Source organism: Dipodomys ordii, unplaced genomic scaffold, assembly GCF_000151885.1.
Source record: "Dipodomys ordii isolate 6190 unplaced genomic scaffold, Dord_2.0 Scaffold47, whole genome shotgun sequence".
Classification (NCBI taxonomy): Eukaryota; Metazoa; Chordata; class Mammalia; order Rodentia; family Heteromyidae; genus Dipodomys; species Dipodomys ordii.
Genome location: NW_012267263.1, coordinates 1 through 51,363, shown reverse-complemented (window position 1 = coordinate 51,363; position 51,363 = coordinate 1). Strand labels below are relative to the sequence as shown.

General features: G+C 39.0%; 2 protein-coding genes across 2 annotated transcripts; one reads left to right on the top strand and one right to left on the bottom strand.

Moving 5' to 3' along the window:
* The first annotated feature begins 8,739 nt into the window (after positions 1-8,739).
* LOC105988161 (interleukin-37-like) lies at positions 8,740-13,946 on the top strand. The gene is made up of 4 exons (XM_013019707.1): positions 8,740-8,818; positions 12,473-12,592; positions 12,965-13,107; positions 13,713-13,946. The coding sequence occupies exons 1-4, from the start codon at positions 8,740-8,742 to the stop codon at positions 13,944-13,946; spliced, it is 576 nt and encodes a 191-aa protein (XP_012875161.1).
* An 8,451-nt stretch (positions 13,947-22,397) lies between these two features.
* On the bottom strand, positions 22,398-35,623 carry LOC105988160 (interleukin-37-like). The gene is made up of 4 exons (XM_013019705.1): positions 35,542-35,623; positions 25,012-25,128; positions 23,173-23,300; positions 22,398-22,637 (listed from the first exon to the last, which is right to left on the bottom strand). The coding sequence occupies exons 1-4, from the start codon at positions 35,621-35,623 to the stop codon at positions 22,398-22,400; spliced, it is 567 nt and encodes a 188-aa protein (XP_012875159.1).
* Between the last annotated feature and the right edge of the window lie 15,740 nt (positions 35,624-51,363).

Genomic DNA, 51,363 nt, shown 5'->3' with positions numbered 1-51,363 from the left:
GAGAAGGATTGGGACTGGGGGGGGAGGGGAGAGGCTGGGAAGGGATGTGAAGGATAAACAAAGGAGGAGGCTGCAATGCTTGGTAAGAAATGTATGCACTATCCTGCCCATGTAATTGTAACCCCTCTGTACAGTATGTTCACAAATAAAATAAAATAAATTAAATAAAAAAAACCTCTTGTGTCCCTATCTTGGGGTTCATTTCGCTTAGTACCATCTTATATGGTCATATGTACATAGCTTTTGACCTTTTCTGCTTGTCCTAGACATATACTAGTTGTTGCAGATAAGGGAAACCATGGGACCTATGTTTCTTTGGGCCTGGCTTACTACTAAGTGAGTCCTCTTAACTGACATTTTTTTTGGGGGGGGGTCCAGTCGTGGGGCCTGAACTCTGGGCCTGGGTGCTATCCCTCAGCTCTTCAGCTCAAGGCTAGCACTCTACCACTTGAGCCACAGCGCCACTTCTGGCTTTTTTTCTTTTGGCTTATGTGGTGCTGAGGAATCGAACCCAGGGCCTCATGCATGCAAAGCAAGTGCTCTACCACTGAGCCACCTTCCCAGCCCTTAACTGACAATCTTATTCAACCTCCTTGACCTCCAAATCCTCAAGGCCTCTGGATTTTAGGTGCTGGAATTCCTTTTCTAGAGGGAGAAGTATTGCTCAAATAGCAGCAACAGTAACAGCAACAGCAGCTATAATATCAAACACCCTCAAGAGATCAGTAGTATCAGGGACAGAGAAAAAAGCAGCAGCAGTGACTCAAGCAACGACACCTGTGCAATCATTGACATGGCTTCCTCCTACATAATGGGAGAGCAGCTAGGAAACTATACATCTGATCTCCATTGAGGCTCATCTTCTATATGACCTGTGAGGAAATTGAGGCATGGTGTTGTACTGAAGCAGGGCTGAGACTCAGAATGCCGATGGCTATCAGTTCTGTCCTGGGTTTAAGGAGGTGATGGAGCTTCAATCCTAAGTTGGGTAGACAGATGTTAGAGTGCCTTCAACTGTCAGAATGCCTGTGTCAATTGGGGCAAATAACCTATTATGCTGCCTTAATTTCCACACATGTACAGTGATGATGCCAATACTTTCTTGTTGGCCTTGTTGTAAGGTGCCCATGGTAGTACAGGAGGAAAGTTTGGGCTCTGATGGCAGAGCACTTAGTGGTGTGGATGTCTTTAGGGTTGCTCTTTCTAGACGTACTCTTATTATTGAAAGGTCAATATTTTCAGGATTGCAGGCTCCTTATCAGCCATTAGAAGAAACATCTGAAATATGGCTATTCACTCCCTGGGTGTCAATTTCCAAATGTATGTCACTTGCTTCAGTCTGGAAAGACTCACCCGAGACTCACCAGGGACTCATTTGTACACCTATCTCTTCTCTCTTCTAGGAGATCACTGTGTGGGTGTGGTCATTGAAGTCAGCCCTGAGACTTGCTCCTGAGATCCCCTGGCCAATGCTGAATTCAGTGACAATGCGATTGACATATATAAGACACTTAGTGAATTCTTAGAGATTTATTGGTAACTGAAAATTTTGTTCATTTTTTTGGTCTTGTTAACATAAGGGCATTTTAAACACCTTAAAAGTGTTTCATGATCAAATACATTTGGAATGCTGTATTAAAGAAATATGATGTATAGTAAAGCATGTATTCTTAACACAGGTCTATTTTACCTACTGAAGTGCTTTGAAATTGTAATCAATTTTGAGATATAATTTACATTCAACAAATGGATCCATTTGAGATGTGTGTGCTTTGATGAGCTCATTGTGACCCACATTTCCATCCTGAACTAGAACATTTCTTCCTCCATAGAAATCCCTCCTGCTCTTTGCAATCATTCTCCTTGTACTCAAGCTCCAGAAAACCACTGCTCTGTCATCAATAAAGATTCATTTGACTTTTTCTGAACTATCATATAAATGGACTTGTAGAATATACAATCTGATTCTTTTTCTCATCATGTTCTCCCAGTCTAGTTATACTATTGAATATGACAGTATTTTGTTCTTGCTTATTTTTTACTTAGCATTTCTATTATATACTACATTTTGTTTATCTTTTAAACATTTTGTTGGCATAAAATAATTGCACAGGGAGGTTTCATTTTATTATTTATGACATGCACTCAATGTACTTTTTGATAATATTCAAACTGTGTATGTTGTTTTTTCTAATCCCCTCCCTTGTAATGCTTTTTTTGGGGGAGGGGTTGGATTTCATCATGCTATTTTTGTGATATATACAATGTACTTCTATAACATTCAACCCCTGTCACTCTCTCTTTTCCCCCTCTCTGTGTATTCAATTTTCTGACATTGTGAACACAATGTTATTAACAAAGTGGGTAGATTTAGGCTACCATTTTGCCATTGCTTTCAATTTTCCCTTTCATTTTTTTGTTCTTTTTCTTTTCTCTAGTTTTTTTGGGCAAATCCAATATTTTCTAGTGCTTGACAGTATTTTCTTCTTTGTTATCCTTTTTTAAAGCAATTGCTCTCTATCCATACCCTTTTAAATGAAATGCCAATACTCCTTCTACTCTCTATAAAAACTCAAATGTTATTTGAATTCCTGCTGCTCGTAGGAAGTGTAGAATCTCAGTCCATAAGTTATAGTGTCCTGTTCCTCATCCCCACTTTGCTTCTAGCTTCTGTAGGGAAAAAGGGTAGTAGGTAGAAAAGATTGGAAAATCCAACAAAAATGCATACATCCTCTAGTGGCTGTTTTCCTGAAGTCCTGAAGAATACATCATTTAAAGTAAACATTTGTAGCTTTATAGTTAAATAAAAATTCACTGGTGCTCTGAAAGGTTAAATATAAGAATTGGATATATGGGGGAAGGGGGTGGGAGGGAGGGGGGAAGGAGAAGGATTGGGATGGGGGGAGGGGGGAGGCTGGGAAGGGATGGGAAGGGTAAACAAAGGAGGAGGCTGCAATGCTTGGTAAGAAATGTACGTATTATCCTGCCCATGCAATTGTAACCCCTCTGTACAGTATGTTCACAAATAAAATAAAATTAAATTAAAAAAAAAGAATTGGATATATGTATTGTAATTTTGCTTTAAATTTCCATCTTTTCCTAACAATAAAATCTAGGAATTTCCTCAATTGAAGATCTTTCTTTTTTTGGGGGGGGTCCGGTCATGGGGCCTGAACTCTGGGCTTGGGCACTGTCCCTCAGCTCTTCCGCTCAAGACTAGCACTAGCACTCTACCACTTGAGCCACAGTGCCACTTCTGGCTTTTTTCTTTTTGCTTATGTGGTGCTGAGGAATCGAATCCAGGGCCTCGAGCATGCAAGGCAAGCGCTCTACTACTGAGCCACCTTCCCAGCCCTGAAGATCTTTCTTTACCCCACCTTCAACTGGGATTACTGGGTTACTGGGTTACTATCTCCACCCCTGTTCTCATATGTGTCAATGGCTTTTCTTAAGGTTCTTACAAGGAGAAACTGCAGCCAAACTTGTGAATGCTGAGCCTTTCATGTTCACAGGATCCTGTCCAGTGGGGGCTAGTGCTCTTCATGGCCAACAGAACTCCAGCTGTGTATCTTGGGTAAGTTGTATCTATGATTTGAAATGTACATTCTTTCTATTTAGAAGACTATTAAGGACATTAGTATCTCAGTGAAGGCTTAAACATCATGTGAAAATAGTGTGGTGAAAGACTGATACATACTTATCTTAAATATGGAGATTCAGAGATCCTGACAAGTAGGACTTTCCAGACATGGACACCTGGCACTGTCCAGCTTTATTGGACAGAAACTACTATAGAGAAACTTAGGCATAGGTCATTTGGGCTGTTGAGATCAAGATAAAGTGCTAGGTACAGACAAGCTCTTCCATCTCTGTTTCTGGCTTCTAAGCCAAGATATCATACCAATAACCAATTCTCTCATTCTTACTCCAAGCCTGTCCTGTCTAGGATCTATCAAAAGATCCAGGACCTAAATCACTTCTTCCTATTATTCCTTCTGCACTCCCTATTCTGAGATATCTACTGGGGATGGCAACAGCATGTATTGCTGGCTTTTCCCAAAAATCAACTCAGAAACAAACAGAGAAGTAAGCAGGGAGTATAAATTCATGTCTTGTCCATGAGGACTCACAAAGATGCCCATGAGCAAGGATAATGACTGCTCGAACAGATGGTAGACTCCCAGAACCACTAAAAAGAAAAAATTCATGTTTATTTACAAAACTTTTAAATGTACATAAAATAAAATCCGAGCTTTGGATCAGTAATTCAACATGCAGAAATTTAAATATGATAAATAAAGATATTTGAAAAGATTTAAGCCCAGCTTATCAATGTTCTTATACCTATAAATGTATTATATATATAAAATACTATACTTAATATATGCACATATATTATATGCATGACAGTGTAAACTTGAGAATAAATGTAAATTTGTGATGTTATGACCAATCCTATTTGATACATAAATTTATTGTCCCTTATCTTTTTGAACCTCTGAGCAATCAGTCAACAAACCAACAAACCAACAATATAATACACACACACAAATACACACACACATACACACAGAACATCCTCTATGTAACAGTATTGGTGTAGATAATCGAACTCATTAAGTTTTTATATGGTCTAATAAAGATTTTACACTGGCTAACCCATACCCCACTGGTACCCTCATTGTTGACATAGCTTCTTCATTTTCTCTCCTTCTAAGAACCACTTGAGCTTGATTTCTCAAAGCCTATTTTTTCATCTCCCAAATGTAGCACCTCCCACAGATCTTCAGCTTCCCTGTTCTGAGGAAAATGCTAGCCCTCTAACCATATCCTCATTCATTTGAGAAGTCAGAACAGCACAAATACTTGTACTAATACACCTGTTTTCTTAGAAGCAATTTAAAAAGCTATATTGACTCAATTTAGTTTTATTTCCCCTTTTCTGTTATAATCCCATCCCATCCTAAGAGGTTTATCAAGATTATCTCCATTGAAATGTCTTTCCTTAGATAAATTAGGGATTCTTATTATAGCAATTAAGAGAATAAAATTTTCTGTCTTTAGAAAAATAATGAAGTATGTTAACTAATGTAGAGTAGCACTGATAAAAAGAATAATATTTGAGGCATCATACCGAATAGAAAATGAAAGTATTTTAAAGTAGAGAATGCATAATCCAAAATAATTTGTCAAACATTGTATGTTATATACACTTGTGCATAAAAAAAATTGCTAGATGATGAAACCCGTCTCAAATCAACATTTAAGAGATGGGGCTGCAGCATAGCCAAAAGGCCTGAGTTAAAGTCCAGTTCTTCTAGTGATGAGGGATGTGGTTTTAAGTAAATTGCTTAGCCTTTGTAAATTGTACTGCATCTTGCCTATAAAATATGAGCAATCTACCTATGGGATCATGAAAATATTACATCCTTGATAAAGAAACGGGCTGATCCCAGGCCTGGTCTAGTGAGGGTACTGTGGTTGGTTCATGTGGTTGCTGTTGTACTCTGTTGGACATTGGTTATGTCTATTTCCCTCTGAGTTGGCCATGGGAAACATATCTATGTAACTGATAAGAGCACATGCAAAGCAAAATGCAAGACAATGCAAGTAAAATACCAGTGAGCTATAGAGAGAAGCTGGTCCTTGGCTCAATCAAGGAAAGGAGGCAGAAGAATGTCAGTGGCATCTGGGAGGAAACCTGGGAGGAGGACTTGATTTTCTCTGGAATATGAACACTCCACTTATCTGAATACTAGGAATGGGTTAAAGAACCCGCTAGAGAACAAGGACTTCTCTAGGACTCTCAGGCCCATTGGCTGATTTGGATCCCATTGTTCCTTCTTTCTTTCACTCATCTGGATTTCACTCTGATTAGATGGGCAGCTGCAATGTCTGTCTCCATGAAATGTGTTGAACGCATGTGAGTAGCCTTTGATAGAATGATGCTACTCTGAAGGAATGTGTCTATACCTATGGGATGAAAAACAACAGGAAATTAATGATGTATAATAAGCTATCAATTATTGGCTAGAGTAATCCTGCTGTATCATTTACATTTCCATTCCCAAGGCACTGAATCTAAATCAAGACCAGCCCTCTTCCTTGAGCTCAGTGTTTATATATGGGTAGAAGACAAACAGAGCTCCATGAATTCACAACAGAGACATAGACTGAAGGGATCCGTGGCTAGGTAAGTGCTCCTCACCTCCACTTTGGAGATTGGAACAGAGTCTGGTCACTTCCCTTGATTTTCTCCTTATCAGAAGCATATCCTCTGGGGCTTTGCTGAATTTCTGAGCATTATCTCCAAGTCTTGCTCAGACCACTGGAGTTTCAGCTCTAACACCAGCCTGATATCTACTAGGAATGCTCCTATAAAAAGGAAGGCATTGCTGGGGTTCCAAGCTGACATTAGTTTTGGAAAGCTCTATAATCTGTTAATGCTGACACATCTCTGAAAGTTGAGGAGACTGATTTCAGAGTATCTAAAGTACTGGCCATTGTAAAGATATTTTGGAACTCAAGAACTTGAGTACTCTTAGGTGGATAGAGATAGACCTCAGGTGAGCCAGTGGACTGCTTTTTTAGGGAACTCACTAGAAGCCACACAAACTTACCCTAATAATGTACTCCCAGGTTCATCTGAATTTTTGTGTATACAAACTCATATTTCCACCAGATTTGGTTTGCTCTGATGTCCTGTAAATTCTGTCTTCTCAAAGTCATCAATTTTTTGTGTTCCTTGTTCTCCTAAATTATAAAGGCAATTGTTCTCATTGAATATAGGAATGCATCCAAACAGTAGCTTTAAAAGTAATGGTAAATATTCTTGTTCTTAAATATGCATTAGCTCAGCTGGAATTGATGAATCATACCTGTAATCCTATCTACTCAGGCTGAAATCTGAAGATCAAGATTTGAAGCCAACCTGGACAGGAAAGTCCATGAGACTCGTATCTCCAATTAACTACCAAAAAGCTGGAGGTGGAACTGTGGCTCAAGCAGTAGAGCACTAGCCTTGAGTAAAAAACTTAAGGACAGTGCCCAGGCTCTGAGTTCAAGTACCAAGATTAGTACAAAAACAAAGCATCAGCTCTACCTACTCACCAAAAGTGGTCACCCTTTGCTTCTTCTCACTGTGTTAGTTGCTGAGCACAGAAATCGTTTCTTACAATTTTATTATCTTTTGCAAAATGATTGATTTCCTTTGTCTTGCTCCTAATCCATTTTCTAAAGAGATTGGCTTTCCACATAAAATGTCTAGCTCTTTAGTCAGATTTTCATCTGTTAAAGATTTTCTTCTTGCTGGGCACTGGTGGCTCACACCTGTAATCCTAGCTACTCAGGAGGCTGAGATCTGAGGATCGTGGCTCAAAGCCAGCCCAGGCAGGAGAAGGTCTTGAGTCTTTTATCTCGAATAAACCACCAAAAACCCCACAAGTGGTGCTGTGGCTCAAGTGGTAGCATGTTCTCCTTGAGCTGAAGAGCTGAGGAACAGCACCCAGGCCCAGAATTCAAGCCCCAGGACTGACCAAAAAAAAAAAAAAAAGATTTTCTTCTTGCTCCATTTTCTTCATTGTATTGAGCTAGATTGTTAGGAAAAATTTTGTTTGTTGAGATAAGATCACAGAATTTATATTAAAATATCTCTTCTCTAATCCTTTCCAATACAAGTCATGTGGATCAAACTTTTCCCCAAACCTAGAAGTTTGAACCCTCCAAGATCTCTGAAAATTTAGCTTTTCATGACAAGAGATTGTAAAAAAATTTGTTTTTTCTGCCAGTTTGGGGCTTGAAGTCAGGGTGTGGGCTTTGTCTATTAGCTTTTTCTCTTAATGTTAGCACTCTACCATTTCAGCAGTAACTCCACTCTCAGATTTTTTGGTAGTTAACTGGAGATAAGAGTCTCATGGACTTTCCTGCCTTGGAAGACTTTGAACTGAAATCTTCAAATCTCAGCCTTCTACTTAGTACACTAGTTACTCAACTAGGATTACTCAACTAGTTGAGTAACTAGGATTACAAACATGAGCCATTGTCACTTGGCTAGAATTGTTTTTTTATTAGGCAAAGATTAGGCTACTTTGGAGATCAGCAGACTCTACAGAAATGCTTCAGTAATATTTTAGGCTTTTCTGGTGATGCTAGGCATCACAAAGCAGCCAGAGCCAATATTTAATAAGTATACAACTGTGTTCCAATAAAATTTTATTTGAAAACAAAGCGTGCAGCAATTTTACCCTCAAATTAAGAAGCCAGCTAACATGGAAAAGAAAATAGAATAGAACCTGGATACCTGCCTTGCTTTTCTCCTTCCTAGAAGCCATGTCCTCTAGGGTTTTTCTGAAAATCTGAACATTACACCTAGAATTGGCCAGTGAGCTATAGCTTGCCAGTCCCATGACAACTAGAGCAAATATATTTTGAAATTTTTATTCTATTTTATTTTATAACAAAAAGTCAACATCTACAAAATTTGTATCATGATTTTTTGCTGGCATTGTGACTTGTAATTTGGAAACACTGCTTTGGAGGAGTGATGAATGAGCATGTTCTAGCCCTGTGAGGTCTTCCTAGAAATATTGAGCATTTCCAAGCAGAGAGCCAGATTGGTTGTTTCTTCAGCACTAGGGATGTCCTGCAAATGTTTCTGGGGTACAAGGCTCTATAAATGATCCTCTTGTTTTCTCAAGTCCTACATGTCAAGCTTATCTCTTATGTTGTTAGTGCTTAGAAATGTCAGCTTTGGAGGAGTCAGAAGTGAAGATGGATTCCCAAGACTGGAAAGAAGATGATTCTCAGTGCCGCTCAGAAGGTAAACTTTCTAAACATCCACATCAGGGCCCAAAGCACAATTCCAAAAGCAGGAGCTATCGAGAGCTGTGCCTGGACTCTCTCCCACCCTGTTGAATAGCACAATTAGTGAGCTTTAGAACTTCTATGGAAGAGAAATTAGACAAAACTCTTAGAAAGGAACAGAATTTTTACTGCTGGTGCCCATCTGCATCAAGTTCTCCTCCTAAAGATTCAGGGAAGAGTAATACATCTACCTAATGTGTCTTTCCTCTCTCTTCTTGTCTACCCAGGCCAACCACAAGGCTTTGTGGTAGAAAGGCTTTCTGAGGCTGGGTGAGAAAAAAGATTTGACTCAGAGCTTCTTCAAAGGAGGGGACTGGCTTAAGGATGACCTGAGAAGAAGTTTTGGAGTCACATAACAATCTAAAGCATTTTGGATGACAGGAGAGGCCTACCATGAGCTAAACCTGGCTATTTTTTATTATTATTTGCCTCCCCTCGCCCCCCCCACCCAGTCCGTCCCCCCCCACCAAAGTTGTAAAGTTTGTTTTCGACATGACAACTTGTATTTCTCATTGTTGCAATGGGTCCACCTGTATTCTTATTTAAACGACTTGTTTTTCCCCTTCCCTTCCACAAATTATACTGACATCAAATATAGTGAAAGCAGGTAAACCTGGATATTTTTATCTCAAGTAGCATCTGTGTATTTCTCAACACATATACAAAAGAAGAAAAGAATTAATGGCCTCTATTCCCCCTGAATTTCTGGAAAATGCCAAGAAAGTATTCATACTCACTTCACTATCTCTGACCACAGGGGCAGTTGGAACGTCTTTGAAGCCAGGCCTAACCCAGTTCTCTGTGAGTTCTTCCCGTTCAGGTAAGGTCCCTGGATGATATGAGTGGTGAGGGGATGGTGTTACTGGGCCTTCTAAGAGGGCTGGGGAGACTCATAGACTGAGATGCCTCAAGATGCTATGGTGGGCTGAGGCTTTACCTTTGGGGAAGTGAATCCAACCAGAAGGATCTATAAGAAACACAAAGTAATGCCTATAGAAAATAATTGCCTGTGCTATAAACTCTGCAATACACAGTGTCTTTGAGAAGGAAGTCTAAATAATGGATCAAGGGTCAGAGATGATGAATGAGAACATCCTGAAGAGTTATTGCATTGGCCTGTGACAATGCAAGCCCATATCAGGGCCTAGTCACAGGGATACAAAGCAAACAAAGAAGCATGTTTGTGTTTTTAATTTTTTTTACTGTTGTAAAGGTGATGTACAGAGGCCTTACACTTACCTAAGTCAGGTGATTTCTTTTTGAACAATGTCACTTCTTCCTTTGTTTACTCCATTTTTCTCTCCCAACTTCTCTCCCCTACAAGTTGTATAGTTCATTTTTAACATAGTGTTTAGTGAGTATCACTGTTCCATGTGTTTACCCTTTGTCCACTGTTTCAGTGATACTTCTTACCCCCCCCAAAATAAATTTACATACAAGACAAAAGATCAAAAACAAAGATGTCCATCAGTGGATGAATGGATCAATAAAATATGGTATACATAAACAATGGAGTTCTATGCTTTCCTCAGAAACAAGTGACATTGCTCCACTCATAAGGGAATAGAAAGACTTGGAAAAATTATGTTAAGTGAAGTAATCCAGAGACCCAAAGAAACATGGGTTGCATGTTTTCCATCATTTGTAGTAGTTAGAATGTGCCTATAAATCTAAAAGTAAACATACTGGATGGTAAACAACAAAACATTACATTTGGGCATAATAAATTATATGGGTCTCTAAATTCTAACTCACAAAGTGAGACCAAAAGAAATTGTTCTTAGGAGAGGATCACAAAAGCTTAATAGCTATGTGCATATGATAATATAAAATGTTTATTGAAATGGAGTCGAAGAAATGGAAATAAGACATATTTTGTATATAAGAAGCAGAAAAACAATTCTAGCACAACTTCTTGTCTGGGTCTTACCCTGAATCTTTGAACAGAATTTCAGGGGTTGGAGCTAAAGAGTCCATGATCTTTAAATGTGACCTAGTTTCAAGGCTCAGTGGTCAGCCAGGGCTGAGAACCACTGCCTTACGCTGTACCACTCAATGGGCTGGCCTCAGAGCAGCAGCAACAATGACTTCTGGGGCTGATCAGGGTGACAGAGCCTTAGCACTTAGCTGACTTACTGAGCCACATCTTCAGGCAAGTCAGTACACAGCACAGTGTGAGAATCCTGAAAGGCTTAGAGTTAATCTAGCTCAACAGCTCTCAGGCAACCTGTAACAGTGAGCTCAAGCTAGTCAGGATCAGAGCCAGAAAAGCTCAGGAGATTCTGTGATAAGCCAGAGCTGAGAGCCACAGATTTCCTATGATTCCATATTATTGTAGAGTATAGTAGGAATTAGGATCTTGCCTGAGGCTGTCATCTGCTTCAAAGGCATTGAGTGTTGTAGTGGATAAGGCATCTTGGGGTCAGTGGAAGATGACAGGTGAGTCAGACAAGGGAGTGTACAGTGCTACAGAGCGATAAGACAGGGGCACTGGTATCTGTGAGCAGGTCCAAGTAATCTATGCACAGTGCTGTAAAAGAGGAGAAGGGGGCTGCAGACCTGCAGGAGGAGGCTGCAAGAGTGCTAGTATGGGTGGAGATTCCTCCCCAATCTCTGGGCAGGATAAAAACGGGAGGACAGTTCACTGAGAAGCCAAGTAGAGGCCTTGTGTTCCTGCGTGGGAGGAGAATGTGGCCTTAGATGGACTTTACAATACACTAGTTAAGTGTCTCAGCTTCTTTGGTTATAGTATCACACAGAGTGACAAGTACTTAAAATTTTGGAGCCAAATAGTTTTAATAGTCTTGGCCCATCACTGAGTGTTTCTATTTAAGAATTCACACCATGTAAACCCCAGACCATAGCTGGATTTAAGCCCTACAGCTTTTTAAAAGAGTTTCTACAATGCCAGCTCTATCTTGTACCATGCTGGGCTCCAGGATGCTTCCTGCCTCTGTTTCTCATCCCTACCTTTATTATGACTATCTTGGATGGATCATACTGTTGGTATGATGTCCATAGTCAGAGGATGCATGAGGCAGTTATGGTCATGCTTCAAAACCAGCCTGTGAAGAAAAGTCCCTAAGATTCTTATTTCTAGTTAACTAGCAAAAAGCTGTAAATGAAGGTGTGGCTCAAATAGAAGAGCACTAGCCTTGAATAAAAAAGTATTGAATGTAAAAGTACATGGCCCTGACTTCAAGTTCCAATACCAGTGAAAGAAGTAAAAAAGAAGAATGAATATGTTCACAACTTAGACTGTGGTATTTATTCAAGTAATGGATTTAAATCACCATGCCTCCCACCTCAGGTAGAGGCTATTAATTTACGCATTTCACAGGTCTGGATATTGAGGATTATCCTAGGTCCTAAAGCAGCAATTGATAAAACTTGGTTTGAGCTCATCAAACAAAATTCTGTCAAAGTGTATTTATACCCAATGGTAATTTGGTTGTCTCAAGCAAGGCAAAATGCCTGGGAGTTAAATGGCTAAAAAATGTTTGAGCATATAAGCGGATAAAGATCTGGGGTTGGGAACCTTGGTTTGGGGGTAAGAAAAGCTGGATCTTTCATTCATTGTAATATGTTGGTAATGGTTATATCCATCTAGGTTCAAAGTTGAAAGCCAAAGAGCCAGAAAAATACAGCATTCATGATGGTGATCACAAAGTGTTTGTCCTTGATGAGGGGACCCTAAAAGCCATCCCAATGAAAAGCTACATACTTCCAGGTGATTCTCAGCCATTGTTCTTTTCTGTCCCCACCCAGCTAGAGCGTGAGGCTTCCATCCTTTAGGGGAGCTTAGTCTGCTGCGTCACATCTCCAGCACTAGCAGGTGGTAGCTGCTAAGGATCCTTGAGCATCTGATGAGAGTCAGTTGGGATGGGTGGGGAATTTGTCTCCAGCTTTTTTCTGAAAGGTCTTGAAAGAAAGGGCCAGAGGCCTATGAAAGAGGAGGCTTAGGCCATTGTGACAGACAGTGGGGATGGAATTTTGACCCAGAGCCAAAGGGACACAGGGGCAATGTGTCAGGCCTGAAGCTCTAGAGTACAGAAGGAATCTCTTCCTGCTCTGCATGCTGACTCTTGCAGTTTATTTCCAGAGATCTTCTTTGTACTAGCCTCCCGCTTGGAATCAGCCACTGTGGAGAAAGGAAACCCGATTTTCTTGGCTGTCTCTAAAGGGGAGTTCTGTCTCTACTGTAACAAGGACAAAGGCAAACGTAAGCCATCCCTTCAGCTAAAGGTGAGCATTTCAGTACAGGTTCTTCAGCACACTCAGCCATCTTAAAGTAAAAGATCAAGGCCCTCAATTAATGCTTCGTGTTCTCTCTGCACCTTCTTATTTCTATCTTTCTAGAAGCCCAGGCAGAAGAATTTCTGGGTTGTGGCTATTTCTACAGGAGGAGGGAGGCGGGGATCTACAGAGTGGAGAGCTAGGAAGAGGAGCCCAGCAGCTCTTCTGCCTCCCTCAACTTATCACAGGCCTTGATCAGGCTGGATTTTTCCTGGTTTGGTCCTCACTTGAGGGAAAAAACTCCTATCAGGCCCACTTCGCCTATAGATTGAAGCTGGATTCTCTAATTAATCTTTTTTAAAAAACCACACATAGATGATACTTTGATGTCTGATTCCTTATTCTCCTCGGTTTATTCTTAATTATGGGGAGAGAGGGGAGTCAAAGAGAAGGCATAACTCATCTTTTCAAATAATGTTCAAGTCTGATACCATGCTTCCTCAAGAGCTATCCATCCTCGATCTTTTCCTTCTTTCTGAAGTAAACGTTTGGAGCATGAGGGTATGTGTTGGTTTATATCCATGTCAAAGCCTCCACTATCTTTTATCCCACAGAAGAAGCAACTTAAGAGCCTAGCTGGCCAGAAGGAGCTAGCACAGAAACCCTTCATCTTTTACCAGGCTAAGGCGGGATCCTTGTATACTTTGGAATCGGCTGCCAATCCGGGATGGTTTGTCTGTACTTCCTGCAATTCTGGTGAACCTGTTGGAGTGACAAACAAAGTTGGAAAAAAAGAACACACTGAGTTTTTGTTTAAGAAGGTTTGCAAACCTGAGATGAGTGAATGAGAGCAATGATTAGAAAACTGCCTTATCAAAGACGCCCTCTGCATCTTCTCTAACTTGTATCATTTGCAAACAATAAAATTTGCTCATTACTTTCTGTGTCTGGGTTTTATTCCTTATTCATACATTCAAGATTTCTGTTTTTAAGGTGATAAGAAGGATTATGAAGTTCTTACTTATGGAGTTTTTAAAATAAATTAAGTTCTAGGTTTGAATGAGCTGGCTTCTGCTTATTTTCTGCTTCTCTGAACCATCTCTTTCAGGTTTGAAAATAATATTTCATGATTTGACCAGGCCTAGCTTCATACTTGTATCAAGGAGGAAGAGAAGCTGGGCACTTGCAGTACTCCAGAACTAGCCATTCCCATAGGGGAATAGCAGGCACTGTGGGAGTTGGCTCTGAGACAGCAATGTACAAAAGAGGCAGGGTATGTATTTAAGACAGTGTGGCCCAGAAAAAAGGCAACTGTAAGTTACTAGGTAATCATATGATAACTGGAAAGGGGGAATAAGAGGTGAGGAGGGTAGAAGAGAGGGGGAAATAGTGAGTACCAGAGAGGGATTAGAGTGTCCTGACTGGGGGAGAGCCACAGAGACAAGGTAACTAGATGACAGTGAAGAGCCCTGGTGAACAGCCATTCTGACTCTGGGAGGGCTGTGAACAACAGCAAGGTTCTATCACTAAGCAGGGCTCTGATTTTTGTTTTGTTTTGTTTAGTTTTTGGTTGGTCGTGGGGCTTGAACTCTAGGTCTGGGTGCTATGCCTGAGCTCCTCAGCTCAAGGCAAGCTCTTTCCACTCGAGCCACTCCCAGGGCTCTGTTTTTAAGGATGATGGGCTCCTGGAAGAATAGAGCTCAGGACCTGGAAACAGAACCAGGTATGGGCAAAGGGGGTTGAAAATTACATAGTGGATGTTGGTCTTGAGTTACAAGCAATAGTAAGTTCTTTTGGCTTGTTTAAACAAAAAGGAGCTTAGCAGAAGCCTATTGGGCATATTTATTTCTTGCTGAAGTTGTAACAAATTGACTATTTGATTTAAAACAATTTAATATATTACCTATCATTCTGGAGATCAGTCCAGAATGGATCTCATTGGGTTAAACAAAGATGTCAGCAGGGTTTCATTTCTTCTGAAGGCTCTAGGAAGGATTTATTTTCTTGTCTTTTCTAGCTTCTGAAGGACACTTGCGTTTCTTTGCTCCTCCCTTCACCTTCAAAACAAACAATGGCTGGTTGAGTATTTTTCACTTCACATCACTTTGACCCTCCTGACAGCCTTTCTCCTTCATGTATAATGTCTTCTGTCACTTACCTCGGGCTTGCCTGCATAATCCAGGATAGTCTACTATCTCAAGATGTATAACTTTAATCATAGATGCAAAGTCTCTTATTACATAGAGTGTGAATTAGCAGGTTCTGGGGATTAGAATGTGGGACGTTTAGAGGGGAAACCATCATTCTTCCTACAAGATGAACTAGCTTTAACTATGGAGGAAAGCTGATGAACCAAGCTCAGACATTTCTATCAGGTCAGAAATGACAGGAGCTAAGAGCTTTTGACTCTACCACTCAGATGGATAAGAACCAATCACATTTTTTAAGGAAGGCATGTGAATTCCTAGTTTAGGTTACATGGGATTAATACTCCCTCTAAGACTATATCCTATAAAGTAATGAGTATCAAAGCTAAAGTAGAATCCTAGCTAACCCCAGGAAGAAGGCATATGGATGCTTGTCAGGTATTTTCAAACCTAAGAGTAAATAAGGAATAATGATATGACTTTGGTCATTGAGAGCCAGGTGAGACCTTACTATGGAAAGAGCTCTGAAAAAGTCAGGAACTTCTATTATTTTGATGATGTTGTTGATCAACATATTTCATATTTTTGGCATTTTAAGATGTGTTCAGAGGGAGAAGTTGGGGAGGTGGGAGGGAAGGGATGGTAGAAAAACAAAGGAGGAGGTAACAATGCTAGATAGGAAATGTACTCATTGCCTTACTCATGTAACTGTAACCCCTCTGTACATATTTTTTACAATAAAAATATATACAGTGCTGCAATAAACATAGTTGTGCTGGTGGCTTTAGTGTCGTCTTGTTTGTGATCATTTGGGTAAATGCCCAAAAGGGGGATTGCTAGGTATTGGGGAGCTCTATGTGGAGTCTTTTGAGGAACCTCCATACTACTTTCCAAAGTGGTTGAACAAGTTTACACTCCCACCAACAATGCAGTAAAGTTCCCTTCTATCCACATCCCCTCCAGTATCTGTTGTTATTAGAGTTCTTGATAATAGCCATTCTAACTGAGGTGAGGTGGTATCTCAATGTTGTTTTGATTTGCATTTCTTTAATGGCTAGAGAGGTTGAGCATTTCTTCGTGTGTCTATTGCCCATCCTTCTTTCCTCTTCAGAGAACTTTCTCTTTATGAAACCAACCCAGATGCCCTTCAGTTGATGAATGGATCAAGAAAATGTGGTATATATACACAATGGAATTCTATGCCTCCATCAGAAAGAATGACATTGCCCCATTTGTTAGGAAATGGAAAGATTTGGAAAAAATGATATTAAGTGAAGTAAGCCAGGCCCAAAGAAACATAGGTCCCATGGTTTCCATTATTTGCAATAACTAGTATATGTCTGAGTCAAGCAGAAAAGGCCAGATAACTTGATATTAGGGAAATGAACCCCAAAATAAGTATTCAAATGATTTTTCTTTTTTTGATTGTTTCTAACATATTTATAAGATGATTTCTTTGTTGCTTTGTATCTCCCTCCCCCATGGTATAACCCCTGCTTTCACTGTATTTGATGTTGGTATCATTTGTGGAGGGGAAGGGGAAAAACAAACCGTTTAAATAGGGATACAGGTGGACCCATTGCAACAATGAGATATACAAGTCGTTACATCGAAAACAAACTTTACAACTTTGGTCAGGGGGTGGGGGTAGAGGGTGAGGATCAGATAGGGGGCAGTATGGGAAGGGATGGAAAGGGGAAACAAAGGAGGAGGCAACAATGCTTGATAAGAAATGTACTCATTACCTTGCCCATGTAATTGTAACCCCTCTGTACGGTATTTTTAATACACACACACACACACACACACACACACACACACACACACACACACACAAAAGATGTATTCAGGTGATAGTGCTATTTTGGAGAGGAAGCCATGTCTTCTTTACAATGCCATGGACCTCTTTCTCAGCCAAAGAATGGCTATTCAAATTTTCCAAGTTCTAACTATTTGATGTTTCCAAAACAAGGCTGTCTAAGACCATGAGGACCCTGGCTCATATATAGACCAGCACAAAAGAGGTAGAGCATGCTGACTTTTGAGGAGATTGACCATTGAGATCAAATGGAGATAGGCGCAAACTGGGATCCATCCTGTTTCATTTCCTTTTGATCTACTAACATATAAAACCCACTGTTGTGAAAAATACAGAGTTCCCAATGTTCTACACTCCAAGATTCCTGTTTTAGGGGATATAGTTCAATATCAACATGATTTTTTTTAAAACCATCTCAAGCAATTGTGATACAAGTTGTTCTTTTTGTTGCATACTTTGAGAAACAATGCATCCTCCTTATACCTTTCATTGAAGAATGATAGACTGATTTTCTGGCTGAGAGTTTTTTCTGGGTAATGGGATACTAGCAGACACCTGTTCTAGTATTTAGGCTTGAATTTAAATATACACTATTAGGAATATTATAGCTAAGTTGACATAGTCCAAACCATTGAGAAATTTTATCATATGGTCCATCAAATGACCAAGTACTGTTCCATGCAGGGAGGCATCTGGCAGAAGACAGTGCTGGGAAATGTTTTTTCACACAGTGGGCAGGCTGGCCAGGTGACCTCAACCAGTTGAGTCCATGTTAAATATGAACGTGACAGGCTGAGTAGACCTAGAAGCAGCCCTTGTCCAGTATAGGATTGGAGGTGAAAGAGTATATCCAGTCAGGAAACCAGAAGTGAAGAAACACAGAAACAACATCTCAAGGTAGTTGGCATTAACTGTATTCAAAGTAAGACAGATTTTTGCCTTCTTTGAGGGGTCCCAATGAGTCTTCTTTATGAAGAAGAGATGTGGAACATGTGGAAACAGCCACATTTGCTTCTCTGGCAAGGGTGAATTGGCTTGTCCCAGGATTTGGTACCTTAATTCATTCATATGCCTTTTGGCATATTCACGAGTGGGGTGACATATGACTTGCTTTAGAATTAGGGACTCACATTCCCTTCAGTACTTTAACATATCAGAAAAGATCTCATATTCAATTGCCTTTCTGATATCCCCAGAGGTAACTGTGTCATAGATTCTGATGTTTTTATCCCATTTGTAGGTTGGTGAATAGTACATAATTTGATTTTGTGTGGTTTAACAAGTTTACAAGCATGCTTTAAATAGGCTATAGACACATGGCACATGTATTAATTTGTTCTATTAACTATCGTGTTTTTCACATGTATATTGACATGGAATAATTTAACAAACCACTTCTCTATAAGAAAGGGAAATCTGGAAGCTAAAAGCAAAGTTCCCTTCAAAAACAAAATTGGCTACAATTAAAATGAAACTATGAAGAATATAACCTCAGCATCAAAAGAACTGTTTGGCCCTCATATATCATCTTTAAACTGATGAAGGATGTGGAAGAGATAACAGCTTAAAGATCAGAGCTTAATTATATATTTGCTAATATATGAAGTGGAGGTGAAGCTTTGTGAAGGTGAGCCCAGGGACCAGCATATAAGAAGAGCTAGAACCTTCCTGGTGGATGTAGGAAGGACTAGGGGAAGAATACGTGAGATGGAGTTGTCTGAAGTGAGTTACTGAGTAGGAGAATATACATTATGTCCTGGCTGCATCTGACTCTTGGAAAATGGTGCCCGGAGAATCGTCCACCTGTAAAATCCCCTGATTTCCTTCCCTTGCTTTGCACTCATAATTAAACCAGCTACTATAGACTTAGAAAGCCAGACACTTAATTTCTCTGCCTCCCATGGGGGTAGTCATGAGACATTGATGTGCTCAGGAGGATGTAGGCATCTTTTGGGGTGGGCTTACCTTCCAAAGTAAAGTCTCCCCATTAGAAAGCCTTTGACTCTTCCCTGTTTGTCCTGACTTGGATGAAGATAAAAATCTGGATGCAAGGTAAGAATCTCTTTCTCCCCCTCCCACCCCCCCTGAAAATTTATTGTCCACATCTATTCAACACTACTATTTTCCAAAACTTTTACTTAGAAAGGTTCAAAATAACTTTGCTAACTTTTTGTTAACTTTTTAAAGAACTGGGTGAAGGATGTATAAAGCATCACACAGTTGATACTTTGAATCTCTTACAGCAAAATCCGCACCTTTGTTTATTAAACTATTATATTATGATATTAACTAATCCTAAACAAGACCCCCCCACCTTACATTGAAAGATCTGCTTTAAATCTGACTTCAGTTTTGATTTAACAGTCATGAAGATGTCCTGGAAGCAGAACAATACACAGTAGAATTCTGGATTATTGATGACAACAGAACTTGCTGTACCAGCTCTGGATCATCTTATCACATGAATTCTAGAAAGGCTCCTTATCATATAAACCAAGCACACTTACTACACAGTAATCCACTGTGATAGTGTTTTTTGTTGCTTGAGCCTACATATTCCTCACTGGCACTAGGCTAATACTTGAAAGTAGAGGTTATGAATTACAGGATTCATATTTTGGCCTGGGCTCAGTGGAGGGAGCAGCTATTGACTACCACAAGCTGAAAATATATGAAAGCATTCTTGTGAGATAGTAACTGATAAGCTCAAAGATAGATGTAGTTAGGGATACAGAATACCCACTATCTGAGACTACAGAGGACGAAAAATAACAATTTCAGAGCTAGCTTCTGTCAGGAAGGTGCTGCAGAGAAGGACAGATTCAGATCAGAGTTTGCCAGGCAGTGTTAGCAATCAAAGGAATGTTAACTTGCAGTGAGAGTTCTAGCTGTAGCTTGCTGTTTTGAACTCAGGCTACTGGAAGGCAGCATTATGCCCCACTGACAAAGCCTCCTACTTGTATCTGGGACAATGGAGCTACAAAATGAATGGGATAGGTTCCCATCTTTATTAGGATTATATATTCAAAAATAGTAATTTCTCTTCTCTGTGGGGATATGTTCCTAGACCTCCAATGCATGCCTACTACCATGTATAGTGCTAAACCCTACATAGAACTACTACTAGACTTCTTCCCTGAGCTACAAACATGTGATGAAGTTTATTACCCAGGCACAATAACAAATTAACAACTTTAACATGATACATACCTCAGAAATCTCAGTAAATTCTTTTTATTTTAGGAAGTGGATGATGTTCACTTTTCACTTACAGAAACACTGTATAGCTTCTCTTTGGCAAATCCAAGTTGCCTGCACCACCTCTCTGGTGCTTTGAGGCCATTATGAAGTACAAGTGTTACTTGAACTCAGCATGGTGATAACCAGGACAATCAAGACAGGTGCTAAGTAACATGGAGATAGGTAGTATATATACTATGGATAGACTGGATACATTTATCTAGTCTACCAAAATAGCATGAGATTTCATTATATTACTAAAAAAGGTGTATAATTTAAAAATCATGGATTGTTTACTGCTGAGTTTTTCCATTTAGTTTTTCACATTGTAATTGGCTGTTGGTAACTGAAATGTGGAAAACAGAATCAGGGATGAGGAGGGACTCTTGTCTATCAAACATAGTTCTGAATTCATTATGTCAAGACACACTGTCTGCCAATATCAGCCTGGTAATATTTATGATCATATCTGAGCTCATTCTGAGTCATCTCAAGGCAGAATCATTAAGTTAAGAAGTATTTCACAATGTGGATCAATAGTTAAATGACACTGCCTAGAAAGGACTACTAGTTGCTAGAACTCCTGAAATAAAAATAAACTTAAGCAGGACAGATTAAGTCAGATACATTTGTAATCACATAGAATCACAGGGAATGGAAAAATCTTAAAAGCATTATAAAGTAATTTTGATTACTCATACTCACAGAAAAATAAGCAAGTGAAATGTTAAGTTTTGTTATTTGTTGAGCCATTTTATTTTAGTTTTGATATATCCTGTTATTTTACACTCGGCATCAGTAGATAAAGTAATGTTGTAAGCAAATTTCTGGTTACAAAGCAGTTTTATAAAAGAAGACTATAATACTTTGGGTAAATGGTTGATTTTTAGTCTAAGGGCCACAGAAGTGAAAGATAAGTGACAGAACAAAAGGAAGTGCCAACTTCTAAACATCTAAGTCTCGATCAGACTTTCCCTGCTATAGATGAGGAACACTCTGACCTCAAGCATTAGACATATTATATGCCACCCTCAAACCCAAACCCATACAATTCCCTCCAACTTTGTGTCTGGATCCACAGTTCCTGTACTAATGTCAAGATGTCTAATGTACAAATGTCTGTCTGCCAGACATTTGACTCTGTTTATGAGCTAGACTTTGACTCCTTTGACTTTCACATAAACAAATGACAAAGCCTTTGAAGGCTCGCTTTAAGGGTTCCCAGAAGCTAGCTCTGCCTGCCACGTGCTCTAGATTTGTTGTTACTGGCTTTTCTCACCCATTCATACCTGCTGCCTCCCTCCCAAGAGTGTTCACACCACAGTGCCTCGCCATTCTGCATGAACACTGGACCCTATTGAGTTTTCTGTGTTTTCATCTGGTGCTGGTTCAGCCTCCCTAGAATCCATCCAGCCTTCATATGCAGGCAACATTGATTTTAGTGTCTAGAATTTCTCTAGCTTCCCTTTGGGAGGAGATAATTATCTGATTGTATCTTGGGATATAGAAACACCTGAGGGGAAGTCAGACATGTTTGATAAAATAGCAAACTCACAGACACTGAAATCATTGCTTCTTAGAAATTTATTTTGGCTTAGAATGAATTAACTACACTATACACACACATGTATGTATATCTTATAGGGACAAATGACACCCCAAACAAACACCACAAATTTACTGGTTGAATGCCCATTTTACAGGAAGAAAGTGTTTTCTTATTTGTAGTTCTGTATGAAAATAAAGACCATTCAAATGAAAACAAGCAATAACTATACAGAACTGGGTATATAGCAAGGGGCTGACCAATGCCGGTGCTGGAAGAGACTTAAAAGTAGGCAGGTGAGTAGGAAAGCTTTCTGATTTTTTAAAGGAAGGCTTTAGTTGGTGTTGTATTTGATTAGAATATAGCATAAGGAAGCAACATGAGGAAGCTATGTGATTGATGTGCAGAGCAGAGTTGGTTTTCTCTAGTTGTTTGTAAATTGTAAATAGTAGCAAAAAGGTAGAGCAGTTCATGTGTCACTGCTGGTTGCTGTCAGGTTGTATCTCAACTTCTGTTGCCATAGATGGTCTGGCTTTTGTTATTTTGCCTATTTAGCTTCTTGATCATTGAGATTCATGTTGACAGGTTCAAAATCGAAATAAATGTTATTTTTATCTTTCTCTTTTGTCACTCCTACAGGTTGTCCAGGCATCATGGTGGTGTAGATAAAGTATCCAGGATTTTTCATGGATTCCAAAGTGAAAACTGAGCCGTTTTTTTCCTTGAGAAAAGTGAAGGGCAGACGATCATAGTACCTCAGTGAATTCAGTGTTTGAATGTTTATGTTCTGAAATTTGAAGAAGAATTTATTAATAGCTGCTATTTTATCTATATGATATGATATAAATATCTCATAGTTTGCATTTTGCATGCTTGCCAAAGGTCCATGTATTAAAGTCTTGCTCCTAATCTTAGTGTTATTAAGAGATGATGAAACTTCAATAGGTGGAGCTTAGAGGGAGGTTTTAGGACATTGAGAATGTTCTCTCAAAGAAGATTTGGGTATCCTATCCTTTCTTTTCATCCTGACCACTAAATAAGAAGATTTCTCCCACAATAATATGCTACCACAGACCCAAAACATCTAGGCCAATGAATCATGGGCTGAAGCTTTCAAAGGATGAGCCAAAATAATCTTTTTCTCTTTATAAGTTGATAATCTCATGTATTTGTTGCTGTGACTAAAAATGACTAACAAACTTTGTGAAGGAAAGAAAGAAATAGCTTTAGCTTTGCTAAAGCTTAGGTTTCAGTACTAGTATTAAAGCTTTCTATTTTTCTGGACTGGGAAGTCTGGAGACAATTCTCCCGAGTTTTCTTACCTTTAATTGTAATGTGGGCTCCTCATTGACTACATCACAACACAGACAGAGCTCTCCATTAAGAACAGCCAAAAAAATAGGATTGATATCCACATCTTCTATATATGCAGGCAATACATCAAAGGTTTCTGTAAAAGGTAATTAGAACAGTTTCTGAGAAGAAAAAATTACCTTTGAGGAACCTCCTCAAAAGACTAAACATAGAGCTCCCCTATGACCCAGCAATCCCACTTCTGGGCATTTACCCAAATGGTCACAAACAAGGCCATACTAAAGCTACCAGCACAGCTATTGCAGCATTACTCACTACAGTTAAGATATGGAACCAACCCAGATGCCTCTCGGTAGATAAAATGGATCAAGAAAATTTAGCATATATGCACAATGGAATTCTATGCTTCCATCAGAAAGAATGACATCACCCCATTTGTAAGGAAATAGAAAGACTTGGAAAAAAATCATATTAAGTGAAGTAAGCCAGAAACATAGGCTCCACAGTTTCCCTCACTTATAATAATTAATATATGTCTAGGATAGTCATAGCAGATAAACAGAATGGCTCAATAGCTATGTCTACATGACCATAAAAGATGATGCCAAGTGAAATGAACTCCAAGACATGGAAACAAGAAGTTTTTCTTTTTTCTTTATTCCTTTTTTTTTTTTTTTCAGTTATGGGGCTTGAACTCTCTGGGCCTGGGCGCTGTCCCTCAGTTCTTCAGCTCAAGGCAAATGCTCTACCCCTTGAGCCACAGTGCCACTTCTGGTTTTCTGGTGGTTTGTTGGAGATGTTTCCTGCCCAGGGGGGCTCTGAACTGTAATCTCAGATCTCAGCCTCCTGGGTAGCTAGGATTACAGGTGTGAGCCACCAGCACCCAGCTTGTTGTTGTTGTTGTTTGGGTCGGGTTGTGGGGCCTGAACTCTGGGCCTGGGCGCTGTCCCTCAGCTCTTCAGCTCAAAGCTAGCGCTCTACCACTTGAGCCACAGCGCCACTTCCGGCTTGTTTCTTTTTGCTTATGTTGTGCTGAGGAATTGAACCCAGGGCCTCAGGTATGCAAGGCAAGCGCTCTACCACTGAGCCACCTTCCCAGCCCCCTTGCTGTTGTTTTTAATGTATTATGAGATTTCTTTTTTATATTGTGTTTTTTTTCCTCCTGTGGTTTGTCCCCTGTTATCACTGTGTTTGATTTTGGTACCCTGGGTATTATATATGTGTTTATCTGAATTAGGGAAGGGAAGGGGAACAACAAAATGTGAGGAAAAGGACAAACAGCAACCAGTGCAACAGTGATACAAGACAATGTGTTGGAAAGGAACTATACAACTTGGCGGGGAGGGAAAGTGGGAAAAAATGAGGGAGGGGTAACAAGTTTGACAAGAAATGTATTCATTACCTTATGTACGTAACTGTAACCTCTCTGTACAACCCCTTGACAATAAAAATTTTAAAAATACCTTTGTTTTCTGTTGAAGTTTGTGGTGTAACATCCCTCTTCTCTTACCCACATACTGGCCCTGTAGCCAAGAATAACCTTAGTCTCAGAATTTTCCTCTCATTGTATCTGTGGTGCTGATTTCCTTCCAGTCTCCTCTCACCAACCCCACACCTCACTTCCTACCAGACTTCTTTTGATTAGAGACATCTTTGAGTGCTCCTCCACTCCTTACTCTTGGTCATCCCCTGTAGCCCACTGAGACTGCTCCTTGGGCAGCAGTGCTTCTTCCTTTCAAGAGGAGGGAGAAGCAAAGCAGTCCTGATGGACAGGGACTCCTCCTAGGCCAGAGGACAGTGGGAAAGATGAAACCATCTCCACCGAGTAAAGAAAGCTTGAGACTCACCTGCAGGTTCGTCATGTTTTCGTGGTACTGCTTTAAGGATGAATTGGTCCTGGTCTAAGACCAGACTTTGGTGGTTTGTATCAAAAATATGATATTGAACTGAATAAATATTTTTATCTAGAAAAGAGTAACAGAGATATGAGTAATTAGTAAGACTCAATTCAGCCTCAGAGTGTCTTTCTCTGGTTAGTTTTTCCCACCAACCTACTGATAGAGGAACTTTGGGCCCTCTAGTAGTTAATTACTTGGGTTCTGGGGAAATGCTGACTTGAGATCAAATTTCTCTTCAGCCATTTACAAGATGAGCAAGTTGCTAAAGTTCTCCAAATCTTATTTTTCCCACTGGTAAAATGAAGATAAGAGAAGCTGTCTTTTGTTGGGTTGATATGATGAATGAGGTACTCAGTGAAAGTTCACTATTAGTAGCATTAGTACTGGTATGGAAGCTCAATATTGTTAATGGTGGTATAGATAACCTTTCTGTGTGCCTTCTCTCATTGGTGGGCAATCATCATAGGTTCATAGATCCCTGTCCTATCAGGCATGATATGTGCTGATGGTGAGGACAGCAAAGAATGGGGAATGATGGGACAGGAAAAGAGGCAGCCAGGAACAGCAGCATTGTGTTCCTGCTGGGAAGAACTTAGGGGAAAATCCAGACTGGATATGCCTACCCTCATGGAATATATATGACTGGGCTTATATTTGGCCAGATATTTGGCCAAGAATGTAGTCATTCAGTTTAGTCAGCTATGCTTTTACCAAGCATTTCACTTCCTTTTTAATTTTTTAAAATTATTCTTAAATAAAGGTTATGTATAAAGGGGTTATAGTTACACAAGTTAGGTAAAGAGTCTTGGACAATGTCACCTCTTCGCTCACTCCAAATTTTTCCCTCCCATCCTCACTGACAAGTTGTATAGTTCATTTTTGCCATAGTGTCTAGTGTGTACCACTGTGGCATTTGTTTACTCTTGTCCTTCCACATTTCACCTTCTAATGGACGTAAAATCCTAAACCAAGAACTTGTTTCTACAGTCATCTCTGATAGAGCATATGACTCACTTATCAGTGACTGAACTTAGTTTTTGTATGGGGAATTAGTAATTATCAAATTTAGGGTTGATAACTGAGTCTTTTTTTAGTGCTACTTCTGAGGCTGAGTGCCATCCCTGAGTTTTTCTGCTTAAGGCTAGTCATCTAGCACTTGAACCAGAGCTCTACTTTTGTTTTTTGTTTTTTTGTTTTGTTTTGCTGTTTAACTGGAGATAAAAGTCTCACAGAGTCAAAGAGTCAGATCTCAGCACCTGAGTAGTTAGGATTACAGCTGTGATCAGTGGGTACCTGGCTTGACTGAGTCTATTTAGAAAAACAAATTTAATAAGTGATAGGGTCATAGAATATAGATTAGCAATTACACTATAAAATTATACATGTACAACTACATACAGTCTTACACTTTATTCACTCCATAAAGGTGATGCCTTTACTAAGAATCCCTAATATACAGTCCCCTCCCTGTCATCTGTTGCTCTTATGCTCTATATCCTGTAATCCAAGTTCCTATGCTTTTTCCTTGCTGAAACTTTTGTCATTCCCTTGATGGGAACATTTTTTTCTCCTTCAGCCTGTGTTGGGCCGTAGTGTTTTTATTGCAGAGCTTTTCTGACTTGTTCTATATTTTGCATAGGACCTTTTCTGGCTTATTCAATATTTGTCACTGGGACTTTACAGAAGCCAGCTCTAGGTAATCTTTCACTGAATGTGCCTCTTCGGTTCAGGAAGAAGTTATTAGCATGTTCTCCTGAGAGCTCTTCTGGTGACAGTCAACTGGGCCTTTGGTTGGGAAATGAAATGGTGAAGGTGAGCACCATTGTCCTAAGCAGGAGCTTGCACTGTCAATATCAACCTAATCAGGCTACCAACAGCATTATTTACCTCTCATGTTTGTCATTTCATGGTATTTTTGCATACAAGGAAGGTTTAGGCAGAAGTAAACATTCTGGGATTCAAAGTGAGGTCTTCCAACCTCAGTGTGATGCCAAGGAACCTGGGTGTGGAGCCAGACAGACCACCCTGGGAAGCCCCACTCTGCTGCTTTTCTGGCCAAGGATATTGGGCAACTGATAGACCATTCTGATTCTCACCCTCATCAGAAAAATATTTTCTCAGCACCATTATTGTGAAGTTTAAATTACATTCTTTTTGGAAAATGCTCAGACCTTGTACTTGATTAGTGTGAGCTTTCTATTGTTTCATCAGGACACCAACATTTGGATTTAACTTCCTGAGGTGCCACCTCTCCCTACAGTTTTCAGAAGCCTCCAGAAAAAGTTCCTTCTTTGTTAGCCAGGCTATGGCACAATTTTCCTTCCCTGTTATCTTAAGATCCCTTGGAAGATTACCTGAGGGAGTGGAAGCCATAGAATCAGAGCCTGACAATAGAGTGTTCTCCTCCTGATGAGGAGAGTCAAAGACAAAAAGTTCGCAAACACAGTTCCATTAGCTAGGGCTTTACAGTTCATTAGGCCAAGTAAGGATTTAATTCTTTACTTTTTCAGTTTCTAAAGCATGATTAATGAGAACAGTCATGCAGAAATATAGTAATGTTTTTAAAAGGTTCTATGTTTAGTAATTTTGGAAGACTCTGGATTAAACAATATTAAGGAAGGCTCTTTGTATCAGAGTTCCTTATAAACAGTTTTCCCAAATACTTTGGGAAGATTAACAAGATATTAACCTATTAACAGGTGATAGACTCCTCCTGTCTGAGGAGGGATCCTCCCTAGGGACTGGAAATTTATGTAAGCCTTATGATATGAGAAGATTTCTGTTATTTTTAAATGTTATTTTGTGGGATTTTGTGGGGGAGGGGTACGGTGAGGACAGAAGTTTTGGAGTGGCAAATTAGTTACTTGGAAAACAATACTTAAAAAATGTTTTCATCTGAAAGCTGACCCAGAGGCACTGACTATGGCAGTCATTTTCTGAGTGGAACAGAGAAACAGTAAACAAAAGAACTTCATTTGGCCCCAGCCAGCTGCCCCACTAAGAAACAGCTGCTCTACCAGAGGAAACCAGGAAAGAAACTCCATTGACATCTATGGTGGAGGGATTATACTCACTCAAACCAAGTCACAGAGCAGGGCCTGGGACTAGAAGTGCAGATCATCTTGAGAAAATTTAGTGTGCCATAAATGATACCCTCAATTGACTGCTTTGAGATTTTTTTTCTTGTGTGTGTGTGTGTGAATGTTTTGTTTTGGGTTGTTTTCAGTTTGTTTTGAGGTTACTTCTCTACTTTCTGCTTTTTTAAAAAGGAACATTAGAGTCTCATAGATTTTTCTGCCCAGGCTAGCTTTGAACCTTGACCCTCAGATCTTAGCCTTCTGAGTAGCTAGGATTACAGATGTGAGCCACCAGTGGCTGGTAACTTATTCCATCTCACCCTTCCTTTACCTTAGACCCTTCTTCTTTTTTCACCTGTATCTAGCTCTTGATATTAACACTTCTCCTCACAACTGGTCTATATACCTATACTGAGCATATACAATTCCCTGTGTTACCATCTTCCTAACTTCATATCTCTTTCCTCATTCTTCCTACCCTGAAAGCTTATACAAAAACTCAGCTCCCATTGCAACAATGAGATGTACAAGACATTATGTTGAAAAACAAACTTTACAACTTTGAAGGGGGGAGGATCAGGTAGGGGGAGGTGGGGGAGTATGGGAAGGGATGGGAAGGGGAAACAAAGAGGAGGTAACAATGCTTGATAACAAATGTACTTGTTACCTTGCCCATGTAATTGTAACTCCTCTGTACAGTATTCTCACAATTAAAAAAAAACAGCTCCCAATGCATTTAGTTTAACTGGATTTTAAAATAAAACTATCAATGATATCCTACTGTATGTAAAAATTTCACTGCATTTTGACTTGGAGATGGTAGTAGAGCTGAAATATACCCCCATACTAGCAAGGGGAAATGGATCATCAAGCCATCATTTATCTAGTCCACTGAGAATACAGAGAATAACCCTTCAGGAAGACTTCAGGCATCCTAAAGCCCATACTAAAAAGGGTCTTCAATGAGTAAATTTCAACTCAAAAGTACAAGAAATACAAGAAAGCAGGTAAATACAATACATCCAGAAAACAATAATCATACAACAACAGAACAGAATGATAGTGAAATAGAAGAAATCTCATTGAACTCAAAGGACTGTTGGTAAAAATGTTTTATGATCACAAATAGGACACTAAGAGATAAATGAAGGAATTTAATGAGAAGACTGATTAAAAAGTTAAATTCAAGTGGATGCTACTAAAGGGCTAAATGACTTTTTTTTTTAATTGTAAAGATACTATACAGAGGGTTACAGTTACATGAGTAAGGCAATGAGTACACTCCCTATTGAGCATTGTTACCCCCCTCCATTGTGCTATATGACTTTTAAAGAAAATATAGCTACAGGGCTAAAAGAGATGAAAAAAGGCACAGGTAAAGTAATGAAGTAATGAAAGTCAAGGCATGAAAAAAGACCTCAATAAAGAGATATAAAGTCTCTATTGTCTCTATTGTTCCCTCCTGCCCACCATCACACTAGTCACAGACAAATGAGAAGAAATAAAAAAAAAGACAACTGTGATCAACAGCTTGAAAATGAGGTTATAATTAGGAAGAAATAAATCAAAGATATTTGGGATTGAGGAAACTTACCATGAAACATGATATGAGAGGGGTTTTCATTCTTTAATGTTATGCCTGTAAGAAAATAATGATTATTTCACTTAACATCATCTTATCTGACCTTTTCTGCTTGTCTCAGACATATACTCATTATTGCAAATAAGGGAAACCATGGAACCTATGTTTCTTTGGGCCTGGCTTACTTCACGTAATATAATTTTTCCCAAGTCTTTCCATTTCCTAACAAATTAATCCCAAGATAGGGACACAATTGTTTTTTTCTTTCTTGCTTTTGATTCTAATGTATTTGTAAGGTACCATGTGATTTTTTTTTTGTTGCTTTGTATATCCTTTCCCGATGGTATAACCCCTGATTTCACTGCATTTTATGTTGATATAATTTGGGAAGGGGAAGGGAAAAACCAAATTGTTTAAATAGGGATACAGGTTGACCCATTACAACAATGAGATGTACAATACGCTATGTGGAAAAACAAACTTTAAAATTTAGGCGGGGGTTGGGAGGGTGGGGGGGTAGGGGGGTGGGGGGGAGTGTAGTTGTGGAGGTGGGAGGGAAGGGATGGTAGGGGAAAAACAAAGGAGGAGGCAACAATGCTTGATAAGAAATGTACTCATTACCTTGCTCATGTAACTGTAACCTCTCTGTACAGTATTTTCACAATAAAAAACTTATTTAAAAAAAGAAAAAAAAAGATGTCTTAAAAATTATCAAGCTAAAGGTAGACAGATAATAAAATAGAAGGTTAAAACAGCAGAATAGATAATATAGAAGACAGAGTTTCTGGGCTTGACCACAGAGTAGATATAACACAGAGGGGGTGTGGAAAAACTATACATGCAAATGATTTCAAGAATTATGAAAAAAGTAGTTTGCAAGAACTTCAGGACTTAATTAGAAGAAACAATTTACATCTGATGATTATTGAAACTGGACAGGAGTGGATAGCTAAAAACATAAGAATTATTAAACGAGAAGAATTAAAGAATTAAAAGAATTAAAGAATTAAAACAAGAAGCCCATTCAGGAACAAGAGTATTTTATAATACCCAACAGATCACATCAGGAAAAAACTCCTTTGTGACATATTATATATCAAACATTAAGCACAGAAAATAAACAGCATACTTAAGGTATGCATGAGAAAAGACAGATCACTTAGCTGGGAAAACCTATCATGGTAACAGAAGATTTCTCAATAGAAACTAGAAACCCAAGGAAGGCTTGAAATGATTCATTTCAAGCATTGAAAATAAACAACTACCAATCCCTAATACTTATCCAATGTTGCTTTCGCTTATAAGCAAAGGACAAATGAAGTAATCCATGATTAAAAGCTAAATAAATTTATTACCACGAAACCAATACGGCAGAAGAGACTCAAAGACATCCTGCACACAGATGATCAATGTGAACATTTTTAAAAAGCAGAGAAAGGGATCCTGCCAGATGAGTAAACAAAGGAGAAACAGGAAAAGATACAAACCCAAAATTGGGGTAAGGGTCAAGGTGACAGGAACTATTGCATAATTCCCAATGTCAACGCCCAATATTAATAGACTAAATTCTCTAATCAAAAGACACAAAATTGGAAGTTAGATCAAAGGGCAAGACTCAACCACCTGTTGTCTACAAAAGATACATCTAGGTAGCAAAAAGCACTTTCTTAAGGTAAAAGGTTAGAAAAAAATTCCTCCAAGCAAATAAACCATGTAAACATGCTGAAGTAGTAATACTTCTATCTGATAGACTTCAAAATTAATCAGAAGACCAAAGGAAGGTCACTTTACACTAATAAAGAGAATTCTTGATCAAGGTATCATTTTGTGTGTGTGTCTGTATATGTCTGTCTGTCTGTCTATCTTGGGGCTTGAACTCAGGGCCTAAGTGCAGTCCTTGAGCTTTTTTTCCCTAAAAATTAATGCTCTACTACTTGAGCTACAGCTCCACTTTCAGATTTTTGGTGATTAATTGGAAATAAGAGTTTCTTGGACTTTCCTGCCTGGACTAGCTTTGACCCATGATTCTCAGATCTCAGCTCCTAAGCAGCTAGGATTACAGGTGTAAACCACTGGTGCCTGGCCAACATAACAAATTTTAACAATATGCACTAAATATGGAAGGGCCCCAATTTGCTAAACAAATATTATTTGACTTAAAACACACATAAAACCCAACAAATGATAGTTTGAGACTTGAACACCCAACTTGCAATAGTGGATAGATCATCCAGGCCCAAACTCAATACAGAAACCTCAGATTTAAATGACACCATAGACTAATTTAGACTAATTGGACATAGCAGTCATTTACAGATTTATTTTTTCATCCAGCTCCTTTACAATGCATATTCTTAGAAGATCATCGAATATTCTCACATAGATCATATTGTAGGTCATGAAGAAGTCTCAGCAATTTTAAGAAAATTGAAACTTTCTGTATCTTGTCAGTCCACGAAATAAAATTAGACCTTAACAGCAAAAGACAACACAATGTATTCAAACTCATGGAGGCTGAACAACAGATTGCTGATAAGAAAGTTGTTGAAGTGATGAGGGAAAATAAAAAGTTCCTAGAATCTAATGAAAATAAAAACACATTATACCAGAACCTTCGAGACACAGCAAAAGTACTTTAGAGAGAAAAGTTTATAGCTGTGAGTGCCTACATTGACACCAAACAGAGAGATCTCAAATTAATACTCCAATGATATATCTCAAAATCTTTGAAAAACAAAAATAGGCCAAACTGAAAAGCAGGAGATGAGAAACATAATAAAAAATTAGTTCAGAAATAAACTCTGGACTAAGAATATCAATACAATCAACAAAAAACTCAGTTATTCAAAAAGATAAAATTGATATGCCCTTGGTCAATCTCACCAAAAGATGAAATCACCCAAATAAACAAGAAAAGGATGAAAGATGGGATATCACAACAAAAGAGTAAAATCAGAACATTATTTCCAGCTAACTGGAAAATCTAGTAGAGATAGATGTTTTTCTAGATAAATCTCAAGATAAAAAAATTGAGAAAAGAGGATAAATTATTTAACAGATCCATAGTAAGTAATGAAATTGAAAAGGCAATAAAGAATTCCCAACAAAAAAGTCCAGGTCGCAACAGATTCACAAGACCTTTAAAGAAGACATAACAGCAATATTCCTCAAATTTTTCAAGAATCACTGGCAAACTCATTCCATAAAGCCAGCATTACATTTGTCCCCAAACTGGAAATGGATTCAACAAATAAAAAGAACTATGGGCCAATCTTTGGAAAACTAATAAAATACCTGTTAACAAAATCAACACATACCAAAAGAAATCATGCACTACAATCAAATTGTTTTCATCTCAGGGATATAAGGCTGATTTAATATAAGAAATTCAATAAACAAGAGTGCATTAACAGAACCAAGGACATGAATAACATGATCATTTCCATAGATGCAGAAAAGGCCTTTGAAAAAATCCAACATCCTATTATAACATAAGCCCTGGAAGCTCAAGAAGAAAAACCAGCTCAAGAAGAAAAGTGTCTGAGATTCTTATCTTCAATTAACCACAAAAAAAATCTAGAAATATTACTGTAGCTCCAGCGGTAGAGTATAAGCCTAGAGCTGGGGACAGTGCTCAGGCCCAGAATTCAGTCTGTCTAATAGCAAAAACAAGAAAATAGAAAAAGGAAGAGTTATCACAATTTCAGATTTCAAATTTTACTGCAGAGGTATGGTAACAAAAACAGGTTGGTAGTGACACAAAAGTAGGACTGACCTGAAGACCAATGTTACAGACTAAAAGACCCAGAAATAAACCCACATACCCCTCGCCATCTGATATTTGATAAGGGAGACAAAAATATATGTTAAAAATACAGCCTTTAATAAATGGTGATGGAAAAACTGGATATCCATATATGGAAGCAGGATCTCTGTCAACTGGTATTAGTATCAGATCAAAGCAAATCCTCAACGTAAGACCTGGAGTCTTGAAATTTCTACAGGAAGTAGTATAAGAAACATTAGATTTTATTGGCATTGAGAGGAATTTCCTGAGCATACTTCTAGGGGTTCAGCAAATAGAAGAGAGAATTGACAATTGGATTACATTAAGCTAAAAAGTTTCTGCACAGAGGAAGACATATTACTAAGTTAAAAAGACAAGACTACAAAATGGAAGAGCTTTGCTAACTATACCATTAAATAAGGCCTAATATCCAGGATATATATAAGAGCTCAGTCAAGAGAATAAACCCCTAAAGAATCAATAGCTCAATTAATGGGAACAGGGACTTAAGTAGACACTTCTCAGAAGAAGTAAAAAATACCCAATAAACACATGAAGAAATGCTTAATATCTTTGGCCATAAAGGAAATGGAAATAAAAAAAAAACACTGAGATTCCATCTCTCCTCAGTATGACTGGTCATCACCAAGAATACCAACAACAAATACCGGCAAGGGATGTGGGGAAAAAAGGAACCCTATTATTCTGTTGATAGGAATGTACATAAACGCAACCACTATGGAAGGCAGCTTTGAGATTCTTCAAATATCTAAACATTGAACAACCCTAAGATCTAGCAATGCCACTCTTGGGCATTTATCCAAAACATTACAAATCAAGACATAGTAAATACATCCATCTTAATTCATTGCTATACTATCCATCATAGCCAAATTATGGAAATAGCCTAGATTCCCTAGAGTGGATGAAGTGATCAAGAATACATCATTCATATATATATACCAAGTAACTTAAAGGAATGGGTGGATTTGGGACAGATGGGGAAGAAGATGTAAGAGGTGATGACAATGAGCAAGATGCACTGTACTTATCAATTGGTTTGTTGAAGTAAACCCTCTTTGTCCCTTTGTCTTGTACATAAGTTTATCTGATTTGGGGAGTGGAAGGAGAACAGAAATGGTGGGGCAAAGGGTGAACTAAATATTCAGTGATACTCACTGGACACTATGTTGGAAATGAACTATATAACTTGTAGGGGAGAGAGTCAGAAAGGGAAAAACTGGGAGAAAATGAGGGAAGAGGTGACTTTGTTCAAAAAGAAATGCATTACCTGACTTATGTAACTGTAATCCCTCTGTGCATCATCTACACAATAACAAAAAACTTTGTACAACTACTTATAGATAATAAAAAGTAAACATTTTAAACACTCATTTTATCACTTTGTTCTTCATTTTCACAACCCCATCTGTCAACTTGTAAGAGCTATTTTTGTATGCAAGTTGTATACAATAATAAAATGTATTATTATTTAAAGAAAAATAAAAGTAATTTTAGGAAAAAATAAAATTTTTAATCTAAGCACATGCATCAAAACTGTCTACTCATGATAAATCTGTTGTTCTCAAGTATAATATGTCCATTTTCACTATGTTCCATTACTTTCCTCTCTACTTAATGTCATGTAAAAATTCTTGAAGCTCAGATTTTTTACTAGTTGGCTAGAGAAAGTATTTAACATACCTCCCACTCTGGGAATCACTTTTTGATGTCACAATACATTTTTACAACTTAAAAAAATTTAAATTTATTATTTTCTTCCAATATAGTTGTACCAAGGAATTAGTTTTACCTGTCCATTTATGTGTGTAACCCTTCCATCAATTCCTTATTCCAACCAAATTCTTCTGACAACAGCCTGTTTTCTAGTTCCATTTTCACATTTGCATGTTTTGAGTCTTATGACTGCGTTTGATCACTGTTCCTTTCTCTATTCATCTGCCTCCTCCTTAGCCTTCATCCAAGACATCTTTCAGCTTCTTAGTAGTCATTTCCAACAATGAATTTCTTACCTTCAGGCTCTGGTTGACATTCATCCTGGTCTCTTGAGGATGTATAAGTTTTCATGTCTGAGGTGCTACTTGAAGAGGACATTGCCCAAACTGAGGATGAACACAACAGGGCACAGGAGGGAAGGCAGGACCAACACAATTGGTTATGGAAACTTTCAGCACTAGGAAATCTCTTGTTATATATACCTTCAGGATGTAGCCCTATCACTACCTGGGAATGCAGCCTTAACGTCACAGGGTTAGATCATTCCAATTCATGATGGAATTCTATTTTAATTTTATCCATCAAAACAATACTGTGGTTTGACCAAATGATGATTTATTTTTGGCCATTTGCTATATTTTGTTTCTTATGTGAATTAGTTCTCCAGGAATCACTTTAGGATCTTTCTAGAACACAGGTTCTAATTTAGTAGGGCAGAGGGGTTAAGAGTCTACATTACTAACGATTTCTCAGGGATACTGATGCTGCTGAGTCACAAATCACATTGAGTAGCAAGGTTCTAAGAGACTCAGTTTCTAATGTCCAGAAGCACAATAGCTCCCAGTTATACTTCTACTGTGGGGATGGGGTCTGGGCTCTCACTTCTCCTTCGGATCTGCACAACACTTTCTAGCATAAAAGCCTATTTTCATATACAAATTAGCAAATCTTACTATGGGACTACCAAGAATATGGGACAAGTAATTTCAATCCTTTGTTACAGAAAACAAAACAGAAGTTGAGAAACGTCCCAGAGCTAGAAACAAGTAGGAGAGCTCTGGAGTTCAAATCTAGACCTTTCCATGTAACCGAAATAAGGTTTTCTAGAGGGAGAAAGTAGGCCAGTTTTGCTAACTTTCTAAACTTCTTTGGATATTTAATATTAGCTGTATTGGAGAATATGCCATCTAGTATGGTACCTCTCAGAGGAAACTCAGCTGATAAAATACAGGTTCTGATCCTGGATCTGGGATGGGCTAACAGATTCTGCATCTCTAATGAGCCCTTAAACCAGGCTGATGGGACTGATAATTAGAGGCTGTTTCATTTAGCAAGGCACTAGCAGACATAGGACAAGTAGTATCCTAGCTGAGAGTTCACTGAGCACCCAAATCCCCCTGTGTAAGCATGTATCACTCACACATGCTTTTCACAGGCATCTTTCACCTCTTTCGCCTCCCTCTCCTTTATTTCCCTCATTTTCTCCCTATTCCCATGCCCTTGGCTTGTTTTTCTTAGTACACTTCTGCTATATTGAACAGATTAGTCTAACCCATGCTTCCTAAAGTGTGAAACTGTAGAGCACCACAGCACACACTCAAGAAAAAAACAACCAATATTTACAGTTTTTGAATGAAGTACAGAAATATATGCCAGACCCAGCAAATCATTACCATCAGATATGGAAAAATAGAAAATGTAAAAGATGAGAAAAGAGCCAGGTCCAGTTAATGTGTGTAGTTCCATCTTCCCAGCAATGCAGATCCACAGACACAAAATGAAATTCAGGCTTCCACAGGAAGTGGAAAGGGCCTGATTCATAGGTGTCAATACCAAAAAGGTATTTTTAAAAAACTGTAGGTGAAGATTACATACCTGGATCAGAGATGTAATGTGTCTGTAGCTCTGGGAAGATAATGGGTATTCTCTGGTGTCTTCTAACAAAATCATCTCAGAAACTATTGTCTTAAGTGGATAGTCATGTTAGTAATCAGTGTTCAGCCAATAGCACTGTTGATGAGGCACAGTTAAGATGATGTCAGCCTTTAAGAGGAATTTTGCTAAGAGGTGGAGTCTATATTTCTACATTAATTTGGATTAGGCTCTGATAATATGATGCAGTTGAAATAATGTATCAATTTCTAGCTTTTTCTAGGTCTTTTTTTTCCTATGCCAGTACTGGAGCTTGAACTCGGGGCCTGACTACTGTCCTTAAACTTCTTTTGCTCAAAGCTAGAACTCTACTACTTGAACCACAGCTCCATTTCCAGCTTTTATTTTGGTAATTTATTGAACAAAAGAGGCTCATTGACTTTCTTGCCTAGGCTGGCTTCTAACCATGATCCTCAGATCTCAACCTCCTGAGTAGCTAGGATTACAGGCGTGAACCACTGGTACCTGGCAATTCTAGGTCTTAAAGGGTTAGAAGATTTTATTTTCTATCGTTTGGAATATTTCTTCTTGCAACAGTCATCAGACTACAAAAAGTTCCAAGTATCCCCCAGATGAGGATGACATGGAAAGCAATTAAGCCCTACTAATAGCCTTGATTGAAATCTTCTCAGGTGGCCTGAACCAAATGGCCAGCCTGATGAGGAGATTACTTATCACTGCTCCTCCAGCCCTGGGTGAACAAGATGGAGCACCACTTCAGCTGAATCTTCTCCACACTTTAGAATTAATAGCAGTGCAAGCCACCAAGATGTGGGCTTCTTTGCTCCACATAAGTAAAACCGAATTTAGTACCAGGATAAGTTGCTCTGACAATTGAAACTTAAAGTATGTGGCATTGGCTTCAGGGTTGGTGGCAGGTAGAGGGTAGAAGGCATCAGGAACCTTGGTAGTGAAGGCTGAAGGACGGTGAAGAAAATACTATAGGAAGCTAGGGAAATGTCAATGCATGTTACATAATGGAGGGAAGTTTAGCAAAACTGCCCTCTGAAGTAATGTGGAGGAATTGTAATGCCTCACACTCTTAAGAGTATGTCCAGTGTGTTCCTCAAGAAATTGTAATGTTCCATTGGATGAAAAACATACCTATGATTTTTTTCAAGATATACTTGGGTCACTAGTAAATCTTTCATGGGACAAGCTCTTAGAATTTCTAAACTTTCCTTCGCTATGTAACATGCATTGATGTTTCCTTTAGGCAAAATACATCTATCCCCCTCACACAGGCCCCCAAAGTTTCAGTCTGTCATCTAAAATGTTTTCACAGTATGTGCTGTGTTGATTATGTACGTATGTGTTTCATCCATGTCATATTTTTTCATAACTTGATGAAACTTTGGAGGCCTGTGTGAGGGAGATTGCCATACTTTGCCTAAAGCACAAAAACTAGACTATGATAGACTAACAATAGATGCAAGTTCCTGATGTTTATCCATTGAGAAAAATCAGTGTATAGGATATAACAGAAATGGAGACATTTGAATTTTGGAATGTAGGTCTAAAAGCATGACAATATCCATTCTTCTATGTTTCTGTAGATTAGAACACTTACAATTGGAATACAATTATATTCCCTAAAGCCCAAGAATCTCCGAAAAAGGGATGTAGACAGTAACTAAGCCTCTGGTCAGTAATTTTGACTCAGATACCAGTCAATCATCCCTGAGGAAAAGCTATGCCAATACAATCTAAACCCCTGTTCAATAACAGACCCAGATGCCAGTCATCCATGTCTAAGGAAAGATAGTATGGATAGGAATCATATCCTATCCAGTCATCCTGATTCAGATCCCAGCCAATCAGCCTCAAGGAAAGGCCATATGGACAGGAATCCAAGCTCCTGGATTCCTCCCTGATCTAGCTTCCAGTCAATAGTAAATACCAGTTTGAGTGAGCCACCTCCCTGATACTGCACACAATTAACACAAACTGTGCCTTGTCCACATCACAGATTCCTGACAAAATAAATGTGTTGTTTCAAACTACTATTTGGGAATAGTAATGAAGGAGAGCAGAGATATTTGGCTTTCTATAATCTATTAGTGTAACCACCTTCAACTGCATGTACTCTAAAATATGATGGAGGGAGAAAAAGAGGCTGCACATTCACTTCTACAAAGTGACAGACCACAGGATGTAACCATGAAAGAAAAGGAAAGGTCAAACAGTAGAAAAATCAGTAAGACTGAGTTCAGAGAAAAGTTCTGCTCTCTCTTTCTTTCTCTGTGATATATGTATCACATACAAATATATACATACATATAAATGTATCTATCTGCATGTGTATACATGTGAGTATATACACATGTGTACATGTATGTACATATACATGTGCACATGTATGTATGTGTATGTGGTATTTATTTGTGGCAGTCTCACTATGTAGCCTCTGGCAACATTGAACTTCCGATCTCCTGCCTCAGCCTTATTAGTGTTGGAATTACAGATATGTACTGAAAGTACTCATCCCAGAGGCTGACAAGGCTACCTTTCCCACAGGAGAGGGAGAAATGGCACACATCCTTTGTTTAGGGTCAAATTTATAGTTAGGGGGCTAGGGGTAAAACACAGCTCCAGGAAGTGGACTGGGAGGAACTGCCAGGGCTGATGGCCAACTGCATTGCAATTAAGCCTGGCCAGAAAACTAGTTTTGTGGGAGGGGCTGAGGATCTGAGATATAGGGCATGCTAACATATACCACTATGTCAGACTTCTTTTGTTTTTTGCGTAACAATTTCAGAAGTCCAGGCAAAGTGACCTCATCTATTTCTTCTGCCAGAAGTTCATTTAGATTCTAGTAACCTTTCTCCTTCTCCTTCTTATTTTTCTCTTCTTAAAATATGAAACATATTACCAGGCACTGGTAACTCATGCCTATAATTCTAGTTACTCAGGAAGCTAGATCTGAAAATCAAGGTTTGAAACAAAATCCAAGAGACTTTTATCATCTCCAATTAGCTAGAAAACAAACTAACAAAGAAATCCCCAAACCCAGAAGTAAGAGGTAATAGAGATGTGGCTCAAGTGATAGAGAACTAGTCATGAGTGATAAAGCTAAGCAAAAGCCTGAGACTCTGAGTTAGAGCCACAGTACTACATGTATACAAGCACACACCTACATATGCATGAAACATCTTAAGGAGACCTCCTTTAAGCCACATAAGAAGCTAACTTCTCTGTACAGTCTGTGACTCATTTGACTATTTATTTCCTTTTTTTGTAAACATTCCTTAAGGTTTTTCTTATATGATTTTGGATGTCTGTCACACTGCTGAAAAATGTTGGTAAATTCAAGGTACATATCCATAAACCAGTTAGGAACAGAACACCACGATTAGTATAGGGTGAATATATACTGAATGTAAAAGTTGTTAAGTATTCTCTTTGTATTTTTGCTCTTAAATCTTTCAGCATCCTTAGCATATGATGAAGGAAACAAAGATTTGAAGCTAAGTAAATTTCCCAAGACCACAAGGCTTGTAAATGGGAAAAGGGATATATAAATTTTTTGTACTTTCTAGAGTTATGTTCCCTAATTGTTCTACAATTTATTTCTTTTCTTTAAAGTCACTTTAGCTTTTATTTTTAGCAGAGCTGAGGACTGGACTCAGGATCTTGCACTTGTCAGGCAAGTACTCTTCCACTGAGCTAAATCCCCATATCCAACTTCTAATCACTGTAAACACTTAATGCCTATTATTTTACTTTTTATTTTACATGTACTCATATTTGCTTAAAAGTATAGAACCATTCATGAAAAATAGACTATTTTGTCACTAAAAGTGTATCTCTATTATTTTCATTAGCATATATTAATTGTACAACTAAATGTCCATATGTGAATATAATGTGTTTAAATATAATGTGTTTAAATATAATGTGATTAAATTTATTCTCTCTGTCACACACACATACTTTTTAAAAACTCCTTCATTTTAAATGGGCTTTATGATTCTATTTTCATACATGGATATAAAACGGCTTGATCATATTTATCCTCTATCCCATCCCGTCCTCTGCTCACCTTGCCGGTTCCCCTCTAAAATAGTTCCTCTTTACATTCAGGAATTATCTCCAGGACTAGATTCTTCATATAAGAGATCTTATGTGATATTTGTCTTTCTGAGTCTCACTTATTTTACTTAACATGATGATCTTCAGTATTTCCATTTTCTTGCCAATGATATAATTTAATTCTCACAGCTAGATAATACTTCATTGTGTGTATACCTCACATTGAATTCATTCCTTCATCCATCAGTGGGCACTTAGATTGATTCCGTAGTTTACATATTATGAATCGTGATGCAATAAACATGACTGTGCAGGCGTGTCTGTTGTATGCTGACTTGTAATTACTTGGATATGTGCTCAAGAATTATATAGTAGGATCATATCATAGTTCTATTTCTCTCTCTTTGTGTGTGTGTGTGTGTGTGCGTGTGGGTACATGCATGCGCACGCATGTGCACGCACGCACACACACACACACACACACACACACACACACACACACACACACGCCAGTTTGGGGGCTTAAACACAAGGCCTGGGTGCTCATGCCTATAATCCCAGGTACTCAGGAGATTGATATCTGAGAGTTACAGTTCAAAGCCAGACAAGGCAGGAAAGTCCATGAGACTTATCTTCCATATTTTTCTCCAATAAGCTGCCACTAAGGAGCCATGGCTAAAGTGGTACAGTGATAATCTTGAGCAAAAGAAGCTAGGATTACAGGCATGAGCTACCTGTGCCTGGACTGTCATTTTTTAAGGAGCCTCCATGTTTATCCATAGTGACTGGACTGATTTACATTCCTGCCAACAATATATAAGAGCTTCCTCTCATCCCCTGCATTCTCACAAGCATTCTTCTTTGGTTCCTTGGTAATTGCCAGTCTTACCAGGTTAAGTTGGACCGCAAAATCATTTTGATTTGCATTTTTTATGTCTAAGGATGTCAAACATTTCTTCAAGTATTAATTTCCCACTTGTACTTCTTTTGAGAATTTTCTGTCAATTCATTTGCTCATTGATTAATTGAGTTTCAGTAGCTCTTTGGTATCTGTAGGTATATGGTTCCAAGAAGACTGATATTGAGTAAAAACCACGAATACTCAGGATGCACAGAGCTGAGTGCTGTACTAATGATATAGGACACATTTCTCTATGATATTACGCAATTCCATTAAAGACATGCTGCCTTTTGACAAATCTCAAATTTCACTTTATTCTTTAAATTAAGCACATTATATACATCTTTTTAGTTTTGGAAGGTTACCATAAATTTTATTTTACATTTTGAGCATAATTTGCTCTCTGAGAAACATATGCTCATAAAATAAAGGGCAGGAAAACATGACACAAAATATACAATGTTTAAATAACTCAGGACTGACTGAGAATCTGTCTGTATCAGCTGAGCTGCATAAGGTGTTCATGAGAATGGAAATTTTTGGTTTTGAAATGAATGTGTTTTTCTCCTTATTTGAATATTAATCCAAACTTCAGGCAATAAATGCATAACTGAGGGCTTACTATAGTTATTCTTTCAGTATTTATTTTAGCTCTTTATCTATTCTTGGTATTAATCCTTTGTCCAGAGAACAGTTTTAATAAGTTTTTCTGTAGGTTGTCATTTCACTTTAGTCATTTTTTCCTTTAATGTGCAGAAGCTTTTTAACTTGATGAAATCACATTTGTCAATTCTTGCTTTTATTTCCTGAGCAATTGGAGTCCTATTCAGAAAGCAGCTGCCTGTACTTGCATCTTTTTTTTTTCTTGTGAGTTGTGGGGCTTGAACTCTGGGCCTGGGTGCTGTTCCTAGCTCTTCAGCTCAAGGCTAGCACTCTACCACTTGAGCCACAGCGCCACTTCTCTACCTGCATCTTTATTTTCTTGTAGTAATTTTAACATCTTAGTTGTTACATTAAGCTATTTACCCATTTTGAATTCATTTTTGTGCAAAGCAGAAGATAGTGCTCTAATTCCAATCTATTACACACACACACACACACACACACACACACACACACACACACAATCAGGTTTCCCAACACCATTCTTTTGAAGAGGCTGTCTTCTCAACTGACATGTTTCTGGTATTTTGGAAAAAAAATCAGATTGATGTAGCTGTGTAGGTTTACTTTGGCTCTTCATTTCCATTAGTCTGAGACTAATAGTGTATCTTGAGTGCTTGATATCACAAGATGGACTTTTATGAGATCATGTTTAATTGTTGCTTAATATTCAATTAAGTGTGTAAAGATAGCCATTATTCTTTAGCTATTTCTAGAAAGGAATGCCTTTTTTAAATTTTAATTTTATTGTAAAGATGCTGTACAGAGTGGTTACATGAGTAAGGTAATGAGTACATTTCTTGTTGAGCATTGTTACTTCCTCCTTTGTTGTTCTCCCATTTTCCCTTCCCTCTCCGACCTCCCTTATTCCTCCCTCCACCCCCAAAGTTGTAAAGTTCATTTCCAATATAGTGTCATGTGGGTATCATTGTTGCAATGGATCATCCTGTGTCCTTGTTTCAGTGTTTTGTTATTCCCCTTTGTTGGTTGAATTTCTTTTAATCTTTCACTGGCTAATCAGAGTCCTCAAATCTGACTAAAATAGGGTAATTAACCTGTGCTCTTGGGTGAGTCTGTCTAGATTTTTTTTGTTAAGTTTAAGGTCTTCATTGCAAATCGAGTGATAAAGTGTATAAAATCTGTATACCAAAAGAGCTGTACAGCAAAAGGAATCCCCAAAGAAGAATATTGCAAACTAAGCTATTAAGAGTGAATTCAATGCATGAGTCAATAATTGAAAACAAATAAAAAATTCAATTAGCAATCAGAATCCAGCAAGTTAACATTAAAAGTTGGGAGCTATTCTGGAAGCTTATAATCTAAAAGCTTGTACTAGTTATTTTTATTTTTTTTTAGTTTAAATGCTTTCCAAATTGGAAACAAATATAGGGATTAGAAGAGTGACTCAAGGGGCTGGAAAGGTGGCTCAGTGGTAGAGCGCTTGCCTTGCATGCATGAGGCCCTGGGTTCGATTCCTCAGTACCACATAAGCAAAAGAAAAAAGCCAGAAGTGGCGCTGTGGCTCAAGAGGTAGAGCGCTAGCCTTGAGCTGAAGAGCTGAGGGACAGTGCCCAGGCCCAGAGTTCAGGCCCCATGACCGGACCAAAAAAAAATTTAAAAAATTTTAAAAAATAAAAAGAAGAGTGACTCAAGTGTTAGTCTGCTTAGCAAGAATGAGCCCTGGAGTTCAAAACCCTGTACAACAAAAACAAAACAAAACAAAAACCAATAAAAGTTAGTGATATTAATAGTGGCTATGAACTGAGTCTTCTTCTGCTAAGCCTGGGAAGCACCAATTGGACAGCTGCTCCAGTAAGGTACAACTAGAAGGCTTGATGTTTTCTTACAGATGACAAAAAGGTAGAGTCTGGCTTTGTTGGCAGCCAGAGACTCTTGGCATCAGGAAGTCTCTTTAAGGATTTTTTATTTTTATTTTTTGCAAAATGAATATGTACTTTTACAAAACCGTGGGGAGCAGGCAGGTGAGTACAGTCAATTCACAAAAAAGTCAGGGTTTCTTGTAGAGTTAGGATTTGTTCTGTAGATGGTTCAAAGTCCTTGAAAGGTCTTACTCTAGAAGAAGTGAGATGAGGTCAGAATATTAGAATTTCTTGCCCAAGGGAGTCAGGCAAAGGTGTATTATTTTGGCCAGATTCTCAAAATGTTATTGCTAAAGTTTAGTTACTTCCCTGCCCCCCCACCTAGGCCATTGTTCTTGGGATTTCTTGATCTACAGGTGGATGGCAGAAGCTCCTCATACATGTTGACACATTTCCCACACCATGTTCCCAGACAAGCAAAGGCTGGATTAGTGCTTCTCCTGGCTGTGCTCATATTCAGAGGTGAAGGAAACAATGAACCACCCAAGGGCAGGGGTGTGAAATTCAGATCCTGGAGTTACTCAAGCAGGTCCCTGAACTATTGGCCTTTCAGGATTTCTAATGCTGGGCTGTGAAACTGGGGAGCTTACTTACCTGCCCAATCCTATGTCAGAGGGATAAAATCCAGCTATAGGAGGGAGAATCCTGGAATCTGAACCTTCAAGACAAAGCAAATGATTGTCACTACAGCCAAGTTTGTTTCATCTCTAGCACTTCCTCATACCAATAAGAGCACTTGGTCTCCTTTCCACCACATGAAAATCACCTGGGAAGTTTTGAATACATCAACTCTAGCCAATGAGTTGGTCATCTTGGTTAGTAATCCTCAGGAGGCTGAGATCTGAGAATCTTGGTTTAGAGCTGCCTGGCCAAACAATTCTTTGAGACTCTTATCTCTAATCAACTAGCAAAAAGCTAGAGGCAGAGCCGTGACTCAAGTTGGTAGTGATAACTGTGAAAGAGCTGAGAGTGTGAAGTTTTGAGTTTAAGCCTCAGAACTGAGTAAAATGAATAAAAAACAGAAACAACAACAAAACCTCCAGAGAAACCAATTCTTATAGGTTACAGGTGATTTGGAGGCACTGTTTGAATAAAATCCGTTCCTATCAAAGAGGAATTTTCAGGCTTTAACTTGTATGCAAATCATCTTGAAGACCTCTTATAGTAGATTGGCGCTCTATTCCTAAAGAGTCCTCCATAGATCTGGAGGAACTGAGAACTGGCATTTCAGACAAGCTCCCTTTGATGCGAAGAAGCTGATCCAGAAGATGGCACTTTGAGAACCACTAGTCTAGCATTTTAGAATTCACATTAGAGACTCAATTGTAACAACTTACTTAAGCTCTTTAGATCTTCAGCCATCTTCTTTTTGTGCTGACTTGGCAGTAACAGTGTCTTAGCTCAAGGGGACAAAGCATCTGCCCTGATTGGCCCAGCTTAAGACATTAACATCCCAGATGGTTATGGATAAACTCAGTTCTATTGCTTGTTATCAGAAAATCTAGAAGCCTGTTATCTCTCAGAGACTCAGACTAGGGGAATTCCATAGATTTTCCAGTTGGTGAATATGGTTAACTCCTGCTCACCTTCCCCAAGAGTCTGCTCTGCTGCTCCTGGTGGTTCCTGCCCAAGCCCTCTCTTGCTCTCTGACATTGGATTTGTGTCTTCTGTCTGCCATTTCCTTTAACTCTTATGCTGGCAGGCCTACTCAGACTCAGTTCCTTTCTTATCTGGCTTAAATTCCTAGTCTTCACTGGACTCACTCTCTCAAATCCACACCTTAACATCTTTCTCTTTTACTTCATTGTCCTTATGTGGCAAAAGTAGGACTCTTAAGTCCAGCTCTCTGTCTGCTAATAGATCCACATGGCTGAGGGAAGTTTAAATAACAATGCACATAGAGCATGCTGTGTTGCTATGCTTTTGCAACTTCTGGCCTCCAGTGTACTTTGGTACTTCCTGGCAACACATCATGTTGCTTTTCTTAGTTTCTTTGTCTTCTAGATTCCAAGATGACCATTTCACTCTTCTCCCTTTTCCCCTCATTCCCAATACCTTCTCCTTATGTTTATCTGATCACTTTATTCCCTATTTCACTGACAATGCTGAGGCAGCCAGAAGGCAAATCCCAACCACTACCAGGATGTTTGCCTGTCAGCCATCATGGTCCCCACACACTCAGTGCTTCTGTTGTAGCTCAGGGTGAACTAAGTATTCTCCCAAGCCAATCCTTCTCACTGATGCACATAGCTTGTCCCCTCTCACCCTTGTGGGCCATGGTCTCAGTGGGACTCTTGTTCTGCGTCATCATAGTTCCCTCTTCTGAGGATCAGTTATACCAGTGCAGAATATGCAGCCATTCCTCCCATCGCTAACACCCTCCCTTGCTCCATCTCTCCTCCCACAGTGTGTTTTCCTCCACTACAGTAGGAATTTTACAGTGGTACAGATACCCACTTTCTGTAGTTGCTCCTATTCTTTTCAAAACTCACTCTATAGATCCACCCCAAAGGGATTTCTGTTTCTATTGCTGCTCCTAAGCTGCTCCAGACCAGGCCATCACGAACCTTCCTGGTGCCATATCCCATGTGCAACTTTCTGCCCTCCTTTTTTGAGACCTGTTTCTCATGTGACCATATAAATGATCCAAAATGGAATACTTAGAGAAATGAAAGTATATTATTATTCCTGCCTACAAGAGATGCATACTGGGATGGGTTGTAGCTCAGTGGCCAAACATTTGCTTAGCAAGTGTAAATTCCTAGGTTTGATCCCCAATACCAAAAAAGAGGTGCAAACTGAAGAAAGCCAGATCTGTACAGATGTATAACTATCCTACCTTTAGGTACTAACCTTAAAACTATCTTTTCCTCAGACTCTTTCTCACTTGGCTCCAGAATCCATGCTCTGATAATGTTTTCCTCCTTTTCTGGTGGATTGTTAAGTTTCTTTTCTGATTTTGCCTCATCCTCTGTCATATAAGTCATTGTTTTCCAAGCAGTGGTAATTTTCTTCCCAAGGGACATTGGGCAGAGTCTAAAGGTAGTTTTGATTGTTGTAACTGAGCTGGTGACTTTGCTACTGGCACCAGGTTGATAGAGGTCAGATATTTCTAAAATTCAGAATAGTCCCCATAACTACAACAAAAAATGTTCAGTTCAAAATGTCAATAGTGCCCAAACTGAGGAACCCTAGCCAAAAGGTTAGCATAGATTAATGGACCAGCCCTTCAGTGGTACTCTCCTTTTATATCCCTTAGTGATATTTTCCATAGTAAAACTCTGTTAAGCAATAAATTGGACCCCAAATTTCATCTGTGTCAGAGGCAAGCTTATGGTTCTAGGATGTTAATGCCAACATCTGCACCTGGCCAGTGGGAAGGAAGCCCATCTGCCTGGCACACTTGCATCTGCTCCTTTGCTGTAGTTTGGCACCACCTTGTGGCTGTAGTTTCCCTTAGGTTAGCTGTCTTTGACTGCAACGGACTCAGACATCCACAATTTTTCCATTGATTTCCAGTGGTACCTTTAAACTCTCAGTTGATCATTGTTTTATTTTTTAAATTTTTGGTGGGAGGGGTGCAGACCTGAGCCTTGAACTCAGGTCCTCATGTTCTCATTTGGCTTTTTTGCTCACGGCTCATGCTCTGTCACTTGAGGCACACATCCACTGCCATCACCATCATTTGTTTTATTTAACAAGATTCCTGGAAATTATACCTGAAGAACACTGAAGCTGAGAAGAATCCTGCCCTGGCCCATACTTTTGGTTCTGGCTAACTCTTACTGTCTAACAAGACACCTTAAAATCTAGTATATCAAAATAAAGCCTTTGATGGTTGCTAGTGGCTGGTACCTGTAAGCCTAGGTACTCAGGAGGGTGAGAGCTGAAGATCACAGTTCCAAGCCAGCCTGGGCAGGAAAGTCTGTGAGACACTTATCTCCAATAAACTACCAAAAAGCCAGAAGTGGAGCTACGGCTCAAGTGGTAGAGCAGTAACCTTGAGAAAAAAAATCTCAGGGATAGCACTATAGTCTTGAGTTTAAGCCTCAGGATACTCTCCTCTCTCTCTCTCTCTCTCTCTCTCTCTCTCTCTCTCTCTCACACACACACACACACACACACACGCACGCACGCACACACACCACACAAACATTATGATCATCTCATTTTTTTGTAAGTTGATCTGGTTCAGCCAAGTGGCTTCAGCTTCTGGAAGACACATCTAAAGGCTCTGTTTAGAATGTTTTCCCTTTAATGGTAGTGTATCCTCTTATGTGGCTTTATTTTCTCATTGCCTGGTTGGTCCTAGGGCAATTCCAATTTTTATAAAATGGCTAGATTCCAAAGGAAAGAGGCCAGTTGAAGACCAGAACTGGCACCAGGTCAACTCCACCATGTTCCATTGATCAGAACAGCCACTAAGCCAACCCTGCTGAAAGGGAAGAAAAAAGAGGACTGCAGTGCTTTGAAGGGGCCCAAAAAGGGGTTCACCAAGCAGAACATGTGGGATATGCTTTAGCCATTCCTGGGAAAAAACATGTGTGTGAGGACCTACTATGTCTGGACTGAGTCTTCCTTCTTCTCTGTATACTGCTCACCCTCCTCACCCTCAGAAGGTGACCTAGCTTTCTCTTCACTTCCAGTTTGAAAACTAGGGCTGAATTAAGAAGAGAAGCCAATGTGTATATATACAACATTTTCTTGATCCATTCATCTACTGAGGGGCATCTGGGTTGGTTCCATATCTTAGCTATAGTAAATAAGGCTGCAATAAACATAGTTGTGCTGGTAGCTTTAGTATGGTCTTGTTTGTGATCATTTGGGTAAATGCCCAAAAGTGGGATGGCTGGGTCATAGGAGAGCTGTATGTGGAGTCTATTGAGGAACCTCCATACTATTTTCCAAAGTGGTTGAACAAGTTTACATTCCCACCAACAAAGCAGTAAGGTTCCCTTCTGTCCACATCCCCTCCAGCATCTGTTATTAGAGTTCTTGATTATAGCCATTCTAACTGGGGTGAGATGGTATCTCAATGTTGTTTTGATTTGCATTTCTTTTATGGCTAGGGAGGTTGAGTATTTCATCATGTGTCTATTGGCCATCCTTCTTTCCTCTTCAGAGAACTGTATTTGATGTTGATATAATTTGTGGAGGGGAAGGGAAAAAACAAATCTCTTAAATAGGGTTACAGGTGGACCCATTACAACAATGAGATGTACAAGAAGTTATGTCGAAAAACAAACTTTACAACTTTGGCGGGGTGGGGGGGGGGGTGGAGGGAGGTGGTGGTAGAGGGGTGTGGGAGTGGCTGGGTGGAGAGGGGAAGGGAAGGTATGGGGAAACAAAGGAGGATGCAAAAATGCTTGATAAGAAATGTACTCACTATCTCGCCCATGTAATTGTAACCCCTCTGTATGGTATTTTTACAATTAAACAAATAAAAACCCAACAAATAAAGCTGCATATTACATCTTAAAAAAAAAAGAAGAGAAGCCAACTACTAACCATCTTATGTCAACCTAGTATGATGGGCAGGAATGTACTTTCTTGTGGTTCCACTGATGACACTGGTATTAATTAGTAGGGTTGGTAAATGAAAACCACTCTAGGTACTTAGTCTCCTTAGACTACTACAACAACATCCTTACTGAATAATTTATAAATTGAAAAACTAGGACTTGGTGTCATGCTACATGCTGATAATCCTGGCACTTGGGAAGTAGAAGCTGGAGGATGATGAGTTCAAGAGCTACATACAAACAATAACTCTGTTTCAAGAAGAAAATGAGGCATTTCTAGATACACACAATCACAAAAATGAGACAAGTTCATTAGAAGTTTATTCTCACAAGGGAATATTTTATTTAGCACAAGGGAATTCTCCCTTAGGTTTTAAAATTATTTATTTACGGGGCTGGGAAGGTGGCTCAGTGGTAGAACCACTGAGCCATGAGGCCCTGGGTTCGATTCCTCAGCACCACATAAGCAAAAAGAAAAAAGCCAGAAGTGGTACTGTGGCTCAAGTGGTAGAGCGCTAGCCTTGAGCTGAAGAGCTGAGGGACAGTGCCCAAGCCCAGAGTTCAGGCCCCAGGACCGGACCCAAAAAAAATATTTATTTTCTTTCTTATTTTAGTGGTACTGGAGTTTGAACTCAGAGACTTACCGTGCTAGGCAAGTACTCTACCACTTGAACCACTGTTCCAGGCTAAGAATTCCTTCAAATAAATAAATAAATAAATAAATGTATAAATAGAAACATGTGCTCTGTCTATGTGTGAGTGTGTGTGTGTGTGTGTCCCCGTTTGTGGGCTCAGGTGCTGAGGATTAAACTCAGGGACTCATGCACAGCAGGTAAGTGCTGGTCCACTGAACCTCATCCCCAGCCCAATCAAAGAGAAATTGAACTATGGCTACATGAGTAGCAGTAGCTATGTTTTTTAAAGTAAGGAGTGATTTTTTTTAATACAGTAACACTTCTGGCTTAAATTGTTGGGGCCCCTGTCAGAGTAGGTCAATCAAGAAGTGATCATGAGGGGGGACCAAGATGGCGACGGGGCAGTAGGGAAACGCCACAGCTCTCTCCAACCACAAAGAGAGTTCGAGTTCCAATGCTTAATCTCCCCAAGAGACCGACAACAACAAAAAGACGAACACTCAGAGAAAAACCAGAGGTGGAAAATAACAAAAAACGAAAGAGAGGAAAAGAA

Coding starts and splice junctions, on each gene's coding strand:
- LOC105988161 (XM_013019707.1), top strand. CDS start 8,740: ATGTCAGCTTTGGAGGAGTCAGAAGTGAAGATGGATTCCCAAGACTGG. Junction 12,593..12,964: donor GAAAAGCTACATACTTCCAG/GTGATTCTCAGC, acceptor GTTTATTTCCAG/AGATCTTCTTTGTACTAGCC. Junction 13,108..13,712: donor AGCCATCCCTTCAGCTAAAG/GTGAGCATTTCA, acceptor TTTATCCCACAG/AAGAAGCAACTTAAGAGCCT.
- LOC105988160 (XM_013019705.1), bottom strand. CDS start 35,623: ATGTCCTCTTCAAGTAGCACCTCAGACATGAAAACTTATACATCCTCA. Junction 25,129..35,541: donor ATGTCAACCAGAGCCTGAAG/GTAAGAAATTCA, acceptor ACTCTTTTCTAG/ATAAAAATATTTATTCAGTT. Junction 23,301..25,011: donor AAAACATGACGAACCTGCAG/GTGAGTCTCAAG, acceptor TACCTTTTACAG/AAACCTTTGATGTATTGCCT.